Source organism: Rhineura floridana, chromosome 3 (assembly GCF_030035675.1).
Source record: "Rhineura floridana isolate rRhiFlo1 chromosome 3, rRhiFlo1.hap2, whole genome shotgun sequence".
NCBI classification, from domain to species: Eukaryota; Metazoa; Chordata; class Lepidosauria; order Squamata; family Rhineuridae; genus Rhineura; species Rhineura floridana.
Genome location: NC_084482.1, coordinates 205,554,810 through 205,626,898, shown reverse-complemented (window position 1 = coordinate 205,626,898; position 72,089 = coordinate 205,554,810). Strand labels below are relative to the sequence as shown.

General features: G+C 42.8%; 2 protein-coding genes across 3 annotated transcripts; both read right to left on the bottom strand.

Annotated features, from left to right (window-relative positions):
* Positions 1-32,605: 32,605 nt before the first annotated feature.
* LOC133381279 (zinc finger protein 883-like) lies at positions 32,606-66,578 on the bottom strand. The gene is made up of 4 exons (XM_061620181.1): positions 66,515-66,578; positions 60,589-60,715; positions 38,010-38,136; positions 32,606-36,061 (listed from the first exon to the last, which is right to left on the bottom strand). Exons 2-4 carry the CDS (start codon positions 60,607-60,609, stop codon positions 34,068-34,070), a joined length of 2,142 nt encoding a protein of 713 aa, XP_061476165.1. The 5' UTR covers positions 60,610-60,715; positions 66,515-66,578; the 3' UTR covers positions 32,606-34,067.
* Positions 52,831-57,288, bottom strand: LOC133381280 (zinc finger protein 345-like). 2 transcript variants are annotated; one of them, XM_061620183.1, is made up of 2 exons: positions 57,157-57,288; positions 52,831-55,743 (listed from the first exon to the last, which is right to left on the bottom strand). In XM_061620183.1, exon 2 carries the CDS (start codon positions 55,634-55,636, stop codon positions 53,762-53,764), a length of 1,875 nt encoding a protein of 624 aa, XP_061476167.1. In that variant the 5' UTR covers positions 55,637-55,743; positions 57,157-57,288; the 3' UTR covers positions 52,831-53,761. The 2 variants fall into 2 exon arrangements, with proteins under 2 accessions (XP_061476167.1, XP_061476168.1); XM_061620184.1 differs by lacking the exon at positions 57,157-57,288 and adding an exon at positions 55,900-55,939.
* Positions 66,579-72,089: the final 5,511 nt, after the last annotated feature.

The window sequence follows — 72,089 nt, the reverse complement described above, 5'->3', positions numbered from 1 at the left end:
GGTTGTTTCTGACGCAGCATTTTCTTTCCTCTACAGCTGGATGCCATCAAAGACGCCCTCCCAGTTCCTGCTCTGTCCCAAAAAGAGAGAAGGTAAGATCTCCATCCTGGAGCTGCAGAATGAGGCCACTGACTTCACTTTCCAAATGAAATCCACGATCTGCAGCCTGGGGAGGGGTCACCTCATCGCTGTACCACACTTGCCTCAGGCCATTCCCCCTAGCCACTGTGTCTTGAAATCCCTGCCCTGGACAGAGGCCACACAATAGGGGGTGAGGTGAGAGCAGTGAGGGGCCACCCCCAAGTGGGAGAGGCCAATGGCCACAGCAGGAGGGGCCCAATGGTCCGACAAAGGTAGTGATGAGGGGTGATGTACAGCAGCCCCATTGGGCTGTACCAGGGCATGGGGCCCCCATCAGCTACCCAAGTATGCGGGGTGCAGGGTCCAGGTCTGGCTAAATCAACAATTCTATATAAACTTATTTACTTACTTATATGCTTAATTTATTATTGATGTTGTGATGGTGATTGCATCCTGAATGTGAGGTGATGGGGGGTTTGTTTTGATTTTCTCTCCTTCACTTTTTCCTTTTTTTGTTTTTCTTTTATTCCTTCTTTCTTAAGTTTGTTATTTAAAAACAATAAACATTTGAAAAGGTCAAATACAGCAGCTGTAATAAACACTTCACTCGTTTTACTTTCTCTTCCACCCAGAGGAACTCCAGATAGAGGACCTGGAATCACAAAATGTAAAGGACAAGTCCCCAGAGGAGCAAATAAAAATAATCAATAGAATAGATCGTCTGAAGGCCGACTTACAACAACAGCATCAGCTGCCTCCTCCCATCCCCTCCAGACCCTCAGTAACATCCACCAAGGGCTCCTCCTTACCGCATACCAAGGTTTCCACCTCACCCCTTGTTTCTTGGACAGTGATGCGATACCTGGCTCCCAATGAGATTGAAGTATCCCAACCTACACAGGTTCCCCGGCGCTCCGAACTGGGGGACAAATTGCCTATTACAAACGTAAGTGTCATAAGACCGGATTTAGATTTAATTTTCTTTTTAGACGAACCAAATCCTTGAAATCCTGCATTATGTTGCGCCGACAAGGTGTCCCAGTCTCCCACGGTTGATCCTCCCGTCCAATCTTCATCCTCTTTTTTTAACTTATTATTCTGGAATATAGCCGGTTGGAACAACAAAGCAAATGACCCGGAGTTATTATCTTTTCTTCTTTCATTCGACATCGTATGTCTTCAAGAAACGTGGTTAACGGAAGACAATTTTCTCTATCTCAAGGGATTTAAATCTTGGTTAAACCCAGCTAAACGCTTAGCTCAGAAAGGCCGAGCTAGTGGGGGTCTAGCATTTCTAATTTCCTCCGAATTAAATGCCTCAGTAATAGAAATACCATATTCAGCTCCAGAAAATTGCCAAGCCTTAATCATCTCCCTCAAAACAACTTCTACACATTTTTCCTCTTCGCATTTTTCGTTTATATGTATTAATGTATATTTTCCCCCTATTGGTTCAAGGCTAAGTTCTCAAAGATGGCAAGAGCTTCTGGATTTCATAGATCTAATCCAACAAAAGTATCCTAAAACTAATTTAATTATTGGTGGAGATTTCAATGCTAGGATGGACACCACCTTTCCGAAATCTCCGGATTTTCCAGATACTTCCCTAGGTGATTACTCATTCCTCCCTCGCATTTCACGTGATAAAATAATAAATAGAAATGGGCATGCTTTATATGAAATGTTGTTAGGTGCCCACCTCTTGTGCCTTAACGGCACAAAATATGATTCATCTAAAGGGTTCTTTACTTTTATAACAAAAAAAGGAGCAAGTGTAGTCGATTATATTCTGATCTCCCCACAATTACTTGATTCTGTAAAGAATTTGTCTATTGCAGACAGATCAGATAGTGACCATCTGCCGTTATGGTTGTCATTGTCCTCTCCACTTAGTTGTCTAAAATCTATACCTGACATGGGCGTTCATCCAGGCTTGAATCGTCGAAGGTGGTCTCCTTTGTTACTGGAAGAGGTCAAAACAACTTTGTTGTCCCCTTTGTTGATGGAATTAAGACAAAAAGCTATTTCACCAACAAATGATACTAGGGAGATTTTTGACCAGATAATCAAACTTCTCCATCCAACTGTCACTTTAACTAAGGCACATCTAGTCAAGGCTCACTACAATAAGCCATGGTTTGATAAGCTCTGCATGGCCAAAAAGAAGCAAGTTTGTTACCAAACACGCTTCACTAGGCAACACTACTCAGAAACGGCCATAGCTAAGCTCTTAATTCTTAAAAAAGAATATAACAACTTATTAAAATTCAAAAGATCTACTTACATAACCACAATCTGGCAACGCCTTGGTTCTGCGGCCCTCCATGGCAACCAAGGGGACTTTTGGAGATTGGTCCATGGTTCCTTATCTGGAAATTCTTTCACGCCAAGCCCTCAAATTCCTCCAGATACATGGATCTCGCATTTTCAAACTATTTTTGGCGATCCAACCCTCACACCTCAACGTTCACTTATCATTCCCCCTTTGCCCTCAATGGCCCCCAGTAACTGTGGCTGACATTGAAAATGTAATTTCATCGTTACGCTCAGGAAAAGCCCCGGGCCAAGACATGATACCTTCAGATCTGTATCAATCCTTTCCCGCCTGGTGGTCTCCAATTTTTGCAACCTTATTTACAAAAATTAACGAATCCGGAAGTATCCCCATGGGCTGGAAAATGAGTATAGTAGTTCCCATTTTTAAAAAAGGCGATCCTGCCATGCCGGCTAATTATAGACCCATCAGTCTTTTGGACGTAGCGGCAAAATTATATGGGCGCTATCTTCTAAATAAACTCCTGGACTGGGACAAGGAACAATCCATCATATCAGATGTCCAGGCAGGATTTAGGGAAGGGGCCTCCACACTAGACCAACTGTTCATATTACAGCATCTCATCACGCAAATAAAGACGAGACCCCCTCACTCATTATACTTAGCTTTCATTGACTTTACGGCCGCCTTCGATTCAATTAATCGCCATCTTCTTTGGAGTAAATTAGATAAGGCAGGCATCGATAAGAGATTGCTTTGGCTTCTTCAATTTCTCCATCAGGATACTGTTTTAAGAATTCGCCTAGGCCAAAATGGTCTCTTATCACAAAAAATCCCAATGGAAAAAGGCGTAAGACAGGGATGTATACTGGCTCCTTTTTTATTTAATTTTTTCATTAACGATATCGTTTCAGTACTGGCCTCCCCTGCATTTTTTCCACCTCCAATTAAAGAAAGGAAAATCCCGGTCTTATTGTACGCCGACAATCTACTCCTGCTTTCGCAAAACAGAATTGGCCTTAAACGAATGCTTGCACGTTTTCAAGATTACTGCGATTCCCAATGTCTCCAGATCAATTACAAAAAATATAAAATAATGACATGTGGGAAATATAGCAAAGTCAAATCCATCTGGCGTTTAAATGGACATTCTATTGAGCAGGTCCACACTTTCAAATATTTGGGCATATACATCAATAATAAACTGTCATGGTCCCACCAACTGGCCCACATTAAATGTCAAGCACTCAGGGCCCTTGGCTCACTGAAAATTTTTTTTTACTCCAAGGGAGGTCAACTGTTGAGACCCATGACCAAACTTTATTTAACAAAAACTCTCCCGGCCATCTTGTATGGGAGTGAGATCTGGAGCCCTTCTTTGCGACTAGCCCTTGAGCCGATCCAAAACACTTTTTACAAACAAATTCTGGGTCTGCCCAAGGGCACCCCGGCAGCTCATTTAACTAACGAACTAAATTCTCCCTCCCTAATGGCCAGGGTCGATTTAGCGTTCTTGTGACTCTGAAAGAAATTCTCGGTTGCTGATCCTTCTTCACTGGTCAAACTTTGTTGGGAGGAGCAGATGGAAAATGGGGGTTGGGCCAAAAATTTCTTTGCTCTGGGGGTACAATATCTTTTGACCCCTCCTATGCTTGCTAATTTAAATGCAAAGGCCCTGCGACAACAGATCTACAACCAGGATGCAAAGTTAGACAGTTTAGCAATTGCTACCTCAAAATTCTCCAAATGGTTTTCTCAGATCAAACCTAACCAAGTGTGGCCCCACGACCTGGACATTCTGACAAGTGCCCCCCTCCGAAGAGCATATACTGAACTCCGTTTTCAGGTGATGCCCTCGGCGTATCTCTATGGTAGATACCTAGGCATCCCTCACGCCGACAGGCTATGCATAGCAGGCTGTAAAGTCCCGGAAGATCTAATACATTATATGCTAGAATGCCCATTGTTTTCCCTCCCAAGAGCGAGATTTATTCTACCTCTAATCCAACCAAACAATAGTAGCACACAGACAGTGATTTCCTTATTATCTTCCATTCAACCATGTATAATAATTTCTATTGCCAATTTTGCTTTGGCAGCTAAGAAACTCAGAGTCTCCTACGTCACGAACAGTTGTTGTAACCAAATTATTTGAATCTTATTGTATTTTAACTCAGAATGTTTTATTTCATTTTGTACAAATGTTTTTAGTTCCTTTTGTAACAGCCAATGGCTATATGCAAATTATTAAATAAAGTAAATAAAGTAAAAATATTGCCTGTCACTGGCTGCCAGGGGGGCCTGAGCCTTGCAGGGCCCCCCCATGGCACTGTCTAAGGATAAAAGGTGGGAAGGCAGTAAACTAGGGATGTCCCGTGTAGGTCAGTCAGGCGGAGAGGGAGAGAGAGGAGGAGAGGGAGGAGGAGGAGTTGGAGAGCGAGGACAGGAGGATTTCATTTCGCTTTGGTTTATTTACATTTTTGTTTATCTTTGTTTAATTTTATTTTTGTTCATATTTTTATTTTCGTTTCCTTTATCTTTTTCTTTCTTTTTCTTTGCTAATTCTATTTTGTTTATCTTCTTTACCATTTGTATATATTTTTTATCTTTGCTTTTCATCATCACCTTTATTGCATTTAGCCATAGGCCTTTGCACAGTACATATAAACACCATACAATTTAGAAGAAAATAATATTACAGCGGACATGTGTCTGTTACAGATTTAATATAACTTGCGGCATACAGAGCTTGAAAAAGTTACTTTTTTGAACTACAGCTCCCATCAGCCCCAGCCAGCATGACCACTGGATTGGGCTGATGGGAGTTGTAGTTCAAAAAAGTAACTTTTCCAAGCTCTGTTACTTGCCCTTAGCTTTTTGGCAGCTAAGGCGAAATTAGCCACTGCAATTGTAACCCGTTTATAATTGTCAGCCAGTAGCTCTACCACCAGGGCATCGGGGGCTACCCTCCGGCGGGGGCAGATATAAGTGGTCAGAAATTTCTTTCTAGGGTCTTTGTACATCTTTACATTTCTTGCTGTTCTTTCAGGCAGAGAGCAAGCTCAGTTTCCCGCTCTGTAAGCAGTCTCGGCTGAAGCTCTCTCTCTCTCTCTCTCTCTCTCTCTCTCCCCACTGCTAGTTTTCTTCAGTATCACTTCCTTATATCCATTGCTAATAATATGCTATCTTTTTTTTTCTTATTTCCAAATCTTATCCTGCCCCAAATCTACAGCTGCACCTGAATGAAAATAGTCTTCACCTTCAGGATCTGGAGGACAGGTTACAGTCCATGCTGAGGGGCCTGCTAGCAGAGGCCCCGATCCTGAAGACTTTGTCTGCCATGTTGGAAGTAAGTCTGCAAGCCAGCCATGAGGGAATGTCTCATTTAGGGAGGCGCTGGCAGATAGACTCTGTGGCGGGGGCTGCCAGTCTGGGTCCAGACCGGCCCCTTGATGCTGAGGTGCTCTTTCCCTCCACAGGAGCTGAGTTTTTACATCATATCGGAGGAAGAGGAGGAAGAAGATCTGGCCGCCAGCAGCATTGAATGGCTGCTGGCATACGCCATGAGGCTCCCCAACCTGACCGTAAGTATCTCACCTTATTAATTTATTTAGAATATTTATATATTCTTTTATGGCCCTGAGAAGCTCTAAGAGCAGCTTACAAAACATCCTGACCAGAAGAAGGACATTCACATCTTCTGTCAGGAACAGAAATGAATCTCCTGGTCTTTCTTTGGGGCCAGGATGATTAAGGCACCATTTCTGCCCTTTTCCTTGGGGTTGCCCTTCGGCCTCCGCCTACTAGGCGGCATTGCCCACAGAGGTCCTCTGAGGCAAGGGAGTGAGCTGAGCAGCTGGACCTTGGTTGTTTCTGACGCAGCATTTTCTTTCCTCTACAGCTGGATGCCATCAAAGACGCCCTCCCAGTTCCTGCTCTGTCCCAAAAAGAGAGAAGGTAAGATCTCCATCCTGGAGCTGCAGAATGAGGCCACTGACTTCACTTTCCAAATGAAATCCACGATCTGCAGCCTGGGGAGGGGTCACCTCATCGCTGTACCACACTTGCCTCAGGCCATTCCCCCTAGCCACTGTGTCTTGAAATCCCTGCCCTGGACAGAGGCCACACAATAGGGGGTGAGGTGAGAGCAGTGAGGGGCCACCCCCAAGTGGGAGAGGCCAATGGCCACAGCAGGAGGGGCCCAATGGTCCGACAAAGGTAGTGATGAGGGGTGATGTACAGCAGCCCCATTGGGCTGTACCAGGGCATGGGGCCCCCATCAGCTACCCAAGTATGCGGGGTGCAGGGTCCAGGTCTGGCTAAATCAACAATTCTATATAAGCTTATTTACTTACTTATATGCTTAATTTATTATTGATGTTGTGATGGTGATTGCATCCTGAATGTGAGGTGATGGGGGGTTTGTTTTGATTTTCTCTCCTTCACTTTTTCCTTTTTTTGTTTTTCTTTTATTCCTTCTTTCTTAAATTTGTTATTTAAAAACAATAAACATTTGAAAAGGTCAAATACAGCAGCTGTAATAAACACTTCACTCGTTTTACTTCCTCTTCCACCCAGAGGAACTCCAGATAGAGGACCTGGAATCACAAAATGTAAAGGACAAGTCCCCAGAGAGGAGTTCCTCTTCTCGAACCTGGATCCAGGCATTTTGTGGACAGCGATGATGGAGGGACCATTTATTTATTATTTATTTATTTATTTATTATGCTTTTATACCGCCCTTTAGCAATAAGCTCTCAGAGCGGTGTACAACAATAAAACAGGTTAAAATACAAGTGAGTATAAATAAAATGCCCTATAAAACATAAGTGAAAACAAGATTACAACAACAACAACAAAAATTAAAATTAACATTTGAAATTTAAAATTTAAATTTAAAAATACCATTGTGTGTGTTTTATGTTTGCGTGGGTTTTGTTGAGTGCTGTTACTTTATCATGCATATTACATTTTATATAATAACATTTATAAACAGTTCTGAGTCTGCATTTTTTGTTTCTTGGAATATTGGACCATGGAATCGTAGATTTGGAAGGGGCTTGTAAGGCCATCGAGTCCAACCCCCTGCTGAGCGCAGGAATCCAAGTTAAAGCATCCCCGATAGGTGGCTTTCCAGTTGTCTCTTAAATGCCTCCAGTGTTGGAGAGCTCACCACCTCCCTGGGTAAACATGCCCAGTTCTTTCAGTCTCTCCTCATAGGGCTTTGCTTCCAGTCCCTGATCATCCTTGCTGCCCTCCTTTGAACCTGTTCCAGTTTGTCTGCCTCCTTCTTAAAGTGTAGTGTCCAAAACTGGATGCAATACTCAATATGAGGCCTAACCAGTACTAAATAAAGGGGAACTAGTACTTTCACGTGATTTGGAAACTACTGTTCAGTCCTTTTTTTGTGTAATGTGCCGGAACTCGTATGTATAAATGTTAAATCTTGATAATGGTAACTTGTCTCCCATCTCTCCCTGGAGGCTGCAGAGAATCATTGGACCAGGGTGGGGCTGCTGGGATGTGATAGAGGTGTGGGCAATGAGTAGGGAAGGAAAGAGCTGTCAATTTTGGTTCTCTCAGTTCCTCATTTTTCCAATGTTAAATTCAGTTCTCTACATTTCTGCAGCAATCTGAATTTTTTATTAAAAAAACCTCATGAAAGTTCTCCACCATTTTAGTGTGAATTTCTCCAAATAAACTCATTTTTGTAGGCAGTTTTGACAAAGGGGCACATTTTTGCAAGCCATTTCTCATCACATCATGCCCTTTTGCACATTATTTTCACTCATATTCATTTTTATGCACACTTTCCCCTAATATATGCATTTTTGTAAATGTTTAGTTGGCGAACTGCGTCCCAAAATTCTAATAAAGACGTATTTCGAAGGATGGCTGTGTTTCAGTTCTCATGTTTCAGAAAGTGCGAATTTGGTAAATTCTGTTTGAAATGCGAACTGAAATTCTCATCCATCCCTAGTAATGAGTAACGCAAGGGGGCGTAGCCAGTTGTCCCAGTTTTCTCCCCATCTTCCTCACTTGCAAAGATACCATGGACCCTTCAGCATTGCAGTTGTACAAACACTGAGCACCTAAGTAATCTGAAACATGTTTGGAAAGGGTCCCTGATGTCTCAGTTGCTTCTCTGAGGGGAGAAAAGGTATGTGCCCCTCTTCTCTCCCAATCTTCTTCCTTTGCACTTAAACACTGCTGTTTTATTAAAATTTAACACCTAAGTATCTCACCTTGCCGTCACAATTGCTAGTATGGATTCATGGCACATTACTCAGAGCCCCACTAAATTCCATGGGGAATGCTCCCTGAGAAGCGTGTGCAGGACTGCAGCCTGAATTGGTTAGTCTTCAATGTGTCACACAGGACTGTTAATAAGGGAAAGCATACATTTCAAGACCTAAGGAAACAAGATGATTCCCCTATCACAGCTTAGAATCATGAAACAACCCACCCTAAAAACCAAAGATCTGAGACACAACCAGGATATTAAAGCCTACAAATATTGGACTTTACATTTGGTCCTCTGGAAATCCAATGTGTGGCTGTCTGTCAGGAAGGACTGCCCTGGTCGGGTGCAATCCATGCTCTTGTACTACATATAGGCTCTGCACATTGAGTTGTCATGTGCACCACCCCCTGCACCACCCTATGTTCTGAAATAGCATTTTAAAGTTAGCAAAGTGTTTAATGCTCTTTTTAGCTTCATAACAATCCTGTAAAGTAGATTAGTGCAATTTTAGCGAAATACGATAAGACAGCCTACATTTGCTAGCCTTTGAAGTGCCACAGAACTATTGCTTTGTTTCTGCTGTAAACCATGGCTAGTTAGCTCCCCTTTGTTTAAAAGTGAACCAGAGGAATATATACCCAGTAGCATGCAATGAATCTGTGGCAGAGAGAATGGATGTTAAATTAGGCCTCTGGATATTCTGAAGGATTGAGTAAAAAAAGTACAGACAATGTTTTTGCTAATTGGTTTACTGAGTAGGAAAATGTGCAAGGTTTATTAGGGTTTATCAGCCTCAGAAATAAATGGGAAGAGCATGTACAAAGTGCACCTGCCTCACCAATGAGGAATCTCTACTTGCATTTAATAAGATAATTCTACAACATCCATGTTCTTCTGCCTGGAGATGGATGGGAGATGGATAGTTTTGGATTGGGATTGGCTGAGCAGTGAACATAAGAACATCAGAGCCTGCGAGATCAGGCTAATAGCCCACTTTGTCCAGCTCACAGCCTGAACCCCACAAATTGGTTATAATAGTGAGGAGACCGGGGCCAGAGCCAGAAAGAGAAAGGCACCACAAGTCATGAGACAGCCATCAGGTAGCCTGATATTTTCCGCCGGTTGCTCCTCATGCTGTGAATGACACATGGGTTTTGTAAAACAGATTTTCCAATTGCACAAATTCCCCATTGGTCACCCCACAGTTTAAGAAAACAATGCCCAACGAACACACAGCATGCTTTGGACCTTGCTTACACCTTGTATCAGTGGTAGCTTCTTGGTAGGAGTCAGTAGTTCTTATCTACTATACAGAAATGATACACTTGTGAATCTTTCTTAGGTCACTAATGAACAGGACAATCCGATGGCTCTTGCACCAATGTAAAGCGAGGCCTGCAATGCAGGCTTTCAGGGCCTGACTGCTGTTTGTTTACGGAAGAAACAGGACAACTGACATCATAAAGTTGGGGTTTGTTTGGGTATTTGTGGGTTCAGGGGTGAGGGGCATGCAAACGGGTAAAAAAGCAAAAGAAATCAAAATAACCACTCCCGCCATTTTGTTCTTGACTGAAAATATCCCTTCGACTAAAAATAATCCAAAATGGGTTGCGGTCACTGTGATATAAGTCGCAGATATAAATGGTCAGAAATTTCTTTCTAGGGTCTTTGTACAGGGGGCAGAAAAGAATACCCTCTATCTGCTTACAGCCAAAAACACATCTGCACTCCTTAATCGGGATTCCCAGATATCTCCCGTCAAGATAAGCTGAGGCCATCGTTTGAAATCTGAGTTCGGTAAATGATCTTCGTAGGGAGGGATGCGTTAATACGTCAAAATATTGTGGTTTGGCATGGTTAGGTTTAAATAGAGGGAACCAAGGGGAGAAGGGCGCTGCAACAATTGTTGCCCGATCTTGGTTTGCGTCACGATCAAAAACCCAATTACAGAGCTTGAGGTGGTTGAGGCTTAAATACTCTCCCGGGGTGAGATTGCAAGTTTTTAGTGTTTCTTGGCACCCTTGAGCCCAACCCACAATCCGTTGTTGTTCATCCCAGCAGAGTTTGACGAGGGAACAATCTTCCATATTAGATATCCTTCGCCAATATCTAAGATATGCAAGATCTATTTTTGCTGACAGGGAAGGGAAGCCGAGCTCTGCTCTTAAGTGGGCTGAAGGAACACCTTGAGGGAGCCCCAGGATCTGTCTCATGAATATGCTTTGAAGGACATCAAGCTGGTGTTTAGCTGAGTTCCCCCACAACTCTGCCCCGTATAAGATTTTTGCCACAATTTGGGTCACAAAGATTTTAAGCATTGGGTTAATTAGTTGACCGCCTCGGGAATAGAAAAACCTCCTGACTTGACCACTGACTCTGGCGCACGATAATTTGGTGACCTCTATGTACGCTTCCATGAGAGGTTATCGCTGAAACACAGGCCCAGGTATGTAAAGGTATGCACCTGCTCAAGTTGTTGCCCGTTAAGGATCCAGCTGGATTTTAACTTCTTTTGCTTCCCACAGATCATTATTTTGGTTTTGGAGTGGTTAACTGCAATATATGTGGGTTGAAAAAGGGGCCCTTTAATTTATTAAAGACTTTCCTCTTCTCTCAGGCATTTTAGCATGTGTTTTATATTGTTTTAAATTTTTAAATTGTGTTTTAAATTGATTTTTGAAAGATGTATTTTTAAATTGTATATGTTTTTAGTTGCTGTGAACTGCCCAGAGAGCTTTGGCTATGGGAGGTATACAAGTATAATAAATAATAATAATAATAATAACAAGTAGATGCTGCTCGTTACAAAAGTCCCCCAACCGGGTCAGCATCCTTTTTAAACCAATTTTGTTTAGGGAAAGTAAGACCAAGTCACCAGCGTAAAGTAGTGACGAGATCTTCCTATACCCAACTGATGGGGGGAAGAAAGCGGGAGAGGCCATTGACGGGATAATGTTCTTTATGTAGAAATTGAACAGGAATGGTGCCAATATGCATCCTTGTTTAACACCTCCCTCGACTTGAATTACTTGAGAGAGTGCACCATGTAGGCCTAGGCGGACCTGAAGAGAATTAGCTTGGTGTAGAGATTGAATTAGCCACAGCAGCCATTTGTCGATGCTCGTCTGGCCCAGCTTATGCCACAACAGATCCCTATCGATTAAATCAAAGGCCGAGGTAAAATCTACAAATGCCACGTATAGGGACTTGTTTGTCCCCTTTATGGTCTTTTTTATTAAATGATGGAGAACAAATGCGTGATCTACTGTACTCTTGCCTTTCCTAAACCCAGCCTGTTCTTCATGGATGATAGAATGCTTCGATTCCCATGCTAGTAGTTTGTTCAAAAGGAAGCGCCCATACAATTTGGATGCCACATCTAATAGGCTGATGGGCCTGTAATTACGGGGGTCCGAAGGATCTCCTTTCTTGAAGATAGGCATCACTATACTGGTACGCCACCCTGAGGGGATATTACTGGTGGAATTGATGTAAGTAAAAAGGATAGCTAGAAGGGGGGCCCACCAGTTAATCTCTGAAAGGAAGAGCTCTGGGGGCATCTATCTTTGCTTTTGTATATAGGGGTTAGGGCAGAGTTAGGGGAAGGGGAGGGGCCGGGTTAGGGGCTGGGGGAGGGCCTCAAGGTAGAATTAGGGCTTGGGTTAGTTTAGATAGATATTTCAGAGTAGGTTTAGTTAGGTGCTTTACAAAGAGGCCTCAACATGTTCAAAATGTGAGTAGAGCTTCTTCACACCATTTTTGTTTTTGTGTTGAGAGCCTGGGGGTGAGCCTGGGGGGTCCCCTACAAAAGCAAAAGAAATCAGAATAACCACTCCTGCCATTTTGTTCTTGACTCAAAATATCCCTTAGACTAAAAATAATCCAAAATGGGTTGCGGTCCCACCTTTGGCTCCACCTGTCAGGTTCCCACCTGCTTGTGGCTACTGCCTTTCACTAGGCACCACCTCAGGACACCACCAGTCAGGATCGTTGTTTCTATTTTTTCTCACTCCGCTCTAGCACAGATCTCTCGAGATCCCACTGCTAGGCAGCACCAGCCACCACTCCCTGTAAACAATACTGCGAAAGACTTCGCCTTAGTCTCCCTATGGCTTGTTACTTTGTGTCTGGGTGCCCTTGCTGTCCACAACCCCCCTGTATCTTTGTCTATAAAGCATACAATCCTGGATTGCTCTGGATATTTGACGCTGTTACAATTTCTTCCTTTACCGCTGCCACCATTAGATACGGTTTCCCTTCAGCCTTGGTAATTACCCTGCCCTCCCTTCTGGTCTGTATATCCCCAGCCAAGGATCAGGCTTTTGGTAAACCGATAAAAGTATTTATTTGATAACACCAGGTAATAACAGGATTACTTTAGGAATGTTCAACAAGTGTATGGTTTCATATAGTGTCATTCTTATGTTTCCAGTTATATATATTCTGTCCAAATATCAGCCTAATAGAATCCAAACCTCCCTCAGAACTCTGTCAACTCAATCCCAACTGCCTCCCACTTCAACTCCTTTCCAATCACCCTCCTCTCAACTTCCCCAACAACCTTGCTGACTCAACTGTCATCCTCTCATTTGTACCTTCAGCCACTCAAACGCTCGGCCAATCATCATACAGCATTCTCCACCATTCTAACCCATGTACTCCCCCCTCTAACTCAATCCACTTACCATATATACCTTAATAAACCTGCACTTACCATATTTACAGTCATAAAATACAGGGGCATCACAGTCACTAATTTAAATATTTAATAGTCATGAAGTAAAATAAACACAACTACTAACAAGAAAACACTCCTATGCCCTTACAAGGCGCATACCTATTTAGGATCAGTGCTCCTGGAGTAGATAGGCCAGACACGTTTCCATCTTTTAGTTTTCTTCAGGGGCCAAAGAAGGAAAATGATCAAGAAACTATGTATGAATCACAGTGGGTAATACCTCAGATGGTCTCTTAAAATCACAATATATGTGGTTTTAATGGCACTCACAAAATGGCTTTAATGCAGCCATTCTCAACTAGAACATGAATCTTGTCCAAATACAAGTCTATCAATCCTCCACAAAACATACAGAACAATCTTAATATTGGAAGTTCCAGAAAGATCTGCGGGCCTATCAGGAAAATAAAAGTTTACATCCGGAGGAAGCATAACCAGGAGCATATATTGAAAACCTGTCGTTTTCTTCAGAGATCTGGAGGGTAGAAGGGACAGTCCAGGGCAAGGAACAAGCTGGCGCTTTGTCTATTTTGTTGGTGGGTTTTATTTAGTTGGTCACTGAAGAAGCCCCAAAGGCAGAAACGTGTCTGGCCTACCTGCTACAGGAGCATCAGGGTAGAGCAGGGCTTTGCCATTAGTTTTTGTGTTTATATTACTTCATGGTTATTAAAGATTTTAGTGTCTGCAACTCATTTTGGGTTATTTTTCCTTAATTCTCTACTTTTGCTCATGGTATTTTCTTAAGGACAATCAAACAATTTTGTGTGTTTTAGACTCAAAAGAATAAGAAAAAAAGATGGTTTCTTATTGTGAAATCGGTTGTTAGCCATATTAAGAACTATGAAGTATAATCAGTTTTAAATTGGGTATAATCAGTCCTGCTGTTGTTTTATTTGTACTTGGATGTTTTATTTATTTTAAATTTTTTCTCTCTGTATTTTGCAAAGGTCTATGGCTATATGCAATAAAGTTATAAATATTCCCAAAAATATTGTTATTATTTAAAACTCAATAAAAATTAAAAGGGAAATAGGTTCTGGCAAGGGATGGGCAAGAATTCCACTGCATTCGCATTTAGCACCAGATTTTCCAGTGGTGTCCATATTCTCCATCTTTTTAGAGTGATCTTGTTTGCTCCAAACTTCACTGGCTTTCCCCTGACACTGGTTTTTTTCTCCCTCAAATATTCCCTCAAATATATTGTTCTCGTACTGTTTTTACTCACAGCACAGCACAGCATGACAGTACTATCTCTCTCTGTCACCTCCCCACCACTCAAATAATCCAAACTCCAAAAAAGTGCCAAATCTCAACCAAGTTGACTCTAGCAAGAGGTGGGGGGGGGCACTGAACGCTGTTTTCATCAGCCGGTCTCTGCTTGCTTGCTAATGTGAAGATTGACAAACCTCAATCACAGTGGAGAAGGAGGCGACGGCAACCTGCTTTCCTTTCTTTTATATTTTCTTTCAAATTATCAGTATTTTCTCTCTTTCAAAATACTGGTGTTTTCTTTCATTGATAGATATTTCCTTTCAAAGTATCAATATTTTGAAAGAACATGTCAGTATTAATATTAATATTTTTGAAGAAGGGACAAATCGGACTGGTAAAAATGGCAGAAAGCGGAGAACGAACGAACTCAAATTGATACTGCCTGTTAGGCTGACGGAATGCCTTCGAAGCGGCACCAGTTAATGGATCCCATCCCTAGTTCCGGCCTGCAAAAGCTCATGCCTCAGTAAAAACAGTTGCTGAAGTCCCACAGACTCTTTGCGGTTTTTCATGGTGACTGAGATTTAGTCCCCCAACTGGGATCAAATGGTTACTGTCCCTGGACAATATAGAGTTTATTTATATTGAATATTATGGCCGCTCTTGGCTTCTCTAGTGCAGTTTTCTGACAGATTTGCAGTCTGCTGGGCCCATCTGAGGCCTTGCAGTCTCTTGCTCCAAAAAAAAAGCGGGTTGAGGACTAAGGATACAATCCACAGCATGTCTACTCAGAAGTAAGCTCCCTTGGGTTCAATGGGACTTACTCCCTGTTAAGTGGGTATTGGATTGCAGCCTAAGCCACCTTGTGAGGACCACAGGCCCTTTAAGGCAGGGTAGAAATTCACCAAACGCACCAACAACCAAAGCGCCAAAGAATCATGGAGACGGCTGTAGGACACAACAGAGAGATGCAGCAGTCCTGCGCTTCAGGGGCTGTTGTGACTGAGTCCGACATGGCCATATTTACACCATACATTTATTCCACTATTATTCCACTTTAAACAGTCATGGCTTCCCCCCTAGAATCCTAAATAACGTAGTTTATGAAGGGTCCTAAGAGTTGTTAGGAGACCCCCCTTTTCCCCTCACAGAGCTAAAATTCCCAGAGTTCTCTGGGAAGTGAGACTGACTGTTAAAACGCTCTGGGAATTATAGCTCTCTGAGGGGGAATAGGGGTCTCCTCACAACTCTCAGCACCCTTCACAAACTACATGAAACGGATTACTTGGATCCATACCAATCGGGTTTCAGGACTGGTCACGGAACTGAAACAGCCTTGGTCGCTCTGGTAGATGATATGAGGAGGGCATTAGATAGGGGAGAATTCACCTTTCTTGTCCTCCTCGATCTCTCAGCGGCTTTTGATACTGTCGACCACAGTATCCTTTTACATCACCTGGAGGGATTGGGAATTGGAGGCACTGTATTACAGTGGTTCCGTTCCTTTCTCTCCGATAGGTACCAACAGGTAGCATTGGGGGAGGAGGTTTCAGACCCTTGGCCTCTCAATTGTGGTGTGCCACAGGGCTCTATCCTCTCTCCCATGCTATTTAACATTTATATGAAGCCACTGGGGACAATCATTAGGAGATTTGGGCTGCAGTGTCACCAATATGCGGATGACACTCAGCTCTATCTCTCGTTTAAATCTTCACAAGAGTTGGCTGTGGAGACCTTGTCCAAGTGCCTGGAATCCGTGAGTGGATGGATGGGAAGGAACAAGCTGAAGCTGAACCCCAATAAGACCGAGGTGCTACTCGTGGGGGACAAGAGAAGGTTGGGAGATGTTGACCTGAAGTTCAATGGGGTGAGTCTACCCCTGAAGGACCAGGTCCGCAGCCTTGGGGTTGTGCTTGATTCCAGGCTGTCCATGGAGGCTCAGATTTTGGCAGTGAGCCGGGCAGCCTGGTGTCAACTACACCTCATACGACGGCTGCAACCCTACCTTCCTGTTCATCAGCTCCCACTGGTAGTACACGCCCTGGTCACCTCTCGATTGGATTACTGTAATGCGCTCTATGTGGGGTTACCCTTGAAAATGGTCCGGAAACTACAATTTATACAAAACGCGGCAGCTCGACTACTTACGAATAGTTGCCGCCGGGATCACATCACACCAGTGTTGTTCGATCTACACTGGCTTCCAGTTGTCTTCCGGGCCCAATTCAAGGTGTTGGTATTAACCTTTAAATCCCTATACGGTTTCGGCCCAGTTTATCTAAAGGAGCGCCTGCAACGCCACCAATTATGCCGCCTGACAAGATCAGCCACACAGGGCCTTCTCTCAATCCCGCCGACAAAAACAGCTAGATTGGCGGGAACTAGAGTTCTCAGTGGTGGCCCCCACCCTCTGGAACTCCCTCTGTGAGGCGTCCTTCCCTGGCTCTCCCTTTTAGGTTCCTACCTGCTCATGGTTACTGCCTGTCTCTAGGCACCACCAGGGACTCCACCAGTCCGGACTGCACTCTCTTATGGTTTACCTATCCGCTCTAGCACAGATCTCAACAGATCCCCCTGCTAGGCAACCACCAGTAACGTCCCAATACTAGTATTCCCAGAGACTCTGAATACTGGTATTGTTATTCTCTTCACCGCTGCCACCATTTGTTACCGTTCCCCTTCAGCCTTGGTCGTTACCTTACCCTCCCTTCTGGTCTGTGAAACCCCAGCCAAGGATCAGGCCTTTGGTAAACCAAATTAAGTATTTATTACAGATAACAAAGCTAACAAGATTAACAAGATTTCTTCTTAAGGCACATAAGCATATGGTTTTACTCAATACTAATCCGAACTCCACCTCCCTCCTGGTAAACAACTCTCTAAACCCCACCAAGCAACCCACTCAGTTCTCTTCTTCCCCCCAGATTCCACTCTCACTCCTCCCTTTATACATTCAGCCATTTTAAACACTCAGCCAATCATCTCGCATTCTACTGCCCATTCACTCCCCCTCTTTTACTCCACTTACCATGTATCTTCTAAACAACCAACACTTACCATATATACATTAATATGGGAACATCACACCCTCCCACAAGATCTACAGCACGCCTCTTCCCTAAATGTATTTCGTAAAGCCTTAGAGACCTGGCTCTTTCAACAGGCCTTTGGGATTTCCGGGGAGGGTTAACTTCTATGACTGAAATGCCTCTTACCCTGCACTAGTATTGTTGTTGCTGCTGTATTGTTTATATATTGTATTAATGTATTTTATCCCATTGTGTTTTAACCGTTTACATGTACGTCGCCTAGAGTGGCCATCGGCCAGATAGACGACACATACATTAAATTTTATTATTATTATTATTATTACACTTCCCAAGATTCTTTGAGGGAAGGCATGACTGTATAAAGTGGAATAATAGTGGAATAAATGTATGGTGTGAATGTGGTTCATGTGAGGCTGTCAATACTGCCTGGCACTGGCTACCCGGGGAGGGGGCTTGAACCCTGAAGCCCCCCCCATTTACACTGAAGATGCCCATCTCTGATGCCTTGAGCAGGGACAGGCACGTTGGGGCTCAAGGCCAGGACTTACAGCACAATCCTTTGCAGGTTGACTCAGAAGGGACCCCCACTGGACTCACTGGGGCTTCCTCCCAGGAAAGCATGCACAGGATGGCAACCTTACAGAGCTACACAGGCTCCCCCTTTCCCCCCAAGCACAGTGTCATTGGGTTAAGGAATGCCCTTGTTCACCTTTGACATTTTGGAGGGTCGGTTTCAGTCAGTATCAGGACAGGTCACCTTGCAGCACAAATGGCTTCATTGCAGAGGCTGTCAGTTTCCTCCCTTTTGTAGCCAGAATTTCTGTGCCTATGTTATTATTTGAACGAACTTTTCTATATTGTGTCTTAAGGAAAGGAATGTCTCCCACCCTTCAGCCTCACTGGATCCCAGCATTGGGGGGGCTGTCCTTGGGGCCAGCATGTAATAGCCCCCGGACAATTCTGAAGAGCTCCGCTGGGCAGCAGATTGATTATTTGATAGTGGCAGCAAAATATTGTCTTAAGATAGATAGAAATCATAGCTACATGAGGGTGTTTCTAGGTCCAACTGAAGTGATGGGATCATTCCTTCTTACCTGCTTAGAAAGACTGGGTAAGGAACATTTAATCTAGCTAAACTATCTACTTGCTTCTGGCAAGAATGGTTTAAGTGCCCTCAGGCCAGGCCAGTCACCAGAAAGCCGTTGTAGGAAGAAAGCCTAGCGTTGTGGAGATGTTCAATGGGAGCACTCAAGAGTAAAGACGGATGCCCCTGAAGGCTGCAATTCTAAACTCACTTACTAAGGTACTAAGCCTTCTGAGTAGATATGGTAGCTGACCAAGAAAGGAGGCGGAGCTCTGGCTCGGCGGCGCTCTCTGCGAGGGAGAAGGGACTCGGGATTCCTGACCCTGAAAGACCTGAGAGACTTGGGAGGCAGCTGACCAAGAGAGGAGGCAGAGCTCTGGTGAGGTAAGCAAAATCCATTCAACTAACTCCTGGCACTCACAAGAGAAACATCAAGACTGCCACTGACAACCGAAATAGGAAACAACAAACATAAAATGGAGGGGGATCAAGCAGTTGTTGTCACCTGCAACGTGTGCGCTATGTTCATCTTCTTAACGGAAACCAGACGCGATTACACTTGCAGCAAGTGCAGATTGGTGGCGCTCCTAGAAGAAAAGGTTAGGGGGCTGCAGCAACGCATAGACACCCTGCGACTTATCAGAGAAGATGAGGACTTCCTCGATAGAACACAAGAGGAATTAAGGGAGCAACACAAAGTACAGGAAGAAAGTGACAAGGAAGAACAGGACTGCAACAGCTACAAATCCCTGTGGAGGACTGTCACTGTAAGGGCAAGGAAAAACAGGAGGGATTCAGAACTGATGCAACTAACAAATCGCTTTCAGTGTCTCTCGGCAGACAGCACCTCTGAAGAGCCTCAACAAACTCACCTGCATCAAGAGACACTGACTGCAAAGGAAGACTCCACACCTCAGAAGAAGCAAGCTGATGCAACCACTGCTCGCGGCAAAAAGAGGAGGGTGCTGGTGGTTGGAGACTTGCTGCTCAGGGGGGTAGAGGCACCGGAATGCCAGCCGGACAAAATGAATCAAGAAGTCTGTTGTCTCCCTGGGGCGCGCATCTGGGACGTCGCTGACAACCTGCTGAGGCTCATTGGGAAACAAGATAGGTACCCCTTTCTCCTCATCCATGTGGGCACGAACGACACGGCCAGAAGCACCTTGGAACAGATCACCTCGGACTATGAGGCTCTGGGTAGGAAGGTCAAGCATTTGGGGGCACAGGTGATCTTCTCGTCAATTCTTCCCGTGAAGGATAGAGGACTACAAAGGGAAAGGAAGATACTGCAGGTCAACGACTGGTTACGCAGATGGTGTCGACGGGAGAGGTTTGGATTCTGGGACCATGGTCTAAGCTTCTTGGAGGGGGGACTGTTGGCAAGAGATGGGCTGCACCTCACGAGGACTGGGAAGAATCTGTTTGGCAGAAGTATGGCAAAACTCATCAAGAGGGCTTTAAACTAAAGCCTCTGGGGGATGGAGATGATAGCTTAAAGACTGATCCAAAGACAGCGGGTTGTAAACGCAGCAATTTGAAGGGTACAGGAGACACTGGGAGAGAGAAAGGGATGCACGGCAAAGCTCACGGTATATTAAAGGAATCCAATCGGGACAAAAGAGACTTCTGGTGTCTATATACCAACACGCGGAGCTTGGGAAACAAGCAAGAGGAGCTTGAAGTCTTAGTGTATCAAGGCAAATATGACTTCATAGGGATAACAGAGACTTGGTGGGATGACTCCCATGATTGGAATATAGCCATTCAAGGATATAAACTCTACAGAAAGAATAGAAGCAACAGAAAAGGAGGGGGAGTAGCGTTATACATCAAAGACAAATACACCTCTATGGAAATCCAAGAGAGCGAACAAAGTGGTCCAATAGAGACCATTTGGGTAAAAATAAATGGAGAAACAAATAAAACCGACATGGTAGTAGGTGTCTACTACAGACCCCCTGGCCAAGAAGAGGTGGTAGCCTTTCTCAAACAAATCTCTGAAATCTCAAGGAGGCAAGAAGTAGTAGTGATGGGGGACTTCAACTACCCGGATATCTGCTGGGAGACAAACTCTGCGAAGCACAAAGCCTCCAACAAATTCCTGATGGGCCTTGCTGATAATTTCCTCTTTCAAAAAGTAGAAGGAACAAAGGGATCGGCAATCCTGGACCTGATCTTAACCAACACGGATGAATTGGTCATGGGAATTAAAGCAGTCGGTACCTTGGGGGAAAGTGACCACGTAATGCTGGAATTCGGGATTCTGGGGAAAGCCAAAGAAGAATATAGTCAAACATGGACCTTGGATTTCAGGAAAGCCAATTTTAGCAAGCTCAGGGAAATGATGGGTAGGATCCCGTGGCTAGATAGACTAAAGAAAAAAGGAGCCCAAGAAGCGTGGGAGTTCATGAAGAACGTATTACAAAAAGCGCAATCGCAAACAATTCCAAAGAGGAAGAAAAATGGAAGACATCGGAAAAAGCCAATGTGGCTACACGGAAGACTGGTGGAGGAGGTAAAAGTAAAAAAGAGCATGTATAAAGAATGGAAGGAAGGACGCATCACCAAGGAAGAGTACCGACGAGCGGCTCGGGCTTGCAGGATAGCGTAAGGAAAGCTAAAACCCAGAATGAGCTGAGGCTGGCGAGGGAAGCGAGGAACAACAAAAAGGGGTTTTTCAGATATGTTCGAACCAAGAGAAAGACCACGGAAACGGTGGGACTGCTGCTCAATGAGGATGGCAAAATGTTGACAGATAACGAGGAAAAAGCAGAACTGCTCAACACCTATTTTGCCTCCGTTTTCTCCCAAAAAGGGAACAGTGTGCAACCTTGCATCGGTAGCAATCTCAGTAAGGGGTCGGGACTGCAGTTCGAGATTGATAAGGAGATAGTCAGGAAATACCTAGTTAACCTAAATGAGTTCAAATCTCCAGGGCCTGATGAACTGCATCCCAGAGTATTGAAGGAACTTGCGGATGTACTCTTGCCATCATCTTTGAGAAATCCTGGAGAACGGGAGAGGTGCCGGAGGATTGGAGACGGGCAAACGTCGTCCCGCTCTTTAAAAAGGGTAAAAAAGAAGATCCGGGGAATTACAGGCCGGTCAGTCTGATTTCAATACCGGGAAAGATATTAGAATGGATAATAAAAGAGTTCATTGGCAACTATCTAGATGACAATGCTGTGGTTAGAAGGAGCCAGCATGGGTTTGTCAAGAAAAAATCCTGTCAAACTAATCTCATCTCTTTTTTTGATTGGGTCACTAGCTTAGTAGATGGTGGAAATGCTGTAGATGTCATCTATCTAGAGTTCAGCAAGGCGTTTGACAAAGTCCCCCACGACCTTTTGATTAGCAAACTAGTCAAATGTGGACTACATGGAAATACTGTCAGGTGGATTCACAACTGGTTGGAAAACCGTACTCAAAGAGTGGTCGTCGGTGGCTCTGCTTCGGACTGGAAGGAGGTCTTGAGTGGAGTGCCACAGGGTTCTGTCCTGGGGCCGATACTCTTCAACATTTTTATCAATGACTTAGATGATGGGGTGGAGGGAAGCCTTATGAAGTTTGCAGATGATATGAAACTGGGAGGGATAGCTAACACAATGGAAGACAGGAATAAAATCCAAAGGGACCTGGATAGACTAGAAAATTGGGCTGAAATTAATAAAATGACATTCTATAAAGACAAATGCAGGATTCTGCATTTAGGCCACAAAAACAAAATGCATGGGTACAGGATGGGAAATACCTGGCTTAGCAGTAGTGCGTGTGAGAAGGAATTGTAGTGGATCGCAAGTTGAACATGACCCAGCAGTGTGATGCTGCGGCAAAAAAGGCAAACGTGGTTTTGGGCTGCATAAACAGAGCTATAGTTTCCAGGTCGAGGGAAGTAATAGTCCCACTATATTCTGCATTGGTCAGGCCTCATCTGGAATACTGCGTTCAGTTCTGGGCGCCTCATTTTAAGAAAGATATAGACAAGTTAGAGCGGGTCCAGAAGAGGGCGACAAGGATGATAGCCGGTATGGAGAACAAGTCTTATGAGGAAAGGTTGAAGGAACTTGGCATGTTCAGTCTGGTGAAGAGAAGGCTGAGGGGTGATATGATTGCACTCTTTAAGTACCTGAAGGGCTGTCACATAGAGGAGGGTACAGATTTGTTCTCTGCTGCCCCAGAGGGTAGGACTAGGTCTAATGGTTTTAAGTTGCAGGAGCGTAGATTCAGATTGGATATTAGAAGGAACTTCTTGACAGTAAGGGCGGTTCGGCAATGGAACCGACTGCCTAGGGAGGTGGTGGGATCCCCTTCGTTGGATGTCTTCAAGCAGAGGCTGGACAGCTATCTGCGGGAGATGCTCTAGCTGTGGATTTCCTGCTGTGAGCAGGGGGTTGGACTCGATGGCCTACAAGGCCCCTTCCAACTCTATGATTCTATATTCTACGGTCAGGATTGTGCTGTTGGTAAGGCTTGACTAGGAATCCTTTGCAAAGATATCCATATCAAAGCAGGGTTGGCAACCCCCTGCCTGGAATGCCCTGCCTGCTTTTTAATGCGGCTGCTCCAAACTTCTTTACAGACTTGACCCTTCACTGCAGAGACAGGTTTGAGAAATGAGTAAAAGTTAAGAAGATTCGCCTACTCTGTGGGCTGCTATAAACTCACTTTGACAGCCAACCCAATTCCAGTGAGTAATAAATGACAGAGAGAAAATACACATGGTTTGGTCTACCTTCACAGGAAGTAGATTGGGAACAACAGCCAATGAAGCCACACTTCCCAGTATGTGAATTCTCTTTTACCATTATTGGTCAAGAAACAAATCATATTGCAAATAACAAGGTGCATCATCAGTGGGTTTATGGGAGTTGAGCTCAGCACATGGAACCACTGTTGTTGCTTCTATGGATGTAAGGGAGTAAGGTCAGAGGTAAATGAAATGCAAATAGCAAAAGAAAAACAAAAGACAGTGATGATTTCCTAAATGCAATACCATACCAACCACAAGATTCCTATGACAGAAATCTCAGCACCCCCACAAGCGTGTCAGCACACTTCAGTCAGGGTTCCTAACCAAAACTAAAACAACCTTGGCAGCCAGGCAGCCAAGGTCACAGAAATCCCCATGCAGCAAAACCTGACCCAAGGGCTGCAGTTAATGCAGAATGCTGTGGCACAATTGCTGACATGAGTGAGACCTGATCAGCACATAATATCTCTGTTCTGAAATCTACACTGGTTGTCGATTTACCAGGCCAAGTTCAAGATGTGCTTTCCATTGTTACAGGTTCCACATAGTACTTGTTCTGCTCTTGTAAGAAATCGATCCTTTAGTGTGGCAGTACCTACACTTTGGAACTCCTTGCCTATTTACATTAGGCAGGCGCCTCCATTGTACTCATTTCGCCACCTGCTAAAAACATTTTTGTTTAGGCAAGCCTACCCAGGCATGTAGAAGCTATTATGTTTTTTATCTGTTTTAACTCATTATTGGTTTTATTATTTTGAATGTTTTTAAATACCTGTCTTTAACTCTTTTTGCCAATAATTTTATGGTTTGAATTCCTTCTATAAACCGCTTTGAGGTTTTTTACAATAAAGCAGTATATCAATGTTGTAAATAAAATACATAAATAAATTTCGGAGTCACTGTGGCCCTTGGGTCTCTTTCCTCCTTTATAGTGAGTCAGGCCATTTGGTACCATCTAGCTCAGTACTGCTGACATGGGCTAACATTGGCTCTCCAGGATTCCAGGCAATAGTCTCTTCCAGAGATTGAATATTGGACCTTTGAATGCCTACCAGCGAGCTACAGCCTTATTTTAAAAAGTATCGTTCTAATTTGTTCTTTTCAATTCACTAATGAATGCACAGCATAGTAGGGCAGATCCACACCATGCATTTAAAGCACATTCAACATAGGCTCTAGTTTTGGTGTACAAAGCCCTATACAGCTTGGGACTAGGATACCTGAAAGACCATCTTATCCCTTATATGTCCAGTCGCTCACTGTGCTCTGCAGGTGAGGGCCTCCTGCAGATACCATCTTATCAGGAGGTCCATTCTGCACAACAGGAAATGGACCATTAGTGTGGCGGCACCTCCCCTGTGGAACTCCCTACCCTTAAATATTAGACAGGTGCCATCTCTGTTATCTTTTCAGCGCCTATTGAAGACCTTCCTCTTTCAACAAGACTTTTGAGACCTTATCCCAGTCTACTTCTGTGTTGGAATTCCTTTTTAATGTTTTAAAATCTTTTTTTTAAAAACAATGTTTTTAAACTCTTTTTAAAGATGTCTTCAAAGCTTTTAAAAATGTTTTAAAAGATGTTTTGTTTTAATGTATTTTAAAGTCTGGTTTTGTGAAGTTTTAAAGTGTTTTTAGTGCTTTTGTTTGCCGCCCTGGGCTCCTGCTGGGAGAAGGGCGGGATATAAATGAAATAATAAATAAAATAAATAAATAACCTGAAGAGTTCTTCTGAGTCTTCCCTGTGGGGAATTTTTGAGATGTTAGAAGATCTACACTTGAACTTGGAGCTTGTCCATGCTGGAGTTTAACGTAGATTTGAAACTGCTTGTGTCTCATTTATTTTTGAGGCATCCACACAAGTTCCTCCTCATCCAAGTGGAACTCCCCTTCCATGCTAAAATAAGATCTTCCCTATCTGCAGATAACCCAATAAGGAGGGAAAAACCCATCTAAAATTGCATGTTACCCTACTGTGGCAGGATTGAAGAGGATTGTGTACAGGATGGGGAGCTATGTGTTTGTTTTTCACGGGGTGCGGTCTATTGCCACACACCCCGACTTCCATTTTGTTTCCTACAGCCCAAAGGAAAGGAGGCAGCCTGCCTTTCTCCACTGGTTGTTGCTGAAGGCACATTGGCGGCAATTTCATTTAATTTTTTTTTAGAACATAAGAAGAGCCTGCTGGATCAGGCCAGTGGCCCATCTAGTTCAGCATCCTGTTCTCACAGTGGCCAACCAGGTGCCTGGTTAAAAAGCTCTTTGCAGAGAACTGCTCCTACGCAAAACTGCTGTAAAAATAAAAAATAAAAATAGAATTTGCCCTTGCAGGTACAGGAAAGGAAAAGGGGAGGAAATCCAAATCTTTGCCTGCTTAGAGCAACACATATAGTTTTAAAATACTCTTTCCTGCAAATCTGATACATCAAAAAAGGTGTATTCAAACTTTTTTTAAAAAACATGTGCATGTGCACAGGTCAACAAATACCCCTGTTTGTGCCCACAAAGGGCTTCGGTTTTCCCAGCTCACAGGAGGAAATACTTTTTAAAAAAACTTTGAGTGGTCTTTTGTGTTACTCTAGTACAAATAAAAACGTGTGTGCACATAGGTGTCGAAGGAAAAACTTTCCAGTCAATTGATTGTGCTCCAGAGGACAGAGTTTATTGAGAAATACATAAACCAACAGCGCTATTGGGAGAGAAGTTCTGTAGAACAAACTATGCCAAAAACAGGCAGTGCATAGCTTTTTAAAATGATTACACGTCATGCATACATTAACAATCAGGATACCCCTCTACCAATCCATACAATCTTACCCTCCCACCTTTGGGTGGTCACTTGGCACGTTTCAGCCTCGCCTATCCATGTGTCAAAGAGGAAAGTACCTAAACTCCTGTTCATATGCATTTAAAACACACACAAGCTCAAAAACATTTGCAGCATCATTTCAAACTTCATAATATCCCTTTGTGACAGTTTACTCTTGTATAACATCCCTCTGTAACATTTTACTCTCGTTTGAGCTTAACCGCAGACTTTCCCAATGATTATTTAGCTATTGCTAGTCGGGCGGTATATAAATTTAATAAATAATAAATAAATAATAATAATTATAAAATATATACTTTCAGTTTTCAGGCAGAGCATAGTTCCTCAAAATATTGCTCTTAGTATCAAGCATAAAATCAAGCCAGGCAATGCTCGAACTCATACTAGCCATCTAAATAAAACATAGAGAAGCCACTCCTTTCAGAGGAAGGGTCTTTTGGGGTCAAAGGTCAGAAATCCTTCCTCATAGGTAAACAAATACCTGCATGCATGTGCACAACAGACTTCAGGTTTCAAGAACTTACGGTGGGCAGGGAAAGTATTAATTGAGGTGAGGGGACAACAACACACAGCACAGACACGTCCCATCAAGCACCACCCACTAGTCCGGACAGGAAACCGTGAGACAGATTAGGGAATCATAACACGATTGTTCCCATTCATAAAAAAGGCTCATTTAATGATCCTGCTAATTACAGACCAATTAGTCTTATTAACATAATAAGTAAACTTTATGCAGCACATTTACTTTCTATATTAACTACCTGGATAGAACAAAAGGACATTTTAGCTATTGAACAGGCGGGCTTTCGCCCAAAAAGATCGACAATCGATCAGGCTTTAGTATTAAATCATCTAATAGCTAAATACGCTGGAAAAAAGGGAGATGCCTTTTATACGGCATTTGTTGATTTAAAGGCTGCCTTTGATTCAATATCTCATTATCGTTTGTGGTCTAAACTTAATAGTTTGGGAATGGATAGACGCTTACTTATTTTGATTCAAGGTTTGTACCAAAATACCTGACTCCAAATCAGATGTAGTTCTAAGGGCCATCTTACTAATACTATTCCAACATCAAGAGGGGTCAAACAAGGTTGTGTACTAGCTCCAACACTTTTTAATCTATATATAAATGATATGGTATCAAAGTTAGCTACAGTTTCTTCCCACCCTCCAATTTTAGCAAAAAAACCAAGAAACATACTATTGTATGCTGACGACGTGGCATTACTATCAAGATCCCCAGTAGATCTAAAAAGACTGCTAGTGAATCTGGTTAAATATTGTTCATCTGAATTTCTTGCAATTAATTATCAGAAAACAAAAATTATAGCGTTTACTAAGAAGAGAGTTAAACATCGATGGCTAACCAATGGCCAACAAATTGAACAAGTCCAATCTTATAAGTATCTCGGCCAAGTCTTTCAATCTTCTGGCTCACATCACCTTCATACCAAAGCAATGACTCTTAACGCCCGTCATACCATGAAAGCGCTCTTAGCATTTTATCACACCAAAGGTGGTAAATCTATTTCCCCTGCTCTCAAAATTGTTAATATGAAAATAATCCCTCAAATGACATATGGCGCTCAAGCAAATGTAAATACGAAGTTTAATGATTATGAAACAGTCCAAACTATATTTTTAAGATCAATTATGGCCGTTCCTAGATGTATACCTAATTATATCCTTCGTTTAGAGGCAGGCGTTCAAACAATAGAGTCTAAGATTTGGTTTCAGAGAATCAAGACATGGCTGAAACTTATTTATAATAGGTTTATCGCCTGATATTTTAACAGATAATTTTCGTTCGCTTTGGGTGAAATTAATAATTGACAAACTTTCAAAACTAGGTTTTTCACTTCATATTATCAAACGATAATTGGGTTTTGAAAATACCTTAATAAAAATACGTCAATGCCTAAAAGACATTGACTTCCAACATCAATTAATGCTTGTTAAAAAGCAAATGCATAACCCGGGACTTCCGGGAAGGGTGACTTCGCTTGTGCCTGCTTTTGGGACGGGCTCCCGCCTCAAAAGAAGCTTATTCAGATATAAATCAGTCAGAACATTTTTTTTTTTTGACTGATGAAATTTCTCCCGGGCAGGGAGAAACGTAGAGATCAACCTCAAAGCCTGTTTTTGTTGGGAGGACTGGATTTCATTAATTTATGAGATAAGGTCCAGCCAACAATGCCGGACGGACTTCCTAACAAGCTCTATCTGCTTAAGCGATACGTTTATCTTTTCTTTAAAGAGAGAACGGACTAACAGGCAAGCACCCTTCTTTCTATTGTTTTTTTTACTTGGTTTAAATTGTTGCAGCAAAAGGAGATTTGTCAGATTGATCGGCTTTGGACAACTTCTGGGTGAGATATAGCTCTTCTCTGTTATTCACGAAATTAACAGCTTATCTCTGTTTCTGTCGCAAAAAGCTGTCCTGGAAGTGCATTCTAAAGATAATAAACAGAAGAGGGATTTCTATTCCTGATTTCTATTCCGAGGAATATTATATTGTCTGGGACTATTCTCTTTTTGGTCTATTTTATTTTGACGAATCTGCTTCTTCACGACGCCACTAACTGTTTTGATGCTGGGAACTAAATTTGTTTTGCATTCTTGAACATAGAGAGATAAGGCAGGTTGCTCTGTTTATACTGTGATGTCATCAAGCCTGGAATATTAACCCAATTGTTGCTGAAATAAGAAGTGGTTCTTCTTTATTTTTGTTTTGCTTTGTTTTCGTGGTTTTAAAAATGGCAATCAAGAAAGTGGCTGAGAATCTGGAAGTAATTATGTTTCAGAAAATAATGGATGAGATTGAGATAACGAAACAAACCCTGCGACAGAGTAGTAAGGAGCTGAAAATTGAACTGAGCAAAATGACGCAGGAGTGTAAAGAAATAGGGGATCCTGTGAGAGAGGAGAATGAGATCAGAGATGAGAAAAGAAAAAATAAAGGGAAGATACAAGCCCTGGAGATTGGAACAAATGTGGAATTGGAAAAAGATCTGGAGTTTATGGATTTTAGAAATAAAATCTACTGTTTGGAATTTAACGTTATCTCTGAAGAAATTAATGAAGATATTAGAGATAAAGTTATCAATGGCTTGGATAATCTTCTGGACTGGAATGATGTGATGGAGCTTGATATAGAGAAAATCTATGGAATTAACTGCAGCCATGTGACAATGGAAAAACTCTTAAGAGATGAGCCAGTGCATTTTGTAAAAAAGAAGAACACAGATATGACTTTACAACAGTATTTCAGCAACTTATTCAGAATCGATGGCAAGAAAATATTTGGGATAGAGGAAATTCCCATCAGACTCTTATTATATGACTATGGCTACAACAGCAAGATTATTATGGAATACTGATAATGGAAGATTGGACACTGAAATTACTAGACTTAACAGGACTATTGAAGATGAAAGATGGAACTAATAGGGATAATGGAATAATGGCTATTGAAATTATTGGACCTAACAGATTCTGATGAGATGGATTAATCGAAATGTTTATTTGGACTATGGTTATGACAATAAGATTATTATAATTATTAACGAGATGGATTAATTGACATGTTTATTTGGAGAAAAATTGATAGATATATTTCTTAAAGAATTGAAATCTCTTTGACTTTTTGTAGAAAGAATAAAGTAATGTTTATGAGATTTGATGATTAATTAAGATAACTACTGGAGGAAAGTGATTTTATAATGTGATTTAAGAGACAGGATTGTTATATATTGTAGACCTATAACTGATTTGATATGTGACAAATGGGAAGTCAACATTTTATTTTTTTTTGTTTAATCATTTTTGTTTTGTTTTGTTTTTTGTCTTTGAATGTTTTATGATTTTGTTTTCTATGTTTTATGAAAATTTGAATAAAAATTATTGTAAAAAAAAAAAAAAGCAAATGCATAACCCCAGATGTTTCACTCCAATGCCATGTCTGATAAATCTAGATATTCCTAAATTCCGTAAGGCTTTTACCTTGATTAGACTAAATGCCCTCCCCTCGGCTGTTCTTGAGGGTCGTTACGCGGGGGTTCCTTATGAAGATTGACATTGCCCCTGCGGTGAAGGAGCAGTCGAAAACAACATTCATGTTCTATTTTATTGTTCTCTCTATAATACCCTCAGACAACAATTTATTTTACCTCTCTTATCAAATATAGCGCATAAACCGTGGATACCATTGCAAGAATATTTTCTGGAAGATTGCTCTCCAAGTATATCATTAGCAGTAGCAAAATTTTCTGCAGCGGCTATAGCTGTCAGATCAAATATTTTTTAAAAACTCTACATAACGTACAAAGTTGACATAGTTTTAATTGAATTTTTTTATACATATGTCTAGATACAATTTTTTTAGCATGGACCCGGAAGAGTAATAATCTAATATGCCAATATAATTTTGCTACCCAATTTGTATTTCGATTATTATACACCTTTTTATTTATATAATGATATGGTCTACTGTTTTATGTGTTTGTACTGTTCTATGTTTGTTCTTATTCTGGCCAGTGGGCTGTAATCAATCAATCAACATTGCAAGTGCTCATGTGAGGATGAATCACCCTAGTCTGGATACAGCCTGGAAAATGAATGCACCTTCTAAACAGTTATGGTTTCTTTCTTGACTAGGTTGTGAGGTTTATTCCACGTTTTTAAACACCATTCAGGCATATGAGGCCAAAAGCAGTGAAAATGTTACCAGCCCAGATGACTTGACAAACACAGAAACAAATATCAAAATGTTGTCAAAATACATTTTAATGGAGCTTAACAGACCTATTGCATGTTCAGAGCATTTTTTTACAACTTGGAAGCCAGAAACATTTTTACGTGTCAATTAAGTGTGTATATATTCATTAGTTCCGTCACAGATGGGGGACCCTGTGGCACTCCAGATGTTACTGGATTACACCCCCCCCCAAATCATCCCTGAACACTGGCCATGCTGACAGGGCTGGCCAGAGTTGGGGACAAACAATATCTGGAGGGCCAGACGTTACAGAATTAGGTAAGGAAGAAAGTCATCAAGCTGTGACACTAACACTGACTAGACCCTGTTCCTCACATCCTGGCTCTGATGGTAGCTGGATCATGTTTTCCATTTTTGCTTGGAGACAGGCAATCCCAACAGGAAGGACTTCCACCTGAAGATTCCCTCAGCTGCAGCAGTGACAAAATTCAGCTCCTGTCCTGTGCAAGTTCTTTCATCAGTTAAGAGGAGTGGTCTGAAAGGTTCTACTCCCTTTAAAGATTTACTTTAAATAAATCAGGAGAATACCAGCAAATGCATTTCAGTCAATGAATAGTAAGAGCATGATAACATCAAAAAGAAAGTAACAGCACATTATCGAACCTTGGGAAAGTGAGAAATAAGGATCAGTAGCTGCAAATAATGATTACTGCAAAAACAAAATAGAATATGGATATATAAACTGCTCTGCTCAGAAGAACAGTGTGCAACTTAACTCTTACAAACAATTATTATGACATGCAAAGGTAGTAATAATTTCAACTATTAGGCAATTCTACTTTTATTTACCTCCTTCCACCAGTCCAAAGTAGGTAAAGCTTTACTATGTATCAGCTAAATAAGCATTCATCCTCACTATTAAGAGAACAGAAAGAATAGGATAGCTACCTACCCAAGCAGGCATTCAAAGGACCCAGCTGAATGTAGGGTCCTATAGATTGGATCCAGAAGAACAGAGATGAAAGGAAAAGGTTGGAAAAGATAAAAGAGCAAAATAGAAACCACACCTGGGATTAAGAAAAGATATTAAACAAGAAACAAATGTATATGAACACTAGAAAAGCAATATCTGCTCCAAGTTTTTTATGAGCCAAAGCTCCAGCCCCAAAGGACTTAGAGGAGACTGGCCTCAAACAGCCTCAAAACTGAAGAAGGGACAGATTCACGCCAAGAAATCCATTCTCTGAAAGAGAAGGGAAAAAGCCAAGCTGGGTTGCAAAGGCCCCAGAACAACCAAAAATCTAGTAGAAGAACCTGGAGTGAAAGCAAAAATATAATGAAGCAAAGAAGCAGTAAGAACGTTTTATAAGAACATGGCAAGTGCTACTATTTAAGAATTGGTGCCCGAGTTTGCTTTTTCTCGCTTCCCTCGTGTCTCATTGTTTAGCTTGTCAGCCTGTGGGCAGGGAGTGTAATAATAATAATAATAATAATAATAAACCTTATTTCTACCCCGCCCTTTTCCCAATAGGACTCAGAGCGGCTTACAACTTACTTGAGTTTATCTAAGCTGTTCTGGGAGCCTTTTTGGCTGAAGAACAGGGTCCAGGTGCTCTAAAACAAAGACGAATAGTGAGTTCTAGCACTGTATAGTCTTTTTTTGATCTCGCCACAGACATGTGCAACTTTTCTGCATTCTGTTCTATCTTTTTCTCTCACCTCAATTTTTGTTATTAAATGATCAGTTCTGTATTATGACAGGTCACGGGACAAAATACCTGTCTTTCTGTCATTTTAGGGCCTGACAAGATCCTAAGCCTTATCGCCCTGTTGATAACATGTTTTGAGATCATTCAATAGTTGTAATTCAGATCATGGAGTTTACATTATTACATGTTCTTGTTCCAAATGGTATGTGGACAGACTTCAAGATCTTTGAGAGTTAGGATTAAAGAGCATGACAGCAACATTCACACACAGACTACGGAACTCATCTCACCATGCATTTTATTCAACATCACCATTCCATGGACTCGTTAAGATTTTTTTGCATTGGAACATGTCCAATCAACTTCATTTAAATGTGTCTCACTAATTTATTTCTTAAGAGAGAAGCATTTTGGAACCACAAATTAAAATAGTTGTTTCTTATTGGTCTTAATGACAGATTTGCTAGCCTGATATGAGTTGCCTCCTAGTCAGTGCATCGTCTCCTAGTAAGCCTTGTGAGGGTGCAGGGAGACCCACAAAGGTTCCCGTGTCAGCATTTCTGCTTCTCACAATACAGGAAGGAAAACACTTCTGCCCTCAATGCAGGTATTCGGGCCCACATTAGACATAAATTTCTTGACCATTTTTTTTATCCATTCCACTCCACATCTCTTTCATTCCACTTCACCTTCACTATGCACACAAATTCGCCCCCAAAACTGAGCACAGTAACAAGCTTCACTGAAGCTTTCCCAAGAGATGAAACCTTTTAATGATTCTTTAAACTGATATATACTAGAGGCATCTTTTATATAGGAGGTGGAATGAGAGGTGAAAGGTGTTCACCAATTTGAACATTAATTATTGTGACTGAAGCTCTTTCAGCATTCTATAGTTTCTCCCTTTTAATAACCCTTTGATGTGAAAAAAGAATGTCAAGCCATTTCCTCCTATGAATTAGTTGATGCAAAATACAGCAGGTATGCTAAATGAAACTCCTTCCACACTCTGAACAGTTACAGTAGTGCCCCACGCATATGGCTGGTTACGTTCCAAACCCCTGCCTAAAAGCGAAACCCGCCAAAAACGGGAACTCCTTCAATAAAATGGCACCCAACACCGTAAAAGTGGAACAAGCATTGTATGAGTGGGGCCTTACTCTAATTTTAGCTGCCGTATTAGCAGAAAGCAAGTGGGCCACTAAACAGCAGGGCCCTACTGTATATCGTTTCCCCCAATGTGCTTTTTTTATGATAGCAAGGGTGTGCCACTGACTAAAGCTCTTTCTACATTCCAGACATTGTAAGGCTTTCCCTGATGGATCCTTTGACGTCCAAAAAGGTGGCCATGCCGACTGAAGCTCTCTCCACACTCTATACATTAATAAGGTTTGTCCCCATATGAGTAATTAGATGTGAAGTAAGGTGGTGGCTACGACTGAAGTTCTTTCCACATTCCAAGCATTTGTAAGGTTTGTCCCCTGTATGAGTTCTTTGATGTCTAGAAAATGTGCTACTCTGAGTGAAGCTGTTCCCACACTCCAAGCACTTATAAGGTTTGTCCCCCGTATGAGTTCTTTGATGCACATTAAGGGTGGCACTTGTACTGCAGCTCTTTCCACACACCAAGCATTTATAAGGTTTCTCCCCTGTATGGGTTCTTCGATGTGCAGTAAGGGCGCTACTCGTACTGCAGCTCTTTCCACACACAAAGCATTTATAAGGTTTCTCCCCTGTATGAGTTCTTTGATGTGAAATAAGGTTACCATTTGTACTGCAACTCTTTCCACACACCAAGCATTGGTAAGGTTTTTCCCCTGTATGACTTCTTTGATGTATCTGAAGACTACCATTGTGACAAAAGCTCTTTCCACACTCCATGCATTTATAAGGTTTGTCCCCTGTATGACTTCTTTGATGTAAAGTAACAGAGGTACTCCGACTGAAGCTCTTTCCACATTCCAGGCATTTATATGGTTTCTCCCCTGTATGAGTTCTTTGATGTCTAGTAAGGGTGCCTCTGTCACTGAAGCTCTTTCTACACTCCAAGCATTTATAAGGTTTGTCCCCTGTATGAGTTCTGTGATGTGTAGTAAGGGAGCTACTGTTACTGAAGCTCTTTCCACACTCTAAGCATTTATAAGGTTTGTGCCCTGTATGAGTTCTGTGATGTGTAGTAAGGGAGCTACTGCAACTGAAGCTCTTTCCACACTCCAAGCATTGATAAGGTTTGTCCCCTGTATGCGTCCTTTGATGTTTAGTAAGGGTGCTACTGTCACTGAAGCTCTTTCCACACTCTAAGCATTGATAAGGTTTGTCCCCTCTATGAATTATTCGATGTCTAAAAAGTGTGCCACTCTGACTGAAGGCTTTTCCACACACCAAGCATATACAAGGTTTGTTTCCTGTATGAGTTCTTTGATGTACTGTAAGGGCTCCACTGTGTCTAAAGCACTTTCCACACTCCAAGCACTGATAAGGTTTGTCCCCTGTATGGATGCGTTGATGTACCTGAAGAGCACCATTCTGTCTAAAGCTCTTTCCACACTCCAAGCATTGATAAGGCTTGTCCCCTCTATGAATTCTTTGATGTCTAGAAAATGTGCCACTCTGCCTGAAACTCTTTCCACACTCCAAGCATTTATAAGGCTTGTCCCCTCTATGAATTCTTTGATGCGCATTAAGGGCTCCATTATGAGAGAAGCTCTTTCCACACTCCAGGCATATTTTATAAGGTTTGTCCCCTGTGTGCACTTTCTTATTTTCCTCTATGTGAGTTCTCTGATGTCTAGCCAGGTGATTAACCTGCCTAAAACTCTTGCCACAGTCCATACATTTGTATGATTTCCCTACTGTGTAGATTCTCTCATGGCTGACAATCACTGACTGATTAGAACAGCTCTTGCTACCTTTGGAAAATGTATATCGTTTCTCTCCCATAATTTTTTTCCCACAGGAAGCAAGACTTCCACTGTGACTGATACTTTCCCCACAGCCTAAGGATGTATTTGGTTCCTTTCTTGTGTGAACCGTCTGATGTCTAAGAAGGGTTAATTTATCAAAAAATCCATTCCCACATTTTAAGCATTTATATGGTTTCTTTCTCGTATGCCTTCTCCAATATGTTCTCTGGGGTTTCTGGCCATTTATCTTTTTACTGCACTCAGGAGACATTCTTGTTTCCTTTAGGTAATGAATACTGCCTTGCATTTTATTTTCACCACCTTCAGAAGTACTGGATTCATCCGCCGGCTTTTGCATTTGTCTCCCCTCTTGTCTCTTCGCGTCATCTTGACTCCCCAATTCCCACTCCTCCTTCTCCTCTTCAGCTGTTTCCAGTGACACTTCTGTGATTCCCTGGACATCTCCTGAGGGAATAAAAAGGAAGGCTGGTAAAGCTCTGTGGAGATATGCTGTTTATATATCTGTCTGTTTATGATTTGTACTTTGAAAAAATATTTCTGCTTGTTCTCTTGATGTCTGGGTGTAATTGTTAAAATTCAAGGCCTGTATAGTTACTATGTTAGAGACCTGTTTTAGCCTGGATCAGGTAAATATCATTTTGGTCGGTCTGGAAAACAACATGTTCTGATTAGCTGGAGGTTCTGGAGAGCAAAAGATGGGCAGTTAACTGTCAGTTGGCAAAGGCAGTTGATGAGAGAGGTGTAAGGCAGAGACCAGAGACTGCTGAGGTGAAAGTGGAGACCAGAGTGGTGGCAGGCTGGCTACTAACTTAGAAACCGGGAAGACACTACATGGCCTATGTGATGGTTGTATGAGGCCTGATGGCAAAAGTAGCCAAAAGTTATGTTTGTCACCTCAGTTAAGGTCATGTAGCTAGTCTTATGCACAGGACATGACCTTTGGCAATCCCATCAATGTGATCCAAAAATAATTGGAAGAGTTTGGAGAGGAGCTCATTGTTAAAATCTATATCTAATCAAAGTAGCTGAAGGGTGAATATCACCACCTGCCTCCACAAAAAGAAATCCCATCAGCTGACCACATGACTCATACTAGCTATAGGACCCTAGGCTCCCACTGGGAGGAAGGGTGGGAAATTAAAAAAAAAATGCAGAATGACACTCCCTTGAGCCCATCAACGCTGGAATTTCATTTGGGGGTTTTCTCCAGAGGATATAAAAACCAGACCCTTGGCACCATTTTTTGGTTCTTCGTTCTGGTTATCCAGTTCCACTATGAAATCACTTGCTGAATCAATTGTGCAGGCCCTGGCTCCCTAGATCCACTCTGCTGAGTATCGCTCTGCCCGAGGTCACTTGCTCAATCACTTGGCCAGCCAGAACCCAGCGGTCTGACTCCCGTGCTTTTCTTCCACTACCTCTGGCCCCTGATGCTGAAGCAGAGGTCCCCACTTGCTGCAGCTGCTTCAAAAGCCCCTTTCAGGGCTCCACTACTTCTCCTGCTTTATTCTGGACCTTTGCCAGCTGAAGCAGAGATCCAAGAAGCCATTCGCAGGGCCTGCCTGCTGCCTTTGCTGTCTTCCTGACATATAAACATGAATATGCTTGAACAAGCATCAGTCTTTTGGGCTACCCAGGACTAGCCAACTCAAAGGGATGTCACTCACCAGTGACTTTGCTGCCTCTTTCCACAAGGAAGAGGAGCAAGGCAGAGGCTGGTCTGCACAGGAGCACCTGTGGAGGCAATCTGGTACTCTTCCTGGTGTCCCCACACACCCCAAACTACCTGCTGCCTCGCCCCTATCTCTTCCTGCCGGCCACTTTTCAGTCTATCAACCTTAGTGCTGTGTACTCTGGAATGGGAATTTCCCCCCACCCCGTCTCAACAAGAGAGGTACTTGGCCAAGAGAAAGAGAATCAACAGAAACAACTCATATCAGATGCATCCATTTGCCACCATTATCTGAGGCAGTACAGGGATCATGAATGAGGAGAGCATCGCTTCCCAGGGGCATCTGGCTGGCCACTGTGAAAACAGAAGCCTGGACTACACAGGCCTTTGGTTTGATCCACAAGATTTTTCATACAGTAGGGCCCCGCTTATATGGCGGGTTCTGCTCCGGACCCACGCCGTAAAGCAGAAATCGCCGTAAAGCGGAACCCTATTGATTTTAATGGGTCACGTCGCACGAAAATGATGCGAAAATGCCGCAAAAGCGGCTTTAAAAGAGGGGAGGAAAGCCGCCACATTAGCGGAACGCCGGGAAGCGGAGCCCTACTGTATATTCTTATGCCCTGGCTAAGTCCATCACCACCTTTCTAATGATCTCATTGGTAACACCACCAACAGGAATTCTTGCCTTCCATAGCTATTAAGGGCAAAAGTACTTACCCAGAGAGGTTGCCATCTCATGGATCTCCCATACGACCTCCTTGTACAGAGCTCTTTGGCCTGGATCCAGCAGGACCCACTCCTCCGGAGTGAAATGGAAGGCCCCTTCTTCAAAGGCCACCGGTCCCTGGAACAAGGAAAAAATTGCCTTCCTCATGAATTCTCCCAGGCAAGGTGTGGACATCACCTGCCCTCAATTCACAGTTTGAAGAGAGATGTGGCAAGTGGGGATTTTTCATTTATTGTTTACAAATCATCTGAAGTCCAGATGGCATCTACCCGAGAGGTCTTAAACAACTCAAATGTCACATTGCTGATCTTCTAATGAAAATATGTAAATTCTCCTGAAGATCGGTTTCCGTATCTGAGGATTGGGTGAATATATTACAATTTATTTTTTAAAAAGGACCCAGAACGTATCCTGGAAATTGAAGGTCAATTAGCTTACTATCTGCTTCAGGGAAACTAGTAGAAATTATTATTAAAGACAGAGTTAGCATACATATAGAAGAATATAGCAATCATTGGATAAGACAAAGATGCTCTTATGGATCAGTACAGTAGGGCCCCACTTATATGGCGGGTTACGTTTCGGACCCCAGCTGTAAAGTGAAAAACTCTGTAAAGCGGAACCCATTGAATAGAATGGTACAAGATGCCCGAAAACCGCTGTAAAAGCAGAACAAGCGCCGTATGAGTGGGGTTTTAGTCTAACTGCGTCTGAGACCACTGTATTAGAGAAGTGCTGTAAAGCGAGGCCCTGCTGTAACTGTTTAAAGATCAGGAAGGAGAGAGTAGGAATGAAGACAGTCCTTGCAATGGGGGGATGTAAGAAGCCCCCCCCATCAGTATTAGGACCTGTGCTTTTTAGCTTGTTCTGAAATGACCTGGAATTACAGGTGAGCAATGAGGTAACCAGGTTTACTGAAGATACCAAATTCTTCTGGGTGGTTAAAACAAATAGGGATTGTGAGGAGCTCTAAATGGATATTTCCAAACAGAGTTGGGCATTAAAACTGCAAATGAAAGTAACTGTAAGCAAGCGTCAAGTGGTGCACTTCCAAGCAAAAAATCCTAACTTTGCCTGTCTACTAATGAGATCTCAACTGATGGTGACTGACCAGGAAAGAGACCTTGGGGTCATAGTGCATGCCGCAGTGAAGATACTGATGCAGTGTGAGACAGCTCTGAAATCAATTCCATATTAGGGATCATGAAGAAAGGGACTGAGATGAAAACTGCCAATCTCATAATGCAGTTATACACATTGAACGGGTGACCATACTTAGAATACCGCCCACAGTTCTCATTGCTTGAGCTCAAAAATAATATTGAGGAGGCAGAAGAAGTTCAGAAAAGGGAAACAAAAATGATCAAGGGGATGAAGCAGAGAGGTCACAGCATGGGGGGAGTTATTTTAGAGAAAGGGCAAGAGATACTCCACACATCTCATGACTAAACAGTCTGTTTCAGGCAATCATTATACACCCTACAAAGACATTATAATTATATTCACTAATAGGCAAAAAACCTTGCGGTTTAAGAATGTACCTATAGCCCACAGATATTTCTACCAAACTTTAAAAAGCAGGGAAATAGGGCAGCTATAGTGAATGCACCAGGGGAGCAGGAGACCTGACCTCCTCTCTGAGATATTGTACTGCCCTACAAAGTTGTCAAAATGCAAACACAATTTGGGTCGGTCTTTCACAGTCCAATCCACTTGCTGTGTAGCTTGGAAGAATTTGGTAACATGTGCATCTGAGCATATGGTGAGTGGTGGCAACACCTGCCATCTCCAAAGATGGAGAATTATATTTTTGTATGTTTGTTGGTGTTCTTCTTACTTTGCTTCTTTCCTGTGTTACTAATGTTTCTACAGAGAATCTAAACTAGAAAATTTTATTTCCCTCATTATTCATCCTAGAAATCTGTGTCAAATTTATTTGTATTAATTTCAAAGACTTTTTATTGGTCAATGTCATATGATGGTGAAGATAGCCTTTTTTGTTTTAAACTGGAGGTTATGGTCTATTTCTATTTTGGGTGTATTAACAGTTGGACCTGAAACTGCAGTTTAATGTAAAATCAGACTGATTACAATATGCTGCTACTTTAGCAATGACTCTAGTTGTTGGAAAAAAGAGGATGCATGTCTTCAGCCTGCTATGTTTAAACCACTTTATTTAAGGCAAGGTGTTCACGATCAATTAAAAACATAGAGCACACCTAGAATTTTGCTAGAATGTATTTCACCTCCCACTGTTTTATCTTGTGCAAATTGATACACTTCTGAGATCCACTGGAGACTATTTTGCAGAAGTCAGTGCCATTATTCCACAATTATGTTTGGAGTTTTTTAGTATAAATTTTGCAAAGTGTTGCTGTACTTCACATATTCATAGAAACAAAAGCAAAAGAAAATGATTTCCTATAGAAAACTTCACTAAGTTTGCAAAGTAAATCAGACATATTTAAAGTGACCATCTGAACTATATCAACTGTCTTAATAATGTTGCTTCCTCCCGGCTAAAACAAAATCAGCACAGGACATACCTTCTTTCTATTATTTGGGCTGATTACATGTGTAGCCACCACTCACCATATGCTCAGAGGCACATGTTACCAAATTCTTCCAAGCTACACAGCAAGTGGATTCGACTGTGAAAGACCGACCCAAATTGTGTTTGCATTTTGACAACTTTGTAGGGCAGTACAATATCTCAGAGAGGAGGTCAGGTCTCCTGCTCCCCTGGTGCATTCACTATAGCTGCCCAATTTCCCTGCTTTTTAAAGTTTGGTAGAAATATCTGTGGGCTCTAGGTACATTCTTAAACCGCAAGGTTTTTTGCCTATTAGTGAATTTCCCTGCTTTTTAATCCGGGATGTAAGAAATGGGATCCTGTGCAAGTTTGCTGAGAATGGATTGATCATTTGCATGCTTATTGAGTTAAGTGGGATTTACACACACACACCAGGCAATCATGCTTAGGATAGGTGAAACTGACCACAGGGGATGGGGAAGGGAGGAGGGGGAGGAGGGAGGGGTGGAAAAGCAGAGGGGAGGACTGGGATGGGAGCAGGCAGGAGGGAGAGGGGAGAAGAAGGACAGATGTGGTCGTTTGCATGTTTATTGAGTTCAGTGGGATTTACTCCCATGCACTCATGCTTAGGATAGGTAAAACTGACTGGGGGGGAGGGACGGAGGGCTGGAGTGGGCAGGGAAGGCGGAAGAAGGAAGAGGGGAGGAGAAAGGGAGAGGAAAGGGAAAGGAGGGAAAAGGCAGGTCTGATCATTTGTATGATTATTGAGTTGAATCGGATATACTCCTATGCAATCATGACTAGGATAGGTAAAACTGACCAGGCTGGGCCTGCCAACCAAGACGTCTTCTGTATCTTTCACAGTTGGGCAGGGGGAAGGGAGAATTCTACCTTGTGGTTTTTCCCATTACAATGTTGCAAGAACACCAGCACTTGGCTGACTTTCTCTTCTCCTAAAGATACAGGATCAGTCTCAGGCCCTGAACCTGGCAACCCTACCTCCCACCCAAATTTAAAACAAAGCTGTCCCTGGCCACATCCACACCAGGCCTCTATTACACTTTGGACAATCATTATTTATTTATCTATTTATTTAGTGTATTTATATACCGCCCCATAGCCAAAGCTCTCTGGGCGGTTTACAATAACTAAAAACATTAAAAACAGATATACAAATTTAAAAACACATCTTTTAAAAACAATTTAAAAGAATTTATCACGGCTTCTCTCAAAGCCATGGCTCAAAGTCAATCATGGCTTCTCTGAAAGAATCCTGGGAAGTGTAGTTAGTGAAGGGTGCTGAGAGTTGCTAGGAGACGCCCTGTTCCTCTCACAGACCTTTAATCAGAGTGGCTGACTGTTAAACCATTCTCTCAGGGGAATAGGAGTCTCCTCTCAGCATCCTTCACAAACTACACTTCCCAGGATTCTTTGAGGGAAGCCATGACTGTCTCAAGTGAAATCAAGTCTGGTGTGGGTGTGGCCCTCTAATTAGCCAAGCCCAGCAGCTGTGAGGCTTTTAGAACAATGACAGTTGGTCCTTACTGAGCATGCCCCGTGTTATAATAGGCTTCCAGCCAAAATTTCTTAAATTAATTAAAAATCAACCAGGCATTTTTTTTAACTTTTAAACTGCAGTAGATGAAGGTCAGAGTATGGGACAAGGTCAGTATTAGGATTACAGGTACTCTGTGAACATGGCTGATTTTTAATGAATTTCAACAGATTATGAGAACTCGCACAAAAAAGTCCAAAAGGGGTCTGAGTTTTTTTCTCTCGTTTTAGACTTTGAACTCTCGAATCTCTCTGTTTCGTGTATCGCCATGAAAATTGACAGGGTTGTTAAGCAAGCGTTTCTGAGTTCAGAACTATACGTTTTGTAAGGTTTTGTTTTGAAATGAGCTTATGGGAAGCCTCAGAATGGCATGGGGGGGATATTTTCCATTTAACATTGCAGAATGTGAAAAATCCCCGCTGACTATAGTATACAGCCACTCTTGTGGCTGTATAATTCTAATGAACACCAAGCAAACTTAGGAGTCATTCCAGTAGATTTCAATGGATTTGAATAAGTGGTTGTCGCACCAGTTTTAAATTTTTTAAAAAAATCCTACCCACATTGAGACATCAAAAACACAAAAAAATTTCATGTGGCACCCCTGATTTGAGGGGAACTGTCATCTAAAAACGGGCACTCCAAGGGTTTGCATTATTATTAATTTCTCTGTTTCTATAAATAGTATCAACTTCAACCAATAGAGCTTTTGTTCACCATAGCCTGCTTGTCATAGGGTACTGGGAGGAAGGGCGAGATATAAATTTATTATATCACAATAATAATAATAATTTTTATATAGTTAACTTGTTGTTGTTATGTGCCTTCAGGTCGACTACGACTTATGGCGACCCTATAAATCAGCAATCTCCAAGAGCATCTGTCATGAACCACCCTGTTCAGATCTTGTAACTTCAGGTCTGTGGCTTCCTTAATGGAATCAATCCATCTCTTGTTTGGCCTTCCTCTTTTTCTACTCCCTTCTGTTTTTCCCAGCATTATTGTCTTTTCTAGTGAATCATGTCTTCTCATTATGTGTCCAATGTATGATAACCTCAATTTCATTATTTTAGCTTCTAGTGACAGTTCTGGTTTAATTTGTTCTAACAACCGTTATTTGTCTTTTTTGCAGTCCATGGTATCCACAACGCTCTCCTCCAACACCACATTTCAAATGAGTTGATTTTTCTCTTATCCGCTTTTTTCACAGTCCAACTTTCACATCCATACATAGAGATCGGGAATACCATGGTCTGAATGATCCTGACTTTAGTGTTCAGTGATACATCCAGTGGCGTCACTAGGGTTGGTGTCACCCAGTGCGCTAACTCATGGTGTCTGGAATTCTCTGCCATACGATCTTCGCCATGCCCCCTCCCTGGTAAGTTTCCGCCAAGGACTAAAAACTTGGCTGTCCCAACGGGCGTATAGGCTTTTTAGTTAGTTTCAGTTTTATAGTGTACAGATGTGGGTTGATTGTTAATAGGAGATTGATGTTAAAATGTATTTATTTGTTATATATGCTGTATTTTAATTTTAATGATGTACGCTGCCTAGAGTGGCCGATTATTCGGCCAGATAGGTGGCCTAAAAATAAAATTTTATTATTATTATTATGGTGTCACCCCCATGGACCTCCTCCCGTACCAGACCATACAGAATCTTTAGTAATGTTTTTTGTACTAATGTTACTCGTAAATCGTAATTTCCGTATATCACTGAATGTAATGGCAATAGTAGTGACATAAACAACTAGCAATATTAAAATTACACCTTTAAATTACAATATCATACGCACAGCCTAAATGTATTTACATTTACATAGTTTCATGTGGTTAAAGTGAAAATTCGGTAAGAAAACAATAGAATTATTACAACGCTGAAGTTGGTTCCTAGTTCCCAGTTCCTTATTTGCTTGAAAGTTCAAAATGCTAAAAAAGAAGAAAAGTTGACACCTACAGCAACTTCAAGCCAAACTTAACATGTCTCTGAACCCCAAAATATATGTTGGGGTACCCTGTATGATATATCACTGTGATCGGGGGACTCTCCCCATCAATAATAATAATAAAATTATGCAATCAAAGTCATCAGGCTTCTGATATTATCATAAATACATAATGATGTCATAAAATCATAAAAAATAAGTACTTGGGGGTGCCCACCCCAAAATATGCTCTGGGCCAGGACATATCATATACCCCAGGAAAGGGGAGGGTGTACTCTTCGAGTTGCCACTGCATTCCGTCTGGCCCCGAGGTTCTGCTATGCACAGGGCACGGAAGAGGGCATCTATGCAAAACCAAAGCAGAGAAAAACATGCAGGACACCCTCCCTTTTCCTGTGGTATATGATTTGTCCTGGCCCAGAGCAGATTTTGGGGTGGGCACACCCAGTTACCTATCTTTTCCTGCGTATTTTTGTCCATGTTCGTTTTGCGTAGATCCCCTCATCTGTGCTCTGTGCCCAGCAGCAGCTCTGGGCCAGGTGGGACGCAGTGGCATCTCGCAGAGGACACCCTCCCCTTTCCTGGGGTGTATGATTTGTCCTGGCCCAGAGCAGATTTTGGAGTGGGTACCCCCAGTTACTTATTGTTCCTGTATGTTTTTATCCATTTTGATTTTGCATAGATGTCCTCGTGCGTGCCCGGTGCCAGGAGGGACCGCTCTGGGCCGGATGGGATGCAGTGGCATCTCATAGAGGACACCCTCCCCTTTCCTGGGGTTTACGATTTGTCCTGACCCAAAGCAAATTTTGGGGTGGGCACTCCCAATTTCTTACTTTTTCTTTCCTGTTTTTCTCTACCTTGGTTTTGCATAGATGCCCTCATCCGTGCCATGCACATAGCAGAAGCTCTGGGCCAGGCAGGACGCAGTGGCATCTCGTAGAGGACACCCTCCCCTTTCCTGGGGTATATGATTTGTTCTGGCCCAAAGCAGATTTTGGGGTGGGCATGTTGCCTGTTGGAAAGCTCCATGGGTTTCCACAAAGACAAGGAAGGGGTTAAAATTGTACAGAGCTGTTCAAGGGCACAAGGCAGCTGGAACAGAACTGAAAGTGTTTAAAAACCTTGAACAACACGCAGCAGTGTGGGGGGATGAGTTTTGTAGGAGAAAGAGCCTTGTACTGTGCAAACCTAATGAATCAAGTAAAAGATTCTCTTTACAAGATCCTGTTGTGAAGCTTCTTTACTTTGGGTACTAATTGGGCTATTGCTTGGGTGACCTGGCACCACGCTTCAACATTCGATCGCAGCGCAACAGGGCACCCCTAATTCCTTACTTTTTCCTTCCTGTTTTTCTCTATCTTGGTTTTGCATAGATGCCCTCATCCGTGCCCTGTGTGTAGCAGAAGCTCTGGGCCAGGCAGGACACAGTGGCATCTCGTAGAGGACTGTGACATCCTTCCCCAGCACCACCTGTGAAGCTCTCACTTGGGGCTACCAGCAGACAGGAATGTCAGGTTTATTCTTACCCTTTACAGCTCTAGCACAGATCTCACTAGATCTCACTGCTAGGCAGCACCACCAGTCACTTTCTGTAACCCAAACTCCCAGAGACTTTGCCTAAGTCTCTCTATAGCTTGTTACTTTGTGTGCCTATGCTGTTCCAAAACCCCTTGTATCTTTATATTTAAAGCATACAACTCTGGGTTGCTCTGGATACTTGATTTGTTACAATCTCTCCCTTCACCGCTGCCACCATTAGATACAGTTTCTGTTCAGCCTTGGTAATTACCTTGCCCTCCCTTCTGGTCTGTATATTCCCCCAGCCAACGATCAGGCCTTTGGTAAACCAAATAAGAATTTATTAAATATCAGAAATAACAAGATTACTTAAGGAATGTTTCACAAGCGTATGGTTTCATCTATATTCTGTTAGGTACTTGACTTTTTACTAATTGCCTCAGAACTCCGACTCGCTCTCAACACCACCTCCAAACCTCCAACCTCTCTCTCAACCTCTCAAAGACACCTCAACCACAACCTCCCAGATTCAACTGTCATTCTTCCATTTATACTCCCAGCCATTCAAACACTCAGCCAATCATCCAGCATTCTACTGCTCATGTACTCCCCCCTCCTCTTTCACTCTACTTACCATATATCTTCTATATAACCAGCACTTACCATATTTACAATATAAGCAAGAACATCACAAGGACACCCTTCCCTTTCCTGGGGTATATGATTTGTCCTGGACCAGAGCAGAATTTGGGGTGGGCACCCCCAGTTCCTTATTTTTTCCTGCACGTTTTTCTCTGGTTTGGTTTTGCATAGATGCTCTCATTCGTGCCCGATGCCCAGCAGAAGCTCTGGGCCAGATGGGATGCAGTGGCATCTTGAAGAGGACACCCTCCCCTTTCCTGGGGTGGGCACCCCAGAGCAGATTTTGGGATGGGCCAATAATTTTGCCAATAATTTTATGGTTTGAATTCCTTCTATAAACCGCTTTGAGGTTTTTTACAAAAAAGCAGTATATCAATGTTGTAAATAAAATACATAAATAAATTTCGGAGTCACTGTGGCCCTTGGGTCTCTTTCCTCCTTTATAGTGAGTCAGGCCATTTGGTACCATCTAGCTCAGTACTGCTGACATGGACTAGCATTGGCTCTCCAGGATTCCAGGCAATAGTCTCTTCCAGAGATTGAATATTGGACCTTTGAATGCCTACCAGCGAGCTACAGCCTTATTTTAAAAAGTATCGTTCTAATTTGTTCTTTTCAATTCACTAATGAATGCACAGCATAGTAGGGCAGATCCTCACCATGCATTTAAAGCACATTCAACATAGGCTCTAGTTTTGGTGTACAAAGCCCTATACAGCTTGGGACTAGGATACCTGAAAGACCATCTTATCCCTTATATGTCCAGTCGCTCACTGTGCTCTGCAGGTGAGGGCCTCCTGCAGATACCATCTTATCAGGAGGTCCATTCTGCACAACAGGAAATGGACCATTAGTGTGGCGGCACCTCCCCTGTGGAACTCCCTACCCTTAAACATTAGACAGGTGCCATCTCTGTTATCTTTTCAGCGCCTATTGAAGACCTTCCTCTTTCAACAAGCCTTTTGAGACCTTGACCCAGTCTGCTTCTTTGTTGGAACTGCTTTTTAATATGTTTTTAAACCTTTTTTAAAAAAACAATGTTTTTTTAACTCTTTTTAAAGATGTCTTCAAAGCTTTTAAAAATGTTTTAAAAGATGTTTTGTTTTAATGTATTTTAAAGTCTGTTTTTGTGATGTTTTAAAGTGTTTTTAGTGCTTTTGTTTGCCGTCCTGGGCTCCTGCTGGGAGGAATATAAATCAAATAATAAATAAATCCAATAAATAAATAACCTGAAGAGTTCTTCTGAGTCTTCCCTGTGGGGAATTTTTGAGATGTTAGAAGATCTACACTTGAACTCAGAGCTTGTGTCTCGTTTATTTTTGAGGCATCCACACAAGTACCTCCTCATCCAAGTGGAACTCCCCTTCCCTGCTAAAATAAGATTTTCCCTATCTGCAGATAACCCAATAAGGAGGGAAAATCCCTTCTAAAATTGCATGTTACCCTACTGTGGCAGGATTGAAGAGGATTGTGTATGGGGCGGGGAGCTATGTGTTTGTTTTTCACAGGGTGCCATCTATTGCCACACACCCCGACTTCCATTTTGATTCCTACAGCCCAAAGGAAAGGAGGCAGCCTGCCTTTCTCCACTGGTTGTTACTGAAGGCACATTGGCGGCAATTTCATTTCATTTTTTTTTTTTACAAAGCTCTTTGCAGAGAACTGCTCCTACATGAAACAGCTGTAAAAAGAAAAAAAATAGAATTTGGCCTTGCAGGTACAGGAAAGGAAAAGGGGAGGAAATCCAAATCTTTGCCTGCTTGGAGCAATACACAAAGTTTAAAAATGTTTGAATACTCTTTCGTGCAAATCCCTCAGCTGCAGCAGTGACAATTCAGCTCCTGTCCGGGGGGAGTTCTTTCTGGCTAGATGTTATCGTCATTGTTTTTAGATTTTTAATGTCTAGGTATTGTATGCTTATTTTGTACGTCGCCCAGAGTGCCTGGACAGCCAGCCAGATGGGCGACGAATAAATTCAATAAATAATAATAATAACCATTTCATCAGTTAAGAGGAGTGATCTGAAAGGCTCTACTCCCTTTGGAAAGATTTATTTTAAATAAATCATGAGAATACCAGCAAATGCATTTCAGTTAATGAAAGACAGCAGCATGATAATATCAAAAAGAAAGTCACAGCACATTATCGAACCTTGGGAAAGTGAGAAATAAGGATCAGTAGCTGCAAATAATGATTACTGGAAAAACAGAATAGAATATGGATATATAAACTTCTCTGCTCAGAAGAACAGTGTGCAACTTAGCTCTTACAGTCATTATGGCATGCAAGGCTAGTAATTTCAACTATTATGCAATTCTTTCATTTACCTCCTTCTATTAGTCCAAAGTAGGTAAAGCTTTACTATGCATCAGCTACATAAGCATTCATCCTCACTATTAAGAAAAGAGAACAGAAAGGATAGGATAGTTACCTATCCAAGCAGGGATTCAAAGGACCCAGCTGAATGTAGGGTCCTATGGATTGGATCCAGAAGAACAGAGATGAAGGGAAAAGGTTGGAAAAAATAAAAGAGCAAAATAGAAACCCCACCTGGGATTAAGAAAAGATATTAAAACAAGAAACATAAGTATATGAACACTAGAAAAGCAATATCTGCTCCACGTTTTTATGCATTTTAATGTTTTAATGCATTTGTACGTTTTTATGCTGTATGTCGCCCAGAGTGGCTGGATAACAAGCCAGATGGGCGACTAATAAATCTAATAAATAAATTAAATAAATAAAAGTTTTTATGAGCCAAAGCTCCAGCCCCAAAGGACTGTCTTAGAGGAGACTGGCCACAAAGCCTCAAAACGGAAGAAGGGCCAGGTTCACGCCAAGAAATCCCTTCTCCTCTGAAAAAGAAGGCAAAAGCCAAGCCGGGTTGCAAAGGCCCCAGAACAACCAAAAATCTAGTAGAAGAACCTGGAGTGAAAGCAAAAATATAATGAAGCGAAGAAGCAGTAAGAACGTTTTATAAGAACATGGCAAGTGCTACTATTTAAGAATTGGTGCCCGAGTTTGCTTTTTCTCGCTTCCCTCGTGTGTCATTGTTTAGCTTGTCAGCCTGTGGGCAGGGAGTGTATCTACTTGAGTGTATCTAAGCTGCTCTGGGAGCCTTTTTGGCTGAAGAACAGGGTCCAGGTGCTCTAAAACAAAGACGAATAGTGAGTTCTAGCACTGAGTATAGTCTTTTTTTGATCTTGCAACACTCACTCGAAACTTTTCTGTATTTTCTCTTGCCTCACTTTTTCTTATTAAATGATCAGTTTTGTACTAGTAAATGACAGGTCACGAGACAAACTACCTGTGTTTCCATCTTTTTAGGGCCTGACAAGATCCTAAGCTGTATCACCCTGTCGATAACATGTTTTGAGATCATTCAACAGTTGTAATTCAGATTATGCAGTTTACATTATTACATGTTCTTGTTCCAAATGGTATGTGGGACAGACAGCGAGATCTTTGAGATTTCGGATGATAGAGCATAAAAGCAAAATTTGCACCCAGACTACGGAAGCTCCTCTCACCATGCAGTTTATTCAACATCACCATTCCATGGATTCGTTAAGGTTTTTTGCATTGGAACAATGTCCAATCAAATTCATTTAAATGTAACTCAGTAATTTATTTCTTAAGAGAGGAGCATTTTGGAACCATGAATTAAAATGTTTATTTTCTCTTGGTCTTACAGACAAACAAGTTAACAGACAAAGAAGCATGGTTAAAGAGCAAAGTCAAGGAAAGAAACTCTTAGAGGCAAAAAGACTTTCTTCAGAAAATGGAAGTCTTGTCCCAATAAAGAAAATAAAAAAGAACACAAACTCTGGCAAAAGAAATGCAAGAAGACAGTAAGGGATGCTAAAAAAGAATTTGAGGAGCACATTGCTAAGAACATAAAAACCAACAACAAAAGATTCTATAAATACATTCAAAGCAGGAGACCATCTAGGGAGGCGATTGGACCCTTGGATGATAAGGGAGTCAAAGGTGTACTAAAGAACGATAAGGAGATTGCAGAGAAGCTAAATGAATTCTTTGCATGTCTTCACAGTGGAAGATATAGGGCAGATCCCTGAACCTGAACTAACATTTGCAGGAAGGGATTCTGAGGAACTAAGACAAATAGTGGTAACGAGAGAGGAAGTTCTAAGCTTAATGGACAATATAAAAACTGACAAATCACCGGGCCCGGATGGCATCCACCCGAGAGTTCTCAAAGAACTCAAATGTGAAATTGCTGATCTGCTAACTAAAATATGTAACTTGTCCCTTGGGACCTCCTCCGTGCCTGAGGACTGGAAAGTGGCAAATGTAACGCCAATCTTCAAAAAGGGATCCAGAGGGGATCCCGGAAATTACAGGCCAGTTAGCTTAACTTCTGTCCCTGGAAAACTGGTAGAAAGTATTATTAAAGCTAGATTAACTAAGCACATAGAAGAACAAGCCTTGCTGAAGCAGAGCCAGCATGGCTTCTGCAAGGGAAAGTCCTGTCTCAGTAACCTATTAGAATTCTTTGAGAGTGTCAACAAGCATATAGATAGAGGTGATCCAGTGGACTTTTGACAAGGTACCTCACCAAAGACTTCTGAGGAAGCTTAGCAGTCATGGAATAAGAGGAGAGGTCCTCTTGTGGATAAGGAATAGGTTAAGAAGCAGAAAGCAGAGAGTAGGAACAAATGGACAGTTCTCCCAATGGAGGGCTGTAGAAAGTGGAGTCCCTCAAGGATCGGTATTGGGTCCTGTACTTTCAACTTGTTCATTAATGACCTAGAATTAGGAGTGAGCATGAAGTGGCCAAGTTTGCTGATGGTACTAAATTGTTCAGGGTTGTTAGAACAAAAAGGGATTGCGAGGAGATCCAAAAAGACCTTTCCAAACTGAGTGAATGCGCAGAAAAATGGCAAATGCAATTCAATATAAACAAGTGTAAAATTATGCATATTGGAGCAAAAAATCTGAATTTCATATATACACTCATGTGGTCTGAACTGGCGGTGACCAACCAGGAGAGAGACCTCGGGGTTGTAGTGGACAGCACGATGAAAATGTCGACCCAGTGTGTGGCAGCTGTGAAAAAGGCAAATTCCATGCTAGGGGTAATTAGGAAAGGTATTGAAAATAAAACAGCCGATAACATAATGCCGTTGTATAAATCTATGGTGCGGCCGCATTTGGAATACTGTGTACAGTTCTGGTCGCCTCATCTCAAAAAGGATATTATAGAGTTGGAAAAGGTTCAGAAGAGGGCAACCAGAATGATCAAGGGGATGGAGCGACTCCCTTACGAGGAAAGGTTGCAGCATTTGGGGCTTTTTAGTTTAGAGAAAAGGTGGGTCAGAGGAGACATGATAGCAGTGTATAAAACTATGCATGGCATTGAGAAAGTGGATAGAGAGAAGTTGTTTTCCCTCTCTCATAATACTAGAACTCGTGGACATTCAAAGAAGCTGAATGTTGGAAGATTCAGGACAGACAAAAGGAAGCACTTCTTTACTCAGCGCATAGTTAAACTATGGAATTTGCTCCCACAAGATGCAGTAATGGCCACCAGCTTGGATGGCTTTAAAAGAAGATTAGACAAATTCATGGAGGACAGGGCTATCAGTGGCTACTAGCCATGATGTCTGTGCTCTGCCACCCTAGTCAGAGGCAGCATGCTTCTGAAAACCAGTTGCCGGAAGCCTCAGGAGGGGAGAGTGTTCTTGCACTCGGGTCCTGCTTGCGGGCTTCCCCCAGGCACCTGGTTGGCCACTGTGAGAACAGGATGCTGGACTAGATGGGCCACTGGGCTGATCCAGCAGGCTCTTCTTATGTTCTTAAGTTTGTCTGTTTTTCTGTCACCTAGCCTGATATTACTGCGTTACTACATCTTCTCCTAGCTGATGATCCTAAGCCTTGTGAGGGTACAGGGAGACTCACAAAGGTCCCCTTGTCAGCATTTCTGCTTCTCACAATACAGGAAAACAGTTCTACCCTCAATGCAGGCATTTGGGCCCACATTAGCCATAAATTTCTTGACCATTTTTTTATCCATTCCACTTCATCTTCACTATACACACAAAGTTGCCCTCAAAACTGAGCACAGTAACAAGAGGTATTGATGGTTGTCTAAGATAGTGTCTATGACTGAAGCTTTTCAGCATTCTATGTGTAGTGAAAGCTGGGAGTGGCAAATCCCACCTGCTACCACCATGTAGTGAAAGCGGGGGACCTTCCCCGTCTGCTCTCACTGTCCCGGGAGTCAATCCCCAGCCTTGGGCAATTGATCCCAGCAAATCCTGGTTAGCAAAGGTTGTGCATGCTCACACCAACCCTGCAAGGTAGTAACTGCCACCACCCTTCAGACTGGTTAGCTACTCTGAAGCGAAGGGAACTCCAGAGCCCAGTTAAACACCAGAGCTTCTCAGGGCAAGAGTCTAAATATACTCCTTGCCCCTTCTAAAGTCTCAGGTAAAACGTTCCTTTGTTACACGGTAGTTGTAGTCGAATGGCAAGGACTGAATTTAGGAACTGACCCCTCTCTCAGGAACGAACACACGTTGGTTGAAGTAATTAAAGTTTATTAAAAAGAAAAATTAAGCACAAAGAGGTGCACAAAATAAGTTTTAGCAGCAAATTGAATCCTGTTACCGTACACCCCAAACAGGGCAAGGTTTGGTAAGAAAAACAGTAAGATAGATTTTTGGCACAAATCAAACTAATAAAGCTTTCTGGCCTAAGCTATACTTACAGACCATCTCTAGCTGGATCTCTAGCTGGATAGCCTTCTCCCCTCAGGGAATTGCGAGTCGGGATGGAAATGGAGCCACAACAGAACATCAACCAAAGAGGCAAGGTGGTGCTCCAAAGTGGGACACTTAACCCAGAGTTCTGAGCCTCTTCTTATGGATGAAATCTCCCTCCCAGCCAGAGACAATTAACCAATTGACATTTTCATCAAAGGGATGAAAAAACTATGTTGCCACAGCACCTGGCGCCTCCTCTTGGTTTCCCATAACAACCTCATGGAGTTTTACGGCCTTGACGGAACCAGGCCCCTTCTGCTGATAAGAAGGTGCAAAGCGAACTGTAAGCTGATACAGCTGTGTTGTAAAATCACCAAGTCACAGTGATGGGGGGGAACCAAATGTTTAACTGCTTGCTAGCAGGTTAACAAAAAAAGATGTCAAGGGGAAAAAATCCCCACAAGGCTTTGGGGTTCAGCCATTTTAACTACAGGCCAGAATAAGGCTGCCAAGCTGGCACGACAGTACGGTTTCTCCCTTTTAATAACCCTTCAATGTGAGTGAAGAATGTCAAGCAGTTTCCTCCTATGAATTAGTTGATGCAAAATACAGCAGGTGTGCTAAATGAAACTCCTTCCACACTCTGGACAGTTATATAGTTTTTCCCCAATGTGCTTTTTTTAGAATTAGCAAGGCTGCGACACTGACTAAAGCTCTTTCCACATTCCAGACATTATAAGGCTTTCCCTCCTTGTATGGATCCTTTGATGTCCAAAAAGGTGGCCATGCTGACTGAAGCTCTCTCCACACTCCAAGCATTAATAAGGTTTGTCCCCTCTATGAGTAAGTAGATGTGAAATAAGGTGGTGGCTACGACTGAAGTTCTTTCCACACTCCAAGCAGCGATAAGGTTTGTCCCCTGTATGAGTTCTTTGATGTCTGGAAAATGTGCTACTCTGAGTGAAGCTGTTCCCACACTCCAAGCACTTATAAGGTTTGTCCCCCGTATGAGTTCTTTGATGCACATTAAGGGCGGCACTTGTACTGCAGCTCTTTCCACACACCAAGCATTTATAAGGTTTCTCCCCTGTATGGGTTCTTCGATGTTTAGTAAGGGCGCTACTCGTACTGCAGCTCTTTCCACACTCCAAGCATTTATAAGGTTTCTCCCCCGTATGAGTTCTTCGATGTGCAGTAAGGGCACTATTCGTACTGCAACTCTTTCCACACACCAAGCATTTGTAAGGCTTCTCCCCTGTATGAGTTCTTTGATGTACCTGAAGATCGCCATTCTGACGAAAGCTCTTTCCACATTCCATGCATTTATAAGGTTTGTCCCCTGTATGTGTTCTTTGATGTAAAGTAACAGAGGTACTCCGACTGAAGCCTTTTCCACATTCTAAGCATTTATATGGTTTGTCCCCTGTATGAGTTCTTTGATGTTTAGTAAGAGTGCTACTGTCACTGAAGCTCTTTCCACACTCTAAGCATTTATAAGGTTTGTCCCCTGTATGAGTTCTGTGATGTGTAGTAAGAGAGCTACTGTGACTGAAGCTCTTTCCACACTCCAAACATTTATGAGGTTTGTCCCCTGTATGAGTTCTTTGATGCAGTGTAAGGGTGCCTGTCTCACTGAAGCTCTTTCCACACTCCAAGCATTGATAAGGTTTTTCCCCTGTATGTCTCCTTTGATGTTTAGTAAGGGTGCCATTCTCACTGAAGTGCTTTCCACACTCCAAGCATTTATAAGGTTTCTCCCCTGTATGAGTTTTTTGATGTCTAAAAAGTGTGCCACTCTGACTAAAGCCTTTTCCACACTCCAAGCATATACAAGGTTTGTTTCCTGTATGAGTTCTTTGATGTACTTTAAGGGCTGCACTCTGTGCAAAGCTCTTTCCACACTCCAAGCACTGATAAGGTTTGTCCCCTGTATGGATGCGCTGATGTACCTGAAGAGCACCATTCTGTCTAAAGCTCTTTCCACACTCCAAGCATTGATAAGGTTTCTCTCCGGTATGAGTTCTTTGATGTCTAGAAAACGTGCCACTCTGACTGAAACTCTTTCCACACTCCAAGCATTTATAAGGCTTGTCCCCTCTATGAACTCTTTGATGCACATTAAGGGCTCCATTACCACAAAATATCTTTCCACACTCCAGGCATTTATAAGGTTTGTCCCCTGTGTGCATTTTATTTTCCTCCATGTGATTTCTCCAATGTCTAGCCAGGCGATAAACCTGCCTAAAACTCTTGCCACATTCCATACATTTATATGATTTCCCTGTTGTGTGGATTCTATCATGGCTAGCAATCACTAACCTATTAGAACAGCTCTTGCTACCTTTGGAAAATGCATATAGGTTCTCCCCCATAATTTTTTTCCCACAGGAAGCAAGACTTCCACTCTGACTGATACTTTCCCCACAGCCTAACAATGTATTTGGTTCCTTTCTTGTGTGAACTGTCTGATGTCTAAGAAGGGTTGGTTTATCAAAAAATCCCTTCCTACATTTTAAGCATTTATATGGTTTCTTTCTCGTATGCCTTCTCCAATATGTTCTCTGGGGTTTCTGGCCATTTATCTTTTTACTGCACTTAGGAGACATTCGTATTTCCTTTAGGTAACGAATACTCTCTTGAATTTTGTTTTCACCCCCTTGAGAAGCACGGGATTCATCCCTTGGCTTTTGCATTTGTCTCCCCTCTTGTCTCTTTGCTTCATCTTGACTCCGAAATTTCCACTCCTCCTTCTGCTCCTCAGATGTTCCCAGTGACACTTCTGTGATCCCCTGGACATCTCCTGAGGGAATAAAAAGGAAGGCTGGTAAAGCTCTGTGGAGATATGCTGTTTACATACCTGTCTGTTTATGATTTGTACTTTGAAATAATATTTGTTTGCTCTCTTGATGTCAGGGTGCGATTGTCAAAATCCAAGTACAGTTACTATGTTACAGACCTGTTTTAGCCTGGATCAGGTAACTTCATTTTGGTCGGTCTGGAAAACAACATGCTCTGATTAGCTGGAGGTTCTGGAGAGCAAAGGATGGGCAGTTAACCGTCAGTTGGGAAAGGTAGTTGATGAGGGAGGTGTGAGGCAGAGGCCAGAGACAGCTGAGGTGAAAGTGGAGACCAGAGTGGTGGCAGGCTGGCTACTAGCTTAGAAACCTGGAAGACACTCCACCCCAGCATCGCCTATGTGATTTTCAAAATGGCTTCAGTTTGGTTCGCTTTGCAAAGAGGCTGTTGGAGACCCGATGGGAAAAGTAGCTGAAAGAGTTACATTTGTCACCTCAGTTGAGATGATGTCAGTAGCCATATGCACGAGACATGGCCTTTGGCAATCCCATCAATGCGTTGGAAAAATAATTGTAAGAGTTTGACCTTCAGGAAAGGAGCCTATCTAAAATCTGGATCTAATCATAGTAGCTGAAGGGTGAATATCACCACCTGCCTCCACAAAAAGAAATCCCATCAGCTGACCACATGACTCATACTAGGTATAGGAAATGCAGAATTACTCTCCCTTGAGCCCATCAATGCTGGAATTTCATTTGGGGCTTTTCTCCATCCATCCATCAATCAACCATTTATTATTACAGTTGATGACCAGCTATAAAATATTTAAGCAATAAAACATATCAATATTATACACAGAAGGAAACAAACAGGGGCAACCTGAGATAATACGGCACTAATGGTGTTGAATAAATACATCAATGAGCAAAAGCCCCCCCCCCGGATTATCTATTATTGTTATTTATCACTCTCCTACAGGTAACAGCTGAAGCACAGAATCTTGCCACATTAACTGTCCTGGTTCCTATCTGAGAGTAAATATTCTGAATAAAACGTGTCATATCTCCCTGGGATTTTTTGAAGAATTGGGTTAATGAGATCAAATCGGGAGTCTAGATAAAAAGGACAATACAGCGACACATGAGCAACCATTTACACATTTCCCATATCACAGGGGCATAAGCGCTCCTGTACTGGCACCTTACTAAATCTACCTTCTAAAAGCTCAGAAGGTAAAACACTAGCAAGCATGAAAGCTTTTCTATGGTTAGGAATTGATACATTTCTCATATAATTTGTTGTTATAAACTTTCTTGCATAATCTCCATATTTAGAATAGAGTGCGGCCAAGGTCAAATGAGTTTGTAAATGAATGTCCATGATTCGCTGGGAGACAGCCTTTTTGGCTTGAGTATACCTTAATCAGATCCTCCGTGGCGCAGAGTGGTAAGCGGCGGTAACGCAGCCGAAGCTCTGCTCACGGCCGGAGTTCGATTCCAACGGAAGGAGGAAGTCGAATCTCCGGTAAAAGGGGTCGAGGTCCACTCAGCCTTCCATCCATCTGTGGTCAGTAAAATGAGTACCCGGCATATGCTGGGGGGTAAAGAAAGGCCGGGGAAGAAACTGGCAATCCCACCCCATATATATAGTCTGCCTAGTAAACCCTAAGAGTTGGAAACGACTCGCACTATAAGTGTGGGGACACCTTTACCTTTTTATACCCTAATGCCATAATAGTGGGAATGGAAAAACCCAGATACGACAATTTCATCGACAATTCTCTTTTTCATCTAGATTGAAAAGTATCTACCAGAGACAAAGGAGCTAAAGTCACTGGGAAAAACATTAGTTTTAGCCAGAAGTTTATCTTATATATCGATGCACAAGCCTCTACAGAGATTTGGCCCGCCTCCAGCTGCAAAATTATGTTAGGGACGCATAATGGGGTTCCTAATATTGCTCTTATAAATTTAGTTTGAACAATCTCAAAAGGAGCAAAATCATCAAAAACACATAGCTGGGAACCATACAGCATCTGGGCTATGATCTTAGCAACAAAAACCTGTAGGGCTGTGGGGATATATTGACCACCCTTGGTGTAAAAGAAAGAAAGAACTGCCTTTGTGCTTCTCTGGGCATTCGCAATGGCATTTTTTGTTTGAACTTTCCATGAGCCTGTTGAATGGAAGTTTGCACCTAGATATCTATAGAAAACAACCTGCTCAATTTGATGGTCACTAATCTGCCATCTATGCCCACCCCCTCCTCCTCTTAAAAATTAGAACGTTAGACTTGTCGTAGTTGATTGCAAGTCGTTCTTCTTTGCAATATGAGGCTAAAGCACTTAAAAGACGTCTCAGACCGATACTCAACAAAGATACTTTATTTATTTATTTATTTATTGCATTTGCATACTGCCCCATAGCTGAAGCTCTCTGGGCGGTTTACATTAACTAAAAACATTAAAAACAAATATACAAATTTAAAACACATCTTTTAAAAACAATTTAAAATATTTAAAACAATTTTAAAAACACATGCTAAAATGCCTGGGAGAAGAGGAAAGTCTTGACCTGGCGCCGAAAAGGTAACAGTGATGGCGCCAGGTGCACCTCGTCAGGGAGATCTTTCCATAATTTGGGGGCCACCACTGAGAAGGCCTTCTCCCTTGTTGCCACCGTCCGAGCTTCCCTCGAAGTAGGCACCCAGAGGAGGGCCTTAGATGCTGAGCGTAGTGTACGGCTGGGTTCATATCGGGAGAGGCGTTCTATCAGGTATTGTGGTCCCAAGCCATGTATGGCTTTATAGGTTAAAACCAGCACCTTGAATCGAGCTCGGAAACATACAGGCAGCCAATGCAAGTGGGCCAGAATTGATTTTATATGTTAACTGGACCTTTGGAGCCATTTTTTGGTTCTGGTTATCCAGTTCCCCTATGAACCAACGTGGACCCTGCTTTCAGCATCTGAGGCCTTTCTTTGTGTGTCTCCTCCAAGGGAGGTGTGCAGGATGGCAACACAAGCGTGGGCTGTCCCAGTGGTGGCCCCCCACTTATGAAACGCTCTCTCAAGAGAGGCATGCCCGGCACCATCATTATCTAAGCCATCATTATCTCTCCCAGGCATTTGGCTCTAAATTTTTGGAGACTTTTTGACATTGCAGCCTCTTTCAGGAGGTGGCTTGTTCCACAATCTTATTCATGTACTGTGTTTTTTCTTATCTGTTACTTTATATTGGTTTTACTCTTTTAAGGTACATTGCTTTGGGTTCATTTTTACGAAGAAAAGAGACTAATAAATTTAATAAAAAAATTATAAACCTTTTGAAAAACCTAAACGGAGCCAGCTGTATATATCTCTTGGGAAGGATAACCAAGTATTACATAAGAGCATAAGAAGAGCCTCCTGGATCAGGCCAGTGGCCCATGTAGTCCAGCATCCTGTTCTCACAGTGGCCAGCAAGATGCCCCAGTGGGAAGCCCGCAAGCAGGACCTGAGTGCAAGAGCACTCTTGTCTCCTGCCCAAAGAAGAAAGTTGTTAGAGGATGAAGAAGTGAACGTAAAAAAAGCAAGGAGGAAGGATGAAAGTTGTGGGGCAACAGGAGAAAATAAGGTACAGACTGAGTGTGAAAGAAGAACTGGAGAAGAAATTACAGGAGATGGGTAAAAATTGTTTGAGAAGGATGTGGGAGTGGGAAAAGGGGAATATAGAAGAAAAAGCTTTTTCCCTTTTGAGCCCCTGAATCAGCAAATCATGCCTAAAATGGAGAGGCTGTCACAATATCGCCACAGGAAATATCAGCTTCAGCAAACTTATTGACATAATACAAATGGAACTCCTTGCCAACAGTAAATAGTAAATGCTATTGCAAAGATTCTAATTATTTCCAAAGATTGATAAGTTGAAAAAGTCAGTAAGTGCTAACTCATTATGCCATGTTTTACTTCCATCTGCCACTATTTGTTGACTGGTGGGCTTCAGTAATTTTCTGGTGTTCCAAGCAGGCCCTGGGTTTAGAAAGTTTAGGAACCTCTCTGCTAGGTAGTGCTGATGGGGGAAACGTCTCATATTCTACAACTCAGTCACAATTCCCAGCCACAGAGTAAACAAATCACACATCTGAGCATCTACCTGATGTCCAAACCATGGACAAAAAAGTAATCTCCTCAATCTCCTTCCAGCCTGGAGATGAGGTTAGGTTTTGAACTCAGATGTCCTTTTTCAATCAAAAAACATATAACCATGAATTTGTTTCAAAAAACATCAGTCTTTTGGGCTATCCAGGACCAGCCAACTCAGAGGGGTGTCACTCACCAGTTACTTTGCCACCACTTTCCATAAGGAAGAGGAGCAAGGCAGAGGCAGGGCTGCACATGTGCACTGGTGGAGGTAATCTGGCGCTCCTCTTGGTGTGCCCACACAGCCCCAAATGACCTGCTTCCTCCCCCCTACCTCTTCCTGCCAGCCACTTGTGTGTCTATCCATCTACATGCTGTGTACTCTGAAAGAATGGGAAATTCCCTCCACAACGTCCCAACAAGAGAGCTGCTTGGCCAGGAGAAAGAGAATCAAGAGAAACAACTCATAGCAGATGCATCCATTTGCCACCATTATCCGAGGCAGTTCAGGGATTATGAGCGAGGAGAGCGTTGCTTCCCTGGGGCATCTGGCTGGCCACTGTGAAAACACAATCCTGGACTACACAGGCCTTTGGTTTGATCCACTAGGTTTCTTCATATATTCTTATGCCCTGGCTAAGTCCATCTGCACCTTTCTAATGATCTCATTGGTAACACCACCACCAAGAATTCTTACCTTCCATAGCTATTAAGGACAAACGGATTCTTACCCAGAGCGGTTGCCATCTCATGAATCTCCCATAAGACCTCCTTGTACAGATCTCCGTGGCTTGGATCCAGCAGGACCCACTCCTCCTCGGTGTAATGAAAGGATCCCTCTCCAAAGGCCACTGGTCCCTGGAACAAGAAAACAATTGCCTTCCTCATGAATTCTCCCAGGCAAGGTGTGAACATCACCAGTCCTCAACTCAGTTTGAAGAGAGATGTGGCAAGTGGGGATTTTCCCTTCACTGTTCACAAATCATCTGAAGTCCAGATGGCATCTACCTGAGAGGTCTTCAAGAACTCAAATGTCACATTGCTGATCTTCTAATAAAAATATGTAAATTCTCCTGAAGATCGGTTTCCGTATCTGAGGATTGGGTGAATATATTACAATTTATTTTAATTTATTAAGATCAATTAGCTTACTATCTCCTTCAGGGAAACTAGTAGGAATTATTATTAAAGACAGATTTAGAATACATATAGAAGAATATAGCAATCATTGGATAAGAGGAAATATACTCTTATGGATCAGTAACTGCTTAAACATCAGAAAGGAGAGAGTAGGAATGAAGACAGTTCCTCCAATGGAGGGATGTAAGAAGCTCTCCCCCCCAAATCAGTATTAGGACCTGTGCTTTTTAGCTTGTTCTGAAATGACCTGGAATTACAGGTGAGCAATGAGGTAACCAGGTTTACTGAAGATACCAAATTCTTCTGGGTGGTTAAAACAAATAGGGATTGTGAGGAGCTCTAAATGGATATTTCCAAACAGAGTTGGGCATTAAAACTGCAAATGCGAGTAACTGTAAGCAAGCGTCAAGTGGTGCACTTCCAAGCAAAAAATCCTAACTTCACCTGTCTACTAATGAGATCTGAACCGGTGGTGACTGACCAGAGAAGAGACCTTGGGGTCATAGTTTTTTGCCAGAGTTTGTGTTCTTTTTTATTTTCTTCATTCGGACAAGACTTCCATTTTCTGAAGGAAGACTTTTTGCCTCTAAGAGCTTCCTTGACTTTGCTCGTTAACCATGCTGGCATCTTCTTGGCCCTGGCGGTACCTTTTCTGATCTGCGGTATGCACTCCAGTTGAGCTTCTAATATAGTGTTTTTAAACAACTTCCAAGCATTTTCGAGTGATGTGACCCTCTGGACTTTGTTTTTCAGCTTTCTTTTTACCAATCCCCTCATTTTTGTGAAGTTTCCTCTTTTGAAGTCAAATGTGACCGTGTTGGATTTTCTTGGCAATTGGCCAGTTACATGTATGTTTAATCTAATAGCACTGTGGTCACTGCTCCCAATCGGTTCAACAACACTTACATCTCGCACCAGGTCCCGGTCCCCACTGAGGATTAAGTCTAGGGTAGCCGTCCCTCTGGTTGGTTCCATGACCAACTGGTCTAGGGAATAGTCATTTAGAATATCTAGAAACTTTGCTTCTTTGTCATGACTGGAACACATATGCAGCCAGTCTATGTCCGGGTAGTTGAAGTCACCCATTACTACCACATTTCCTAGTTTGGATGCTTCCTCAATTTCATATCTCATCTCAAGGTCTCCCTGAGCATTTTGATCAGGGGGACGATAGATCGTTCCCAGTATTAAGTCCCTCCTGGGGCAAGGTATCACCACCCACAACGATTCTGTGGAGGAGTCTGCCTCTTTTGGGGTTTCGAGTTTGCTGGATTCAATGCCTTCTTTCACGTATAGATCGACTCCCCCACCAATACGTCCTTCCCTGTCCTTCCGATATAGTTTATATCCAGGGATAACCGTATCCCACTGGTTTTCTCCATTCCACCAGGTCTCAGTTATGCTCACTATATCAATGCTCTCCTCTAAGACCAAGCACTCCAGTTCTCCCATCTTGGTTCGGAGGCTCCTAGCATTAGCGTACAGGCACTTGTAAGCAGTGTCTCTCTTCAAGTGTCTTTGGCACTTGTGGTTAGGCCTGTGGTAATTTTGCTCTTCTGAATTTATATCCTGTGCCCCTGCTCTCACAATGCCTACTTCTAGGCCTACCCCTTTTAAAATTTCGTCATTTCTTTGGTTTTTATCCCAGGGGGCAGGTTTATTCCGAACCGGACCTTTCTCAGCTCCTGTCGGGTTTCCCCCCTCAGTCAGTTTAAAAGCTGCTCTGCTACCTTTTTAATTTTAAGTGCCAGCAGTCTGGTTCCATTCTGGTTCAAGTGGAGCCCGTCCCTTTTGTACAGGCCCGGCTTGTCCCAAAATGTTCCCCAGTGCCTAACAAATCTAAACCCTTCCACCCGACACCATCGTCTCATCCACGCATTGAGACTGCAAAGCTGGGCCTGTCTGGCTGGTCCTGCGCGTGGAACCGGTAGCATTTCAGAGAAAGCCACCTTGGAGGTCCTGGCTTTCAGCATCCTACCTAGCAACCTAAATTTTGCTTCCAGGACCTCACGGCTGCATTTCCCCATGTCGTTGGTGCCAACGTGCACCACGACCACTGACTCCTTCCCAGCACTGTCTACCAAACTATCTAAATGATGGTCGATATCCGCAACCTTCGCACCAGGCAGGCAAAACACCTTGCGGTCTACACGCCCATCACACACCCCACTGTCTATGTTCCTAATGATCGAATCACCCACTACAAGGATCCCTCCACCCCCTGGAGATATATCCTCGGCACGAGAGGATAGCTGCTCATCCCCCAAGGAATGGGTCCCTTCTAAGGGATCGTTTCCCTCTTCCTCAGCTGGATGCTCTCCTTCCCCGAGACCATCGTTCTCCATGATAACGTCCCTGAAGGCCTCCTCCACACACCTCTCTGCCTCTCTCAGCTTTTCCAGGTCCGCCACCTTGGCCTCAAAGAAATGAAGTCGTTCCCGGAGAGCCAGGAGCTCATTGCACCGAGAGCACACCCACGACTGCTGTCCAACAGGCAGATAGTCGTACATGCTGCAGGCGGTGCAAAACACTGGAAAGCCCCCACACGCCTGCTGGCTTCTTACCTGCATAGTTTTGTTTAAGGTTTATTACGTCAATGGGTTGGAGACTGCGGTTTAGTTGAGGTCAGGGAACAGACGGGCAGAGTGGGGGGCCCTGGCCTCCTCGCCCTGCTGCCGAACTCGCTCTGCTGCTTAACTCGCCTTGACGCTTTGTCAGCTGGGGCCTTGACGCTTTGTCAGCTGGGGCTCCCTCTAGCTCGTGGAGCCAACCTTCAACCAAAAGAGATTATATTCACCGTAGCCTGCATGTCATCGGCTACTGGGAGGAAGGGCGGGATATAAATGTAATAAATAATAATTTTTATATAGTTGTTAACTACTTTACACCATATACAGGGTGAGCAGTAGAAGTAAAGAATTGTGGTTTTTGCTAACTGTGACCCTGCCAAAAGGCCCTTAATTTCAGTATCAACAGTGCCATTTTTTTATACTATTTTCCTATGCAAAGGAGAGAAAGCTGAACTGCCTAGAGTTCAACTGAAGTATCTTCTCCTATAGGGGAAAAAAATCCTAAAGTTGGCAGTTTTCTACAATTGTCAGCAACTTCAGTCCTCATATCTCAACAGGAAGTTAATTTTAAAATTTGACATTTTGCCCACAGAAACCTCAGTTAGCGCAAGCATCAGCACCAGTTTTCGTCATGGTGTTTTGGCCAGGTTTTAAGCTTTTTCCCTACACCCCATTTGCCACTGTGGCTGGTTTGTTCTAGTCAACAATGTTACTGAAAAACACCTTAGATGCCTGAGGCTTTAATTTTGTGTTACGCTGATAGATGATCATATCAAAGGGGTTCACTTGTCTGTTGACACTGTTTATATTCTGTGGCTTGTGAACTAGTTCTAAGGGAAAGGTTGTAGCCCAGTGGAAGAGCATCTGCCCTGCATGCAGAAGGTCCCAGGTTCAATCCCCAGCATCTCCAGGCAGGGCTGGGCGAGACTCCCTGTCTGAAATCCTGGACAGCTGCTGCCAGTCAGCGCAGACCACTGCTCTTCAACCTTGCGTCCCCAGGTCTTGTTGGACTACAACTCCCATCATCCCCAGAGAGTATCAACAGTATCTACTACCATAACTGAAAAAATCTGAACTCCCAAACCTCACTGTCTTCCAATAGAACTTGAGTTTCATAGATTCATTTTGAATTAGGCTGCATCAACAACCACACCATACATTTAAGCACATGGCTTCCCCTAAAGAATCTTGGGGGTTGTAGTTTACTGCTCACAGAGCAACAGGGCCCAGCACCCTTCATAAACTACAGCTCCCAGAATTGTTTGGGGGAAGCCATGTGCTTGAAATGTACATTAAACCCGATAGCAGGCTCTGATTCAGCAGGGCTCTTACACCTGGCCTGTAGGAAGAGACAGTGGGAAGTTGTGCCCACCCATTTGCATCAGTTTCAGGAAAAGCTTCATTTGCTAATGACACTGAAGTTGGTTACTAATTCCCAGTTCCTTATTTGCTTGAACGTTCGGAATTCTAAAAATGAAGAAAACTTCACAGCTACAGCAACTCCAAAGCTGAGTTAACATGTCTCTGAACCCCAACCATATGGTGGGGTATCATATATCTCAGTGATCTGGGGATTCTCCCCATCAAGAACAACAATAAATGTTTAGCATCAAAATTATCAGGCTTCTAAAATCCTCATAAGTGCATAATGATGTCATAAAATCACACAAAAAAAGGATCTGAGATTGCCAACCCAAAAATCTCCTCTGGGACAGGACAAATCATACATCCCAGAAATGGGTCAGGTGTCCTCTACAAGATGCCAGTGCTTCCTGCCTGGCCAACACCTTCTGTGGTGAGCAGGGCATAGATAAAAGCATTGATGGACAATCAAAATAGACAAAAACATGCAGAAAACAATAAGTAACTGGAAGTGCCCACTACAAATTTGCTCTAGTTCAAGACAAATCATACATTCCAGGAGAGGGGAGGGTGTCCTCTATGAGATGCCAGTGCTTCCCGCCTGGCCCAGAGTTTCTGCTGGGCACCACAGATAAGGACATCTCTGCACAACCAAAATAGACAAAAACATGCAGAAAAAAAAATAAGTAACTGAGGTTGCCCACCTGGAAATCTGCACTGTGCCAGGACAAATCATACACCCCAGGAAAGGGGAGGGTGTCCTCTATCAGATGCCAGTGCTCACCACCTGGCCCAGAGCTTCTGCTCGGCTCAGGGCACAAAGAACTGCATCTATGCACAACCAAAATACAGAAAAGCATGCAGAAAAAATAAGTAACTGAGGGTGCCCACCACAAAATCTGCTCTGGGCCAGGACAAATCATACATCCCAGGAAAGCGAAGGGCGTCCTGTGTGAGAGTGTGTTCTACAAAATGCCATCCACGCATACTTTAGTGTCATCTATGAAACTACACTGTGTCCAAGAAATCATTGTTCGTTGACCCTGCCACAAGTCCCTCTGTCACCAACACCAGTGGCTTTTTAAAATAATAATAATTGAGCTATAACAAGGTAAGTAACAGGGGAGACCAATACAAAAACTAGACATTAAAAAAATCCACCAGAGAGCTTTTGTTTGCTGCCCTGGGCTCCTGTTGCGAGGAAGGGCAGGATACCAATCAAACAATCAATCAATCAATGAGCAAGCAAGCAAGCATATAGAGTCACACCTTTTAAGCTCAATATTATCTACTGGGATATATTCAAAGTATTCTACAGTATATATCCAAAGTTAAGCTACATCCAACATTAAATTCGAAGTTGAAGAAGAAAAACGCGGCGCCTGCTATTTACTTGCGCCATTTTATTCATCACCAAACACAGGCAATGTTGGCAAGGGAGACTCAAACCTGACCTCAAACACGGTAGCCTGGGGGAAGGAGGCAACATCCCCCTCCTCCCCCCTACCCCCCATTGTGCCCCTTGATCTTGGGGCTCCCGCCATATTCCCTCCCCTTCCCCTTCTGCAAGCATAGGAAGACTCACGCGCTCACTCGCTGCCTTTCTTCCGGAGAGCCCGGGCAAGTAAGGCAAGGCCCTCTCTTGCAATCATCCCTTCCGCTCTAGGAACGGCATCTCTATCGTTCTTGTTAACCATTAAGCCGGGTTCACGCTGACAGCAAAGGGAGGTGGTCAGGACAGTGCCACTCCTGTAGATTTGCCGTCCTGGGCAAATAATATAGATGTACTGTATTATATTTTATCATCATCCTCCTCAAAACTTTTAAACCGCTCTGTAATGGTTGAACCAATGTGCAAGAATGAGATTTTAAAACTACAAGTTAAAAACAAAACAAAACAATTCCTACAAGCTCTAAAAATAGTGTTTATAGTGTTTTTATTTGCTGCCCTGGACTCCAACTGGGAGGAATTGCAGGATATAAATTTAATGAATGAATGAATGAATAATAATAATAAAAACAATGCACCCATTTCCACAGTTGCATACTAAATATTCCATACACAACTATGTCACACCTCGGGGGTCACAGACGACTCAAATCTCAACTCAACCATGAAGACCATGGAGTGACCCTGATCAGTCACTCTCTCTCGGGCTAACCTACCTCACAGGGTTGTTGCAAGGCTAAAATGGAGAGGGGGAGTAGTGTGTACACCACCTTGAGCTCCTTGGAGGAAAGGTGGGCTGTAAATGTAATAATAACAATAACAATATACACACATAGATATATAGATAAAAATGGATAAATTAGTTTTTAAATTCCCCGCACAGTAAAAAAAAAAAGTGTTACTCCTCCATATTAAAAATAAAAATAGAAATCCCATGCACATTTTAAAACATATTGTCAGGGAAAAGTTTAGGTTAAGCTAAACCCAATTTTCTTTACCTGCTAGGTTGGGGGGGGGGGTTCTCTTGACTAGTTCAGAGGAACGTTCTACTCTGCTACAACCCCCAGGGCCGGCACCAGACATGTTGGGGCCCTTGGGCACCAGCTTGCTCTGGGCCCTGGCACACATGTGTGCACGCGCCCAGGGCCAGCCCCAGACATGCTGGAGCCCTTGGGCAAAAGCCTGCCCCAGGCCCCAGCACCCCCCTTCCGCGATTCGCGCACAATGAGAGCTTTGGGACTGCCATTCCCTTGCTTAACTTACCTTGTTCTGCTGTTGCACACGCAGCGGTGCCCTTAAGAAAGATGGCGGCTGAGGTTTCCCTAAGGAGCTGAAGCCTCTGCCGTCATCTTGGTTCATGGCAGGGATGCGAGCGCGCAGAAGGGCCCCTCAGGAGTTCCTGTAGTCTCAGGGGCCCTCGGGCCAGTGCCCCACCTGGCCTCCTCTTGGAAAAGGCCCTGACCATACTACTAGCAGAAACCAGTAATGATTTGAAACGAATGTTTATGAAAGTTAGAGGAAAGCACAACAGCAGGACTACAGCTGAATGTCAAAAAGGCTAAAGTAATGACAACAGAAGATTTATGTAACTTTAAAGTCGACAACGAGGACATTGAACTTGTCGAGGATTATGAATACCTTGGCACAGTCATTAACCAAAATAGGAACCATAGTCAAGAAATCAGAAGAAGGCTACGACTGGGGAGGGCAGCTATGAGAGAACTAGAAAAGGTCCTCAAATGCAAAGATGTATCACTGAACACCAAAATCAGGATCATTCAGACCATGGTATTCCCAATCTCTATGTATGGATGTGAAAGCTGGACAGTGAAAAAAGCAGATAAGAGAAGAATCAATTCATTTGAAATGTGGTGTTGGAGGAGAACTTTGCGCATACCATGGATTGTGAAAACGACAAATAATTGGGTATTAGAACAAATTAAACTAGAACTGTCACTAGAAGGTAAAATGATGAAACTGAGGTTATCATACTCTGGACACATAATGAGAAGACATGATTCACTAGAAAACATGATAATGCTTTGGAAAACAGAAGGGAGTAGAAATAGAGGAAGACCAAACAAGAGATGGATCAATTCCATAAAGGAAGCCACAGACCTAAACTTACAAGATCTGAACAGGGTGGTTCACGACAGATGCTGTTGGAGGTCGCCGATTCATAGGGTCGCCATAAGTCATAATCGACTTGAAGGCACATAACAACAACAACAAGAACAACAGACCTATCACATGTTCAGAGCATTTCTTTACAACTTGGAAGCCAGAAACATTGGAGGTCACTGACTCATAGGGTCGCCATTAGTTGTAATCAACCTGAAGGTACACAACATACAGTCTCTTATGCCTGAATGCTGATTGAAAACATATATAATAAACCTCATGACCTTGTCAAGAAAGAAACCATAACAATTTAGAAAGTGCATTCAGTTTCCAGGCTGCATCCACAACGGCGTTAACGTATAGGTGAGTTTCTGTCTGCATTTGTGCACCTTCATCCACACATGACCACTTTCAGTTTTATTCCTGCAAAATCCATGTGTGAAAGTATCGCACATATTTTTACATACTACATACTTTTACATACTACATACTAAAGAATATTTAGTATGCACATAAATTTACATATTTTTATTAGAAGATCAGCAATGTGACATTTGAGTTCTTGAAGACCTCTCAGGTAGATGCCATCTGGACTTCAGATGATTTGTGAACAGTGAAGGGAAAATCCCCACTTGCCACATCTCTCTTCAAACTGAGTTGAGGACTGGTGATGTTCACACCTTGCCTGGGAGAATTCATGAGGAAGGCAATTGTTTTCTTGTTCCAGGGACCAGTGGCCTTTGGAGAGGGGTTCTTTCATTACACTGAGGAGGAGTGAGTCCTGATCTAGGCCACGGAGATCTGTACAAGGAGGTCATATGGGAGATCCATGAGATGGCAACCTCTCTGGGTAAGTCCTTTTGCCCTTAATTGCTATGGAAGGTAAGAATTTTTGTTCGTGGGGTTACCAATGAGATCATTAGAAAGGTGCAGATGGACTTAGCCAGGGCATAAGAATATATGAAGAAACCTGGTGGATCAAACCAAAGGCCTGTGTAGTCCAGGATTCTGTTTTCACAGTGGCCAGCCAGATGCCCCAGGGAAGCGATGCTCTCCTCGCTCATGATCCATGAACTGCCTCGGATAATGGTGGCAAATGGATGCATCTGCTATGAGTTGTTTCTCTTGATTCTCTTTCTCTTGGCCAAGCAGCTCTCTTGTTGGGACGTTGTGGAGGGAATTTCCCATTCTTTCAGAGTACACAGCATGTAGATGGATAGACACACAAGTGGCTGGCAGGAAGAGGTAGGGGGGAGGAAGCAGGTCATTTGGGGCTGTGTGGGCACACCAAGAGGAGCGCCAGATTACCTCCACCAGTGCACATGTGCAGCCCTGCCTCTGCCTTGCTCCTCTTCCTTATGGAAAGTGGTGGCAAAGTAACTGGTGAGTGACACCCCTCTGAGTTGGCTGGTCCTGGATAGCCCAAAAGACTGATGTTTTTTGAAACAAATTCATGGTTATATGTTTTTTGATTGAAAAAGGACATCTGAGTTCAAAACCTAACCTCATCTCCAGGCTGGAAGGAGGTCCATTAAACCTAGAACTTCCTCTCTCGTTACCACTATTTGTCTCAGTTCCTCAGAATCCCTTCCTGCAAATGTTAGTTCAGGTTCAGGGATCTGCCCTATATCTTCCACTGTGAAAACAGATGCAAAGAATTCATTTAGCTTCTCTGCAATCTCCTTATCGTTCTTTAGTACACCTTTGACTTTTTTAGCATCCCTTATTGTTTTCTTGCATTTCTTTTGCCAGAGTTTGTGTTCTTTTTTATTTTCTTCATTCGGACAAGACTTCCATTTTCTGAAGGAAGACTTTTTGCCTCTAAGAGCTTCCTTGACTTTGCTCGTTAACCATGCTGGCATCTTCTTGGCCCTGGCGGTACCTTTTCTGATCTGCGGTATGCACTCCAGTTGAGCTTCTAATATAGTGTTTTTAAACAACTTCCAAGCATTTTCGAGTGATGTGACCCTCTGGACTTTGTTTTTCAGCTTTCTTTTTACCAATCCCCTCATTTTTGTGAAGTTTCCTCTTTTGAAGTCAAATGTGACCGTGTTGGATTTTCTTGGCAAAACACTATATTAGAAGCTCAACTGGAGTGCATACCGCAGATCAGAAAAGGTACAGTGTACAGTTCTGGTCGCCTCATCTCAAAAAGGATATTATAGAGTTGGAAAAGGTTCAGAAGAGGGCAACCAGAATGATCAAGGGGATGGAGCGACTCCCTTACGAGGAAAGGTTGCAGCATTTGGGGTTTTTTAGTTTAGAGAAAAGGTGGGTCAGAGGAGACATGATAGAAGTGTATAAAACTATGCATGGCATTGAGAAAGTGGATAGAGAGAAGTTCTTCTCCCTCTCTCATAATACTAGAACTCGTGGACATTCAAAGAAGCTGAATGTTGGAAGATTCAGGACAGACAAAAGGAAGTACTTCTTTACTCAGCACATAGTTAAACTATGGAATTTGCTCCCACAAGATGCAGTAATGGCCACCAGCTTGGACGGCTTTAAAAGAAGATTAGACAAATTCATGGAGGACAGGGCTATCAATGGCTACTAGCCGTGATGGCTGTGCTGTGCCACCCTAGTCAGAGGCAGCATGCTTCTGAAAACCAGTTGCCGGAAGCCTCAGGAGGGGAGAGTGTTCTTGCACTCGGGTCCTGCTTGCGGGCTTCCCCCAGGCACCTGGTTGGCCACTGTGAGAACAGGATGCTGGACTAGATGGGCCACTGGCCTGATCCAGCAGGCTTTTCTTATGTTCTTATGTCCATGGTTTGGACATCAGGTAGATGCTCAGATGTGTGATTTGTTTACTCTGTGGCTGGGAATTGCAACTGAGTTGTAGAATATGTTTCCCCCATCAGCACTACCTGTCACAGAGGTTCTCAAACATTCTAAACCCAGGGCCTGCTTGGAACACCAGAAAATTACTGAAGCCCACCTGTCACAAAATGGTGGCAGATGGAAGTAAAACATGGCATAATGACTTAGTACTTGCTGACATTTTCAACTAATCCCTCTTTGGAAATAGCTAGATTCTTTGCAATAGCATTTGCTTTGTGGCAAGGGGTTCCATTTGCATTATATCATTGAGTTTCCTCAAGCTGACATTTGCTATGGCGATATTGTGACAGCCTCCCCGTTTTAGGCAGAATTTGCTGATTCGGGGGCTCAAAATAGAAAAGGCTTTTTCTTTTATATTCCCCTTTTCCCACTCCCACATCCTTCTCAAAACAATTTTTACCCATCTCCTGTAATTTCTTCTCCAGTTCTTCTTTCACACTCAGTCTGTACCTTATTTTCTCCTGTTGCCCCACAACTTTCATCCTTCCTCCTTGCTTTTTTTACATTCACTTCTTCATCCTCTAACAATTTTTCTCTTTGGGCAGGAGGGGAGAGTTGCTCTTGCACTCAGGTCCTGCTTGCCTGCTTCCCACTGGGGCATCTTGCTGGCCACTGTGAGAACAGGATGCTGGACTACATGGGCCACTGGCCTGATCCAGGAGGCTCTTCTTATGCTCTTATGTAGTACTTGGTTATCCTTCCCAAGAGATATATACAGCTGGCTCCGTTTAGGTTTTTCAAAAGGTTT

What these genes read in the sequence shown, in the direction of transcription:
- LOC133381280 (XM_061620183.1), bottom strand. Translation starts at nt 55,636, where the DNA reads ATGCAAAAGCCAAGGGATGAATCCCGTGCTTCTCAAGGGGGTGAAAAC.
- LOC133381279 (XM_061620181.1), bottom strand. Translation starts at nt 60,609, where the DNA reads ATGAGATGGCAACCGCTCTGG. An exon ending in TGAGATGGCAACCGCTCTGG is followed by an intron (nt 38,137 to 60,588) that starts GTAAGAATCCGT and finishes TCCTTGTTCCAG; the next exon opens with GGACCGGTGGCCTTTGAAGA. An exon ending in TGAGATGGCAACCTCTCTGG is followed by an intron (nt 36,062 to 38,009) that starts GTAAGTACTTTT and finishes TTATTCCCTCAG; the next exon opens with GAGATGTCCAGGGAATCACA.